The 60,948-nt window shown below is 38.4% G+C and overlaps 5 protein-coding genes, 1 long non-coding RNA gene and 1 pseudogene across 6 annotated transcripts; 2 read left to right on the top strand and 5 right to left on the bottom strand.

Annotated features, from left to right (window-relative positions):
* Positions 1 to 3,275: 3,275 nt before the first annotated feature.
* Positions 3,276 to 5,839, bottom strand: LOC111584703 (N-acetyllactosaminide beta-1,3-N-acetylglucosaminyltransferase 3-like). Its single transcript, XM_035940861.2, has 2 exons — positions 5,832 to 5,839; positions 3,276 to 4,401 (listed from the first exon to the last, which is right to left on the bottom strand). Exons 1-2 carry the CDS (start codon positions 5,837 to 5,839, stop codon positions 3,276 to 3,278), a joined length of 1,134 nt encoding a protein of 377 aa, XP_035796754.2.
* Positions 5,840 to 7,980: 2,141 nt separating this feature from the next.
* LOC111584681 (uncharacterized) lies at positions 7,981 to 11,773 on the top strand. Its single transcript, XR_002747746.3, has 5 exons — positions 7,981 to 8,060; positions 9,727 to 9,855; positions 11,087 to 11,153; positions 11,225 to 11,287; positions 11,400 to 11,773. It is a non-coding gene; the product is annotated as an uncharacterized LOC111584681 (long non-coding RNA).
* Positions 11,774 to 16,802: 5,029 nt separating this feature from the next.
* Positions 16,803 to 19,694, top strand: LOC111584710 (N-acetyllactosaminide beta-1,3-N-acetylglucosaminyltransferase 3-like). Its single transcript, XM_035940875.2, has 2 exons — positions 16,803 to 16,899; positions 18,110 to 19,694. Exons 1-2 carry the CDS (start codon positions 16,892 to 16,894, stop codon positions 19,125 to 19,127), a joined length of 1,026 nt encoding a protein of 341 aa, XP_035796768.2. The 5' UTR covers positions 16,803 to 16,891; the 3' UTR covers positions 19,128 to 19,694.
* A 2,773-nt stretch (positions 19,695 to 22,467) lies between these two features.
* LOC111584717 (N-acetyllactosaminide beta-1,3-N-acetylglucosaminyltransferase 3-like) lies at positions 22,468 to 25,524 on the bottom strand. The gene has a single exon (XM_055017014.1). It carries the CDS (start codon positions 25,426 to 25,428, stop codon positions 24,391 to 24,393), a length of 1,038 nt encoding a protein of 345 aa, XP_054872989.1. The 5' UTR covers positions 25,429 to 25,524; the 3' UTR covers positions 22,468 to 24,390.
* Positions 25,525 to 32,357: 6,833 nt separating this feature from the next.
* On the bottom strand, positions 32,358 to 35,320 carry LOC111584724 (N-acetyllactosaminide beta-1,3-N-acetylglucosaminyltransferase 3-like). Its single transcript, XM_035940867.2, has 2 exons — positions 35,182 to 35,320; positions 32,358 to 34,159 (listed from the first exon to the last, which is right to left on the bottom strand). Exons 1-2 carry the CDS (start codon positions 35,187 to 35,189, stop codon positions 33,019 to 33,021), a joined length of 1,149 nt encoding a protein of 382 aa, XP_035796760.2. The 5' UTR covers positions 35,190 to 35,320; the 3' UTR covers positions 32,358 to 33,018.
* Positions 35,321 to 50,699: 15,379 nt separating this feature from the next.
* On the bottom strand, positions 50,700 to 54,776 carry LOC111584732 (N-acetyllactosaminide beta-1,3-N-acetylglucosaminyltransferase 3-like). The gene is made up of 2 exons (XM_035940938.2): positions 54,651 to 54,776; positions 50,700 to 53,221 (listed from the first exon to the last, which is right to left on the bottom strand). Exons 1-2 carry the CDS (start codon positions 54,656 to 54,658, stop codon positions 52,078 to 52,080), a joined length of 1,152 nt encoding a protein of 383 aa, XP_035796831.1. The 5' UTR covers positions 54,659 to 54,776; the 3' UTR covers positions 50,700 to 52,077.
* A 3,813-nt stretch (positions 54,777 to 58,589) lies between these two features.
* Positions 58,590 to 60,948, bottom strand: part of LOC111568622 (N-acetyllactosaminide beta-1,3-N-acetylglucosaminyltransferase 3-like) — a 2,449-nt pseudogene continuing 90 nt past the window's right edge.

Below are 60,948 nucleotides of genomic sequence, written 5' to 3'. Positions count from 1 at the left end.
AAATGAGGTTATTGAAAGTAATAAACTGCTTGATGTCAGTGGGCAGCGCACACCTCTTCTACTATTGCAGTTTACTGTCCACACTGCATGAAGAGGCTGGAAACATGTGGTGCATATAAACTCTGCCTTGGCTGCAGAAATGACAGGTATTTACACCGCTGCTTCAAAAACTGTTGCTCAGAGTGATTTCCACAACCTTTTTTTAGAATATTGTCCAAATGTCAAGTTGTACTGTACACTGTAACCCAGACTTGTCCAGCTTCCAAAGCATTTGGAACTGTTATTAAAATAACATTTGCCCGTAACATAGGTTCAAGATGTGTTTTAAAACCATCTTTACAAGACAGTCTTCCTCTTCATGTTCACATAGAAAGATTGTGCTTCCTATTAAATGCAACAGGATATTGTCAATAGGTGTACCTTCTTCAAATTGTTGAAGAAACCTGTTATTCTCAGCTGAACTGCATTGCATAAGAATGAGGAACCTCTGACAAGGTCAAATTCTGCGTTATAGCACTTAGTTGTGTGTCCACACTTCATGCTACGTTGCATTATAGTGACTAAAGTAAATTAGTGGGAAGTAATTCAAGGAAAATTGGAAAGATTCAAAATTTGACATTTATTTCTTTGCAATATGTTCTCTTTGTAGGATTGCACAGTGGCTCAGTGGTTAGCACTTTTGCCTTGCAGCTAGATGATCACATCCTGGCCTTCTTGGGATCTTGCTGCATGGAGTTTGCATGTTCTCCCTGTGCATGCATGGGTTTTTTCCAAGTTCCTCGGCTTCCTCCCACAGTCCAAAAACATGTTCAGATTAATTGGTAACTCTAAACTTTCCATAGGTGTGAATGCAAGTGTGATTGTTTGTCTGTATATGTGGCCCTGTGACAGACTGGTGACCTGTCCATTGTGTCCCCTGTCTTCACCCTAAGTCAGCTGGGATGGACTCCAGCCCCCCTGTGACCCTAATGAGGATTCAGCAGTGTATAGATAATGGATGGATGTTCTCTTTGTGTCTTAGCTTCTTCGCTTGGTTCTGTCCTGTATGTGTTGCTGTAATTCAGTTTGTCCACTAAGTGGTGGTAGAGCTCCGTTCACGAGGGCTGTTTCACATCCCAGAGACTAATTATGAACACAAGTAGAGTCATTTATCAAGACATTTGCTCCTCTTTGCATGTCATTTTATTGGTCTCTGTGAGGCCTCTGTATGCAGGTTACATTTTGAACTTATCATGATTTTGTCAGAATTCATTCAACTTGTTCAACTATAACCAGTCAAATGTAAAAAGGTTAAAGAAAAAACAAAACAACGACACAACAGGTTGGATAATTGTTCCCTTAGCCCTGAGAATGTGAATAATAATTGCCAGTGAATCTGTGTGATATAATGATTTAAGCTTTATGCAGGAGCCATAGATATTCAGACAGCAGAATCTCATGACATTACTGTTTGCACTTCAGTTGTAGTTTTCAGCTGTACTGGGTTATTACACCAGAATAAATAATGTTGCATACTACAGGATTCTAAGCCGATATTTACTAAACAGCTTTTAAAGATGACTGAACAAAGGATGGCTTTCTTGTAGAGAATGTCACTACAGTGTGAAGTGAGTGATAAGTGACTATTGAGTGTTCCAGCTCACATAATCAGTACTAATGTGACAACAGGAAAGCTGTCACCCACATTTTCAACACTTTGGTGTGATGACAGACTATTGCTGCTGAAGAGTGATGTGCATTACCTTAGCTTAAATAACTTGCATTGTTTAAAAAAAGGTAAATCCTAAGGAAAAATGATGTGATGAATAACTTCCCACATTGTTTTTTATACTGTATGCTGATCAATAAGCCACAGTGAAGTTTGAAATGACTTGTAATCAGCTCTTTGGTTGTTTATTATATTGACACACACAAAGCACAAAGGCTTTATTTTCATCTCAAAATGTAGAGGGAAAAAAAGTGTTGTTGTTCCGACTCCAAATGCACTTCTCTTTTATTGAAGATTCAACAATCATAATAGAAAAAAAGGCATTGTTATGTTAAACTGACCCCACTTAGGTAAGACAAATGATAGTGATCAGACAATAAAACTCCACCACTGGGGTGAGAAATAACAGTCAAGAGGTCTTCAGCAAATTACAGAAACCCAGTAAAACATTTTACAGTAAAGCATTAAAGATGTACCCACCTGACCCAGGTCAGCCTACTGTTTTGGTTACAAAGACTATCATGTGTACATTATTAATATTACTGAGTACTTTTGTTATTAGTATATTTTAAAATAGTTTCATGATGAAACTGCCCAAAGTATGTCATCATTTTCTAATATATGACACCACAACCAATTTTATTTCAATCAGCACAGTTAAACTCTGTTCTTGTGTAACAATATTACCGAGTCACGTGATCACCAAACAGATAAGTAGTGAATTACAGTGTATATACAGTGCAGTTTAAGTCCCTTTTAAGGACAAAATTTTAGCTCCTTATTACCAAAAGTCATCTGTTCTTTACTTGTACTGGTGCATAGTAAGAATTTTGACCAACCACATATTTTGCTGTAATCAGATACAGTTGTGAACCAAAGTTTACCTACATTTGTAAAGACCATGTATATAACAGCAATCTTGAGTTTACAGTGACTCCTATAATTCTGATGGAATTATTGAAACACAGAAGTCTTTGTCACATAAAACAAGCATACATGTATGGTTCAGTAATCTGGACGGATGATAACATCTGCTGGGTCACACATATACATACAGCAACTTGAATTACCTGTTTTGGTGATATAGAACATTTGTTTTTTCATTTCTTCTTAGTGGAATGGCCTCTTTGTTTCTCTTGAGTGATAACAACTGGCTATAGCTGTTGACTCCTTTGAGCCTCTTTAAATAAAGCCCATTTGATACACTCATCACACTTCTCTGCTAACACTACAGTGGGAAAGTCTGAGGAGTCAGCACAGATCTGAGAAAGCAAATAAGTGACTTGAACAAATCACAAAAGTCACTTGGACCCATTTTAAAGCAGCTACAGATCCTAAAATCAAGTATATAGTGCATGCTACAGTTGTGCCACTGCCCTGATCAAGAAATACCCACAAAGAGATATTTAGTCTGGATGGTTAAGAGACAACTAAGAATCACCAAATAGCAGGTCTGCAGTAAATTAGAAGCTGCTGGAACACAGGAGTCAGCGTCCACAGTCAGATGTGTCACCAGTGTCTGAGTTGGAATGGATTACATTAGATTATACAGGCGTACCTACTAAAGTTAGCATTTCAGATTAGGATCATGTAAACTGTTCCACATGAAATACAAATTAAGTGGAAGGAATCTGTGAACAAGCAGAACTTCTCTAAAATAACAAGGGTCTAAATCATAAGCATTTGCAGGAACAGGCAGCCCTGCTGTCTTCACTCCTGCATGGGAGGCTGGACCGAGTCCTGCTTTGGCCATGCACATCCCCATGTAAACATCATCCATGGGAAGAATGCTGATGGTGTGGGACATGCTGTATATGACATGAGCTGTGTAGCCGGACAACAGGAAACCTCCACCACCACAGTAAGGAGGGTAGAATTCTGACTCCTGCACCTGAACTGGAATATAATATTTACTGCCTGGTGATCGAATGGGCCCCACATACTGGATCAGATGTCCCGTAAAGAGGTGTTTACCCCCATCATTGTCCTTCAGGTTTTTTAGATATGCAACCATATTGTCTGTGTGGCCAAGAACATCATCATCACCGTTCATCAGGAAGCGAACATGTGGACAGTTTCTGTCCATCCATTCTAGGAAGAGGATTTGCTTCAAGGTGAGGTTGTAGAATGTGTCACTGAAGTCCCATTGGAGGATGTCGTTGTTCTCACGCTGCTCCAGTTTGAGGAGTTTGTTCAGTCTTTTCTTTTCATAACCATCACCTGTCGTTCCTGAGATGAAGATCCTTCGGATCCACACACCATTCTGCAATCTCTCTTTAGCCCAGGTTTTACGCAGCACCTCTCGACGGTCGTAGTTTACAGGAGAGCTTTTAATGACCAGTAGAAGAAAGATATCTGCAGATCCATCAGCTCCTCCACATTTGTCAGGAACATCCAGTATCATGGGAAAATGTCGACAGTGGCGATAGTAGAGAAAGTCTTGTATATGATGAGGAAGTGAGCTGAAGCCAGGGACGATGGCAGCAGATATGTTTTGTTGACATTTTGTCCAGGAGTATTCATGAGTGGAACTTCTGGTTGGTGACTTGGGTTGAATGACAGATTTTCTCACATCTGCTTTAGGGAGGATGTGTTTGTAGTCAGTCAGATCTTCAGATAACCAAAAACAAACCACCAAGACAAGAACTCCCAACACCAAGGGAGTGGCAATGGAGACATTCTTCTTTGAAATGCTGCAATAAAAAAGACAGTTTATTCATCAGAAATAATATTTCTAAGAGTAGTATTACAGCATTTAGAGTTTAAGTTAGATGAACATAAGCAAGAAGTACAGATTTCATTTATAGCAAGTGACAAAGCATTTTGTGCAACTTTAGTAATTCATTAAAAATCAGTGATCAGTTTGGTTTATTCAGGCACCCAAAGACAAAATTAGTGAATCAATTGAAACAAATACTGTTTGGTACATTTATTTTCAATATTTACAATGGTGTTAGTCTATTGAGGGAAAACTGCTATGGTTCTATAGTGAGGACAAATGAAAGTTGTGTGTAACATTACAGACTGCTGGCTGGTCCTTTTTGATTTATGCAAATACATTGGCTCAGGAGACCAAATATAAAGCATTACATTTCTTATATTATAAGCAATACCTATACCTCTTTGAGTGTTTACCCTTAAAATTCTGTTCCATATTATTAGTCATCTGAGATGGAGAAATTAAGAAATAACTGCATGCTTTGTCAGCATATATTTTGAATAAATTCAAGTACACAAAAGTGATCTAAGCGGGAATCCTAATAACTCAGGTCACACCTTGATTTTTTCTCCAAGGTTCAAAACCTTTGTTCTGAGTGAAATGTCTCAACAACTATTGGACAGATTATTTAAAAAAAAAAAAAAAAACATCCAGGATTTCCTCTGCCAATGCCTGCACCATGGACTTTTTGACCATTTATTATTTCTTTAAATGTTTTTTAAAATACAATGGACAAAACTTGGTCAAGTCCAGGGTCTAGTCTGGCCTGTGTCATTCAACATCAACTCTTCCGTTAAGAAAAACTCACTTTTCTTGTTTTGTAGCATTCAGTACAGTTTGAAGCAGTGATACATTGCATTAATGCATGTGTGACATGAATTAGTATTATCATACTGTACTGTCAAATAAGGGATGAAAAACTATCAAGAAACATCACTATTAACCGTCAAATACACAAAGAAAGGACTCATTTTAACACAGTGTCAGCTGTTCTTCTCATCTTCACTGACCAAAGTAGAAGTTTTCCGATAACTGAGTTGAGGAAAAAAAATCTGGATTGTCAGCATTAGACGAAGTTGATTAACAATATGAATGCTGTCATTTAACATTACGCAAATACTTTATTAACCAGACACAATACAGGAGAGTGAGCTGCATTAGTTTAGATTATCTTTTGTGTTTCATAAATCGTGGCAAAATTCTGGGAAAAAAACAAAACAAGCAAAAATGACAATAATAACAATAATACTAACAAAAAAACATATAATTGTTCCAGCAAATATACAGAATTTAGACCAGAAATCTTGTGTTCACTGGGAGGTTAATGTTTTTCACATCAAAAACAAAATAATATATCTAGAACTTATCTATAATATTCACAGAAATTCATTTAGCAGTAATTACCTGAGCATGTTGGTAGATCAGTGAGTTGGTGAGTTTCTCTCTGTTCATCCACAAACAATGTGGTCACAGTGACAGTAGTTCAGGTAGCTACGGGTAATGTAAAGGTTCCTTTAGCATCACCTTTTGCTGCCCTGAGTTTAGCCTTTCAGGCAACCAAAGGCAGAAAACACTCTCCCAAAACGCTCTGTGTGCGCTCACCTTGGGTTCACAATCCTCCACAACCCGTAACAAACACACACACCCTCAAAAATTTTTTTAGTTCACTGAAACTTGGAATAGTAAAAACCCAATTTTAGAAAACTGAAACTAATATTTACAAGTAGTTATGAGATTAATTATAATGAAATTAATATACAATAAATGTTTTTATCAGGAGTCAAGCACATATTTATGCGCATGACATAAATGTGCACATTTAAGTCTGGGATGTCTATACGGCTATGAGTCAGTTGCCTTCACAAAAAGTTGTTCAGACTCAGATTATGATTTGTAAATCATTCCTTAAACTTTGGATGCATCTTATTTATCAATGACCAGTTAAAACTATTAAAAAAAAATACATACTTCTCAAGAACTTTATATATTCAGTCATTAATAGCTGTTTGCTATTATTTGTGTTGCAGTTGGAAAGTTTGGCATTAGACTCAATAAACAGGAAACCAAGTAAAAGTCCAAAATTACTTTCTTTAATGCAACAGCTGAAGGTCTTACACTGGTGGTCAATTTATGTGGCAAGTAAATCCAACTAAGCAGCACATGGAAAAAATATCCAGGGACAGGCAAAAGTTGTAAGAGGAGTTATCCAAATGAGGAGTTACCCAAACCGGAAAACCCAAGAAAACACTAGGAATCTACATTTAACACTTGAAAACACAAGGAAAGGAAACCTAAAGATGGATGGAAAGCTCAACTACGAGATTACAGAAAAAGTACTCGGTCAACAGGTTGGCAAAACCTGTAAGGCGGCTCAGATGGCGACTGAAGGTTGGTCAGGCAGGTGAGAATTGACAGGAGGCGTGCAGATGGAGGTAGTAGGCTGAGTCATGGTGGGAGTCAGTTACCAAGGAGACTGAAGGAATGTCGGCTGACTCAGTTCTGTCTGCCAAATTTGACAGAGGAGCAGGGAAACGTCAGCTGAAAAAGCATTTGTGCCAGCTCATAGCTTGATGTTAAGTCGTCCCAGGAACAGACTCAGTGGTACCTGACCACCCACTTTATTCACTGTATTTGTTCACTAATCAGATAGGGCTATCGAAGAAATGATGTTAAAGTAAGCTCCGAAGCTATTTGGCCTCTGGCCTCTTATAAGACAGTGCATCTGGGGAGTCGAACATTAAACACCACCATTGGCGATAAGCATATCCGTGATGTTGATGTGAATTTCACGAGAATGAAATGTGGGGCCATGTTTTACTTCAGCAGCATTTTCCGTTGTTATGGGGTTGGGACATCTTTGCAACTTGGGGTTCCCTAGATGTACTGTTCTATGGCTTCTCTTTGTGCAATTTCTCTTTTTTTCAATTTGCAGATTTTTCAGTTTTTTCTTTTAGTTCTTAGGATGAATTTTGTTGTGTTATTGTTGGTTAAGGAGTAGTAGGCAATAAATTATTATCAGTGCTGCCATGTTTATCATTGTTTGGGAACCAGCGGTCAAATACCAAATATTGTAGCTGTAGATGAAATGTCCTGCCCGTTGGCCTAATGACCACATTTTCAATTTTGCAGGGGGCTCTGTGGTGTTTTTATTTGAATGACTTTTTTAGAAGCAGGCAGGGAACAGGTAATCCTCCTTCATCCATGTTTCTATCTCAATTAACAATCTCCTCCAAAAGGATGCTCAGCTCCTCCAAGCACAAGTCAGTGGCACTGAGAGTGCAACATCCACTATGAACAGGGTCACACTGCACCGCTGAGTGGGAGAAGGCAGTGCTTGTGTAGAGGATGGGAAAAAGCCTCTATTAAAAGTATCATAGAAAAACTGACACACCCCCTTAAAAAAAAAAAAACACAATAATACATTGTTGTAGAGCTATTTTATTAATTGTTTTTCAATCAGATTTGAATGTCAAAAGGTCACTGTCATAACCTTTTTGTGACAGTAGGTGTCACCCAAGTGCCAGGACCAGTAAGGGAAACACCACTGAAGTACTGTCACGTAAGTGGCAGAATAAAATGACGCTTGCAGCGGTCACACACAGATAATTGCGTGTGTTCCTTACTGCTCCACAGGTACGTAGAACGTGATGTTAAATCACTTAAATATGAGCCAGTATTTCACTTCGAGTTTGTTTAAACATCTCGGTTTACTGGTGTACAAATTAAGTGTTTGAGGACGGAGTTTGACCATGGTTTGTGTACAAGGTATATTCCGAGCTAGCCATTAGCTTACAGTGACCACGATGTGTGTCTGAGTTAGCCGTTAGCCACGACGTCACAATGTGTGGAAATGTTGTGTTGGTTTATGAATACTGTGAGATAAATGATTTACAAAGTAACACTAACAAAACCTGATGTAATGCTGAAGCACCCGTTCTGTCTTTTGTTGCCTTGTTACTAGTTGTATGTGAAAATAGAGTAGGTTTGTATGATGTTTGTCGCGCTGTAGTGCATGAATGGCAGCCGCCTTGTGATTTTGCAGTGGTCTTGCAATTGTTGCATTTTCTGTAAGAACCGTGTGAGATGAGTTCATAGGTTAATGTTAATTAATGTTTATGTGGATGAGATGTACATGGTGTGGCATAAATATGTTTCAGATGACTAGAAATGACCATGGATTTGAAATTAAGTGTCTTAGAAATGTGTTTTGGCCACGTAAGTGGCAGAATAAAATGGCACTTGCAGCAGTCACACACAGATAATTGTGTCTGTTCCTTACTGCTCCACATTTTCTGAGAATTGTGAAGCAACAACGCTACCGGCCCAGGCACCCCTAGGCTGGAGGCCGGTAACACTTGCAGCTGCTTTTCTGCATCAGCTCATAGGACGAACTATTTGTATTTCATTCAAAGATTTCTGAAATACAATAATAGGTTAAAAAGAAAACGAGATTCACCAGCACATGCAAGAAATTGTGCAGAAACCAGGGTCAATCTCAGCCATGGTGTTTTCTACAACTGACATAAAGAAGGTGAACGTTTAACATTGTTTTCAAGTGAAATAATGCCTCAGAATCTGTAACACAAGCTTCAGCTCCTCAGATGTTCCTCAGATTCTTTGATTTTTTGAATTCAGCCAATCCAACCAACCAGGTTTGTGGGTTGTCTGCTTCATAACATGCTGCTGTTACAAAGTAACTTCCTATAAAGGCTCAGTAAAGTATTATTCTATTCTGTTCAAGAGTTACAATGACATCAAGAAGCATCTGTTGAAACTTTGCTTCGCCTGTCTGGATATATGTTTCTAATTGTCAGTAAACCTCATAAAAAGACCAAAAATGACAACGAACTGAACATTTTAAGAATATTTCTGAGAACCCAAATCTTTAAACAGTGGCATGAACAAAATAATGAAATTACATGGAAATTCAAACAAGCATTTGGTCCTCTTTGAAACAGTTGGTACAGATACAGTGATATGCTTAAACAACACCACATCAATTTGCTTTTTAGATATCGTTTTACATCAAAAATATCAGTAGATGCACTATTCTAATGTGGAAAAAGTAAGTACCTCCGAGGCTAGTATTGCCAGAAATAACTACGGTACTGTTTTGCATAATAGTTCCCCGGACAGCAGCTAGCACAAATGTTTCACCGCTGTTCCAGAAAAAATTTCTCCAGTTTCCTGATGTTTGGAGGTTTTCTTGAATGTACTGCATATTTCAACTTCCACAATGTTTCAATGGAATTCACATCTGGAATTTATCTAATCCCTTCCATAATCCTCTAATTTTCAGATGCATCAGGGATGACAGCAGCCTTGAAACAACTGCCATGTAAAAGCACATTCAAGAACTTGGGAGAGCTTCACAAGGACTGAGGCTGAAATCCGTGCTTCAAAGACCAGGAGACACAGACGTGTTTAGGTAAGGAGCTGCAACTGTTGCATTAATAATATCAAGCCACTCCCGAACCAAAGACAACATCAGAAGATCTATAGAGAGCCACAGTATCTGAAGTGTACTCTCTGTGTAAATCTCTAAGAGAGATAAATACATCTACAAATACAGATTATACATTTTCTAATTCATCATGACTTCCAGCTCAGTTTTGCATTTTGTCATTTTATTGCTCCCTGTAAAGCCTCAGCAGGGGAAGTTTTGAGTCTGAGACCACGATTTTGTCAAAAGTTCTTAAACATTTGATGCAACACAATGAATAGGTCAAGAGTGCTTTTAAAAATGTCTTTAAAAGAATTATTTATAACCAGCAACAACCAGCTGCTTGTTGTTGTTTGACACTTAAAAGTCTAATTTAATCTGTGAAAAATATCTTTACAAACACAATGGGTCCGTTTCACGAAGCAGGTTCAACAAACTGAGTGTAACCCTGAACTCTGAGTTGATCTACTCTGAGATAGGAAACTGTGAGTTTTGGGTTTCAGAACGGCTGATTTGAGTTGGTTTAATCAACTCGGAGTAGTTTCACCCGGAGTTAAGCGCATAACACAACTCTGAAAAGCCGGTATCAATGGAGCGCCGATTCGACGAGTCACCATGGCAACGGGGAGGCGGAGGACTACACCGCTTGAATTGGAAATCTTAATGCGCTTCTATAGCGAGTTTGAACACGTTTTTAGAAAGAAGTGCAACACCTGCAGCTGCAAAAGAGAGGGAGATGGCGTGGGAGAACATTGCTGCCTGGGTCAATGCGTAAGTTTAAATCACAATAATATTACAGGGGAAAACTGTTTGAATGGTAGCCTATCAAGTTATTTTATTTAGGTGCAATCCTGCGGGGGAGAAGTGCACGTGGCAGCAGCTTAAAATGAAATATAAAAATCATTGTTCAAACAGATAAGACGTCAGCACAATCTCATGGACGTACCTCATTTTGATCATGTTTTACATTGTAAAGTAGCCTAAATATTAGGTGGCTGTTTGACTGTGCAGTGGTTTTATCCCACACACAGCCTAAATGTCTGCATCCAGATCATGTTCTGTTAAATAATTAAGCCTATTTAAACTAACAAAGACTTCTACTCAGCCAACAAAATATATATACACACAGACAGACAGAGAGAGAGAGAGAGATTTTTTTTTAAAGCATGTTCATACAAATATTCATTTCTCTTTTGTGTCTTTTTTCTTCTTTTAGCCCAACAGATTCTGATGGTGCTATCTGCCTGGTGGAGCCCCTTCACACCACAACAGACCTTGTAACTGTAAGTAGACAATACTCCAAAGATTTTGCCAAATGGTAGTTTAAGTCCACTGAAACATATCACTCATCTAGGATGAAGAGGATGAAACTGTATCTGCTGCCTTTACAGAGAGGGATCCAGAAAGGCATACAGAGGTATGTTACTGATAGTTCTCTTCCCATTCACATTTCTTAACATTCTGGTGGAATATAGAGTGTGATATTTAGCCTACACTGAAGTATTGCACATTCTCATCCTTTTTAACAGAGCATGGCTGGGCAGCAGCAGGATGGTCCCTCAACTTCCACTGCACAGACTGACACAGTGAGATGGATGTTCAGTAAAAACCAGAGGTTCAGTCCATGGAATTCATGTGCAACTGTATAATTTAATGTCCTCTGTGTATTCCCAGTTATCAGTAAAACAGATTTACAAACTGCACTTGCTGACAAAAATCCAAAAAACAGATAAAGAAACGCAATATTTGGACCACCAGATTAGGATGGCAGATCTGGAAATTGAAATACTGGAGCACAAGTTAGAGGTGGATGCAGGTCACAGGTGAATTATGTTAACTATTGGAACATTAACTAAACTAGCTCTTTTATTTGTAGGAAATAAAGAAGACCAAATGAAATGTGTATCATGTGTTTATTTCACTGCTGTGGTGGTGATGATGGTGACTTAAACTCTGCAGTGATTATTGCATATAGTGTCTCTGACTGCTCTGTTGTCCTGGATAGCTGGCAGGTGGATGGGGTCATCATCTGGGTCTTCATTTTGTAGGGCAGAGTGTTGCTCTCCTCTAATAGTGGTAATATTATGAAGAACAACACATGCCACAATAATATCACAGGCCCTCTCAGGGGTCACCCTGAGGGGACGGGCTTTCAGCAGGCCTATGGTATTCTCCACCCAGGCTCTCGTCCTGCAGTGAGCCCAGTTGAAGTTCTGTTGGGGGCCTGGTTCAGGGTCAGGGTATGAGGTCATCAGCCTGGGTTGGCATGGTAACCCCTGTCACCCAGCAGAAGGCCATCAAACTCTCCTGTAATGCATAGGACGGATGAGGTTGTGGATGTAGATTATGGACCGTGACGTGAAACGGTACCGCTCAAAAAGAAAGTTGTCCGGAAATGCGAGAACATCTATGCGCGGTCTGATAACAATCTCCTGACGAATATTTAATTCTCTGTGCAGTAATGCTGCTCCTTCATCCACTGGATCGTTAATAAAAGGACATGACATTTACAGACGGCAGAACTAGGCTTCGCAAAAACTCGCCTGCTGACTGAATGAATGAGGAACTCAAATAGTGTGTGTGACTGAAAGAGGGCGGAGACAGAGAGAAACTCAAGGTTTACTGAGAAAAACCTGGTCCCGACCAGGTTAGATTCATAGTCTGTTACTACGGTAACTGACCGAGAGCCTAAGTTACCCCTCTGTCTCTGGTTTGAGTTACTTCCCTTTGTGAAATGGAAAACTCTGAGTTTCCCTCATTTCAAGGTTAACAAACTCAGAGTTTTCACTAAACCTGCTTCGTGAAACGGACCCAGGTCATGATTGATTCTTACTGTTTTTGAAAATATCGTTTTTTACACTGTTCTTTAACCACTGCAAACAACTTATGTAACCAAAGAATCAAGGGATGTTGTTTGGTTTGAAAACTGAACTGAAAACAAATACTGCATTTAGTTCTGTATTAAGGATCAAGTTTAGATGTTAGGAAAAAGAAAGGCCTTTGAACTGGAGACTACTGAGTTGTAACGGGTTCCTCTTGAACAACTTTTTTGAGGCTGTGTCACAAACTTTCATCAGCATTTTCTACAGTTAAAAAGAGAAGTCCACAGTTCACAAGTATCTTACCACACTGTTCTTTATACTCTATGTAGCCTGAGAAGCCACAAAAAGTTCGTAGAAGTGAAATTACATATCGTCTGCTCTTTAATTGTTTATCACACAGTCTACACACAGATGTATTTCTATTTTATTCAAAATCAACAATCCCAAAAGACAAAAACCCTGCGGTCCACCTCATTTCTCTATTTTGAGCCTCCTCATTGGTATCCTGCAAATCAAAAAGTATTTGGTGGTTGCTTTAATGATGAGAGAGGTCACTTTGCAGCCATATTAATGTCACTGCTTTAAATGTGATGTTGTGAAACGACATAAAAATATTTTGACTTTTTAAGCAGATCAGACTTTTACATTGAAGTAATATCCAGCTGAGATGGAGTTTAGGATTTAGCTGCAAATGATTTAACTGTAGCTGATGACCCTGTGTTACAGATCATTTTTGTCATGTTGTGTTGTATGTGTCTGTTATGTTTCATTGTGTGCATAATGCATGAACCTTGGAGATGCTCGTATGGCTCCTGAAGCTGCTTGATCCTGCAGGTATTTCTTAAACTCAGAGGAAAGACTCCTACAAACAGCTGGGCATTCACTGTAACTTCGAAATCAGGGTTTCAGCAATTAAAATTGACTCACAGTATCAGTTTTAGAGTGGCCAATGGGATTCCTCCACTCCCATCCTCAGAGTTGAGGATTTAGACACTTAGAAAAGAGAAGAAGGGCTGCTATTTAAAATAGGTTCCAGCTTCGTAGTAACCCACATCTGATAGTGACTGAATAACCAGAGGGGTGTACTATCAAACAAGTTTAACACAGCCAGGCTTTTTTGTTTTTGTTTTAGCTGGTTTAACAAAGCCTAAAACCCCAATCAGAGATAATCTGTATCATGATGGGGGTTATCGACTTTCTTTTTTGACCCAGGCTATCTTTACCTCAGACACGCTTCTTGGTGGAAAATGGTTAAGTATTTATTTTTCCAGCTTATTTCTAACTAGACAGCTGCACATTTTACAACTCTTAAACTTCATATATTTAAACACAATGCTCAGTGGTGGCCAGTGTTCTTTTCTAAGCTGTGATCTGTTGGGGTGGCACTGAGGAGAACACTCGGAGGCTGGACAGGCTTGCGAAGAAGGCTGGTTCTGTGCTTGGTAGGAGTTTGGACTCGCTGAGGACTGTGGTTGACAGACGCATACACAGGACAGTGCAGTCCATCCTGAACAACAGCCATCTTCTGTACAGCATCCTGGCTGGACAGAGGAGCAGCTACAGTGAGGACTGAAGGGTACAGGAAATCTTATGTCCCTATGGCCATCATGCACTTTAGCACTTCGGTCAAGGGCAGTGACTCATGACCTGATCTGCTGGCTGCTGAACTTCAGTGACTCAATTCAACTGTGAAATAAACAATTACCCTGGGCCCACCAGGACCCATGCCCCACAGTGCCCCTATATATATACCTTAGTTCTACTTTTCACATTGCACCTTGTACTTTATAACACTATTTTACTGTGTTCTGTACTCTCATAACGTTCTATTTTTTGCAAATACCAGTAACTTGGACCTTATTGTAAATAGTAAATTTATTTTTTTTTTTTTGCATATTTCTGTAAATACCAGCGTTTTAGGCACCTTATTGCTTTTTCTTCAACCAGCACAATTTGCATGGCTATTACATATTCTTTTGTACATTGTTTCTTACCTATCTGTATGTAACGTGTGAGCTACTGTATACCTTAAATTTCCCAGTTTATAGTAATAATTTCACTTTTTGTGAAAAATGTTCAGTTCAAACAGTGTGTAACTGTGAGAGAAGACAGAAACACCTCTTAACATTTCCATTACCATCAGACAGTTGACCATTGCAAGTGTACGTTTGGGTTTGACTTGGAAATAGTACACACCAAGAAGTGTTGTCATGTGAAATTCTTATCTGAGGTTTATTACTCCGCCAAGGAACGGCAGAGTTATGTGACGATTGGCGTACGTTTGTCTGTCTGTCTGTGCACAACATTGCTCAAAACGGACAAACGGATTTGGATGAAATTTTCAGGAAAGGTTGGAAATGACACGAGGACCAGTTGATTAGATTTTGGCAGTGATGCGGCTTGTAGTCTGGATTCATGGATTTGTTAAAGATTTCTGTATCATTGCGAGGCAGTGGCATGGCGTCACTGTAACTATGACAACAAGTGACATCATCAAGGCTACATCAACTGCCTGCTGACAATGACATCATTGCGATCCTACTACAAGTCGATCATTGTGGACTTATCAGGACTTACCCGTCAGAAATGATACATGGAACAATTGATTAAATGGGGGTGTTTCTGAGTCCCATCAATTCCCGCTGCCCGCTAAATATTTAGGTCACACTATTCGGTATCTGTACATAACGTACACATGCATAACACACGCCTATGGTCAGTGCAAGGTCATTTTGTTTGTGGGCACATCTATATTAAATGGCCACATTCTACAGTGCCGTGATTTCTGCCAACAAATTTTTCAAGATTTCAGCCGTTGGAAATGATACGACTGAGCAGCCTTGGTGGAGAACTGCGCTCTCTGAGTGCTTTTCTTGTTGTTCTTGTTTTATGCAGTTGGGTGAGAAATTACCAGAATGTACCTGAGAGGTTCATGAAAAGTCAGAGAAGGGACATCACATCTGTTCTATGAATGTGATGGATCCTGTTGTAGCAGGTCAGGTGGCAGCAGTGTAACTGGCATCACATGAAATATCTTTGTTCACCGTGGATTTGAGGTGTGTTTGTATCATGTTTGCAGCAAACCGACTCATCTCTTCCTCACAATTCATGTCATTGAGTTTCTTGACGAAAATAAAAACAAAAAAACAAATCATAGAGGTTCGTGAGAGAATGTTTTACAGTAATCAAATGATTAAAATGAAATTGTTTTCTAGCCAAATTAAAATATTGTATTTTTTTAAACACTTATCTGTACATATCACTGTCTTACCACAAAACATTGATTTTGTGTAGTATTAATAAAGTTCAATCACAAAGTAAGTAATCTGGCAGAACATAAAAATGTATTTGGTGCAGAACTAAATATGATACTAAATATAGCCTTTGAGCTGATTGTCCGTGTCTCTCGACTGATCTATCGTAAAAGATGGAACTGTGTGAGAAACGGAGGACGAAGTCTGGTTCAGAAATTATTGTCTTTGAGACGTCAGTTAGAAAACATCTTAAGAAAAATCTGCCTGGTACGGTTCTACTGCCAACTTTGTGTCATCAAGGTGGAGTTAAGAAATAACAAAGGGAGGTGGATGATGTTGTCAACATGACATCCTGGACTAAATGAGGACAGTCAGTGTGGAGAAAAAAAAAAAAAGTATTTGCCCCCTTCTGAAATTCTTTTTTTTTCTGAATATTTCCCTCACTTAAATGTTTAAGACCATCAGATCATTGACAGTGACACATGCCTTGACTGGTTTCCTGTCTTCCTATCCTCAATTCTTCACTTTGGAACACTCACTGCCTGTTTCTGCTGCTGCAACACCTGGACTTTGCAGAAGCCATCTGGTCCACCTACCTGCTGCGACCCTCACCAACGCTGCTGCATTCCTCCCTTCATTCTCCACTCTGCACCTACCCAATCCCAATCTATTAGTTAAGTTTTGCCTTCAATGCTGTGAAAGAAACAGGACAATCAGTGAGAAGCCAAAAGATGAAAAACCAGATGTACAGCAGTAATCACAACCTACATAAAACAATCTCAGCTATGTGTCAGTGTGCTCCGTCTTCCTGATTGGCTGAAACGGAGGAGAGTGTGATGTCATAGAAGTCTGTACATTATCTGTACTTACTTGAACTTCTGTTGCTGTGCACATATTGTCTGTGAAGGAACAGAGGGATCCTCATCACTGCATTGATCTACCAACATGTGCGGGTAATTACTATTAAATTAAATGAATTAACATGAGGTTTGATTGTTTGCTGCATAATTTTGTGAATTTAGTTACTCGTACAGACAGCCGGATATAAGTTTGATGCTGACAACCTTTATTCTCTTTTTGTTTCTTCACTTACAAAATGTAAGATTAAATTATTGTTTATATTATAAACTTACATTTTCAATTCTTTGAATTCTAGTGACATTATGATGAGTTTCACAACAATTCATGAAAAAAAGTTTGCCAAAAATAATAATGCTTATTAAAAGACATTGTTCTTGTTTAATGTCGGCCTTGCATAAAGGTAGATAAAAGTACTGATATTGTCAGTCAGCTTTGTCTAAAATTGATGATCCAGTTGGATTTTTGTCCACATGGAAGATTGAAGACATATCTATTGTTGTTAGTAATACAGTGTATTTAATATTTTACACATGATCTTAATTAAATGACAGTATGTTAAGTTCAACCCCACAGAGCATTTTGCCTTAGGCGATAAATTGCTTTGAACACAATGTTCTGTTCATACCCTCCTATTAGGCTTATTTCACAGATGGAAATAAAGCAAAACACATTTCTTCAGATTTATCTGAATGAGACCACCTTTAGTTATTTTATTTAAATACAAGTACCTGATCATGCTTTACTATTTCATCTCAGATTATATTTTATATGCGATATATACAAGAATGCCTACAAATTTTGAAATGTTACTTATGATGTATAGTACACTGTGCAAAAACAGAATGCTTTGTATTTGGTCTAGTAGATGTAGTGTATCTACACTTGCATAAGGTAAAGTAAACTAAAGACTTCAATTTCCATTTCCATGCAGAAAAAATACTGTTCGTTAATCTATGCAGACAGCAGCCTGTGATATTACACACAATTTTAATTTTTCTTCTCTATAAAACATGCAGTGTTCCTCCATAGGCCAACGGCATTGTAATTCAAAAAATGAAATAAACAGTCTTTGGTTTAATGAAAGGTAATTCAAGGCTTGAGAAACCAGAATAAACCAAACTGACCACTGATTTTCAAAGGCTTCATTTTTCTTCAAACTATCCTGTTTTTTTACTGCAAAACATGAGTTTCTTATTGACAGTTTAGTCTTATCTAACATAAACTGTAAAAGCTGTAATACTAGTGTTTAGGATGTTCTGTCTCATGACAATTTTTAGGTTTTTATTTTTTTTCTCATTGCAGCCTTTCAAAGAAGCATATCTCCATTGCCACTTCCTTAGTGTTGGGAGTTCTTGTCTTGGTGGGTTATTTTTGGTTTTCTGAAGACCTGACCGGCTACAAACCCATCCTCCCTCAAGAAGATGAGAATAAGTCTGTCATTCAACCAAAGCCAGAACATGAAATTACTGCTAATAATTACTCCTGGCCAAAATGTCAACAAAACACATCAGCTGCTATCATCCCTGGCTTCAGCTCACTTCCTCATCATATACAAGACTTTCTCTACTATCGCCACTGTCGACATTTTCCCATGATACTGGATGTTCCTGACAAATGTGGAGGAGCTGATGGATCTGCAGAAGTCTTTCTTCTACTGGTCATTAAAAGCTCTCCTGTGAACTACAACCGTCGAGAGGTGCTGCGTAAAACCTGGGCTAAAGAGAGATTGCAGAATGGTGTGTGGATCCGAAGACTCTTCATCTCAGGAACCATGGGTGTTGGTGTAGAGAAAAAGAAACTCAACAAACTCCTCGAACTGGAGCAACGTGAGTACAATGACGTCCTCCAATGGGACTTCAATGACACATTCTTCAACCTTACTTTGAAGCAAGTCCTCTTCCTGGAATGGATGGACAGAAACTGTCCAAACGTTCGCTTCCTGATGAACAGTGAAGATGATGTTTTTGCCAACACAGACAAAATGGTTGCATATCTAAAATCCCTGAAGGACAATGATGGAAGCAAACACCTCTTTACTGGCTATCTGATTGAGAATAGGGGACCACATCGAATACCAGATAACAAGCATTATGTTCCAGTTCAGGTTCAAGAGACAGACACATACCCTCCTTATTTAGGTGGTGGAGGCTTCCTGTTGTCAGGCTACTCTGCTACGGTCATGTACAAAATGTCCCACTCCATCATGCTTCATCCCATTGATAATGTCTACATGGCAATGTGCCTCGAGAAAGCAGAACTTCGTCCTACATGCCACACAGGGGTTAAGATAGCAGGACAACGCAAGTCCCGACAATATTGATCCATGAGAAGCTTGTTAGTTTAAATCACAGGCTCAGCTATTAAACTACAACTTCCCCAAAACTCTGTGCTTAAGGGGGACATTGAAATAAATGCCACTGTATGTATAAATCATCAACTATCTGTTTAATGATCGTGTGACTCAAAGTGTAACTGTGGTGATTGTGATGAATTGGTTGTGGTGTCATGTATTTGAAAAGGATTATATATTCTGGGAAGTTATAGTGCTACAGGGTTTTTATGTTTAAAGTCTTTATCATTATCAGTATGGCACACATTATTGTTTTTGGGAACAGAAGGCTCAGCTGGGTGAGGTGGGAATACCTTTAATGTTTTACTGCAAAATGTTGCGTGTATATTTGTAAAATGCTTATAAAATACTGCGGAACAATCGTGTAGCTAGCATAGGGTCCAATGCTAGAGCCGTCTGGTGATCGAATCTTACATTAGAGAACTAATATCTTCTGAAAGTAATTGTACTCTAAGGATTATAGTGAGGTGCTGATTACTGGTTTTTGTAATGTACCTCTATTGGATACATCAATAAATGTTTTCAGCTCACGTTTAACTTTCTGCGTATCAAGTAGAAATCCATTAAATTAATGCATATTTATCATTTTGATTGAAGTATTTTCAAAGCTTTGTGTGTGGTATGAACATGTCACTTTGCAGTAATTTAATTGGGTCTTGTTTCTGTCACTGTTGTAAAGTTTGATTTGCTGAAGGCATCTTGATTGTTTTTTTTTATCACTGAAACAATGGAACATGATCATTTGATCGTTATCACGTGTTATTCAGGTAGAGTCTATATAACATGGAGCTTTGCGCGAGTTCATACATTATGGAGCTAAAACAGAGACAGTATAGGTTGCCATTGAAAAAAAAAAGGTTTGTCGTTGAAAAAAAGAATTTGTCATTGAAATTTAAATTCTTCATGCCTATGATTTCAGAGACAAATAATTTTTTTGCACTCAAAGAAACATATGACAGTGTTTCCTCTACATTCATTCAGCAGCGGCCGCCTGTCATTCCTAAATCCTAGCCCCCGCCCCTTCAAATTTCTTTTTTTTTTTTTTTTTCTTATTGTCACAAATCCACCACCGCCACATGTCTCAACCTTCACAGCAGGTTCTGCACTGTGTCGGGTACTCGCAAGTACGAAGATAAACTACAGATAACTATCTTGCTCAGTATCTTGGGGGGGGGACAAGACGGGAAAAACAGGCTGGAGACTGAAGCAGGGCTGGTGACAATCCGGGAGGAGAACTGAATCTATGTTGGGAAAATCCAGGAGGGGTGAAAACAGAGTCCAAAGGTGGGGAAGCAGAGTCAATGTGGAAACTGAATCTAGGAGGGAAACAGAATCTATGGTCCAACGGGGAATGAGTGAATGAGCAGGGTTTAAATAGTGGAGGTGTAATTGCAGACAGGTGAGGTCAATGGGCTGATCAGTGCAGGTGATTCACATAACTAATCAGGAGTGCAGGCAGGTGAGTGAGACAGGCAGAAAGGCCGAGACCAACAGGTGCAGACAGAGGGAGCCAGAGGTACCAGACAATGAGAGAGAGGAAACATGGGACGAGGGAGAGAGATGACAAACAGAGGGAGCCAAAGGGAGACGGATCAAAACAGATAGACACATACAAAGAGAACAGGAGGAAGAAGGAGACCAAGAGGGAGAATGAAGGAGAGAAATACAAAAGAGACAGATGACAAAGAAAGGAAGAAGAAGGGAGAAGGAAGAAAAAAGGAGGAAGGAGAAAGAAGGGCAGTGGCTAGAGCAGGATCATAACAACAACAGCATTCTGCAGCACCATGCAGTACCCTCTGGTATGTTCCTAGTTGGTCAGAGGTTCAGCCTACAGCAAGATGATGACCCAGAACAAAAGTCTAAGCTATGTCAGAACTACCTTAGGAAAAAAAAAGAACAAGATGGTAAACTTGAAAACATGGAGTGGCAGCACAGTCTCCAGACTTAAACCCCATCTAGCTGGTTTGGGATGAACTGGACAGAAGAGTGAAAGTAAAGCAACCTACAAGTGCCACACATTTATGGGAACTTCTGCAACACAGTTGGGAACCTGGCTTCCTCCCACAATCCAAAAACATGCTGAGATTTATTGGTGATTATAAATTGTCTGTACATGTGAGTGTGATTGTTTGTCTCTATGTGTAGCCCTGTGATAGACTGGTGACCTGTCCAGGGTTTCCCCTGCCTTCACCCTAAGTCAACTGGGATAGACTCCAGCCCTCCTGCAACCCTACAAAAGATTAAGAGGTGTATAGATAATGGATTGATGGATAACAACCTTTGAATATGTGTGTGTTAAAAGCTTAAAAGCTTTAGTAGAAAATGTGTTTCAAACAATCTTATAAGAAGGAAAATGTCACTGACAGCACACTGGTAAAGTGACTAGTTACAGTGAGTCCAGCTGAACTACTTGGGGTGGGGTGCTGCCTCGATACCAGTAGACAGTCGTTCGAACTGAATAGAGGCTGTCCGGCTGAAGACTAATCAACTCACCAACAAGATTTGGCTCAGTCCTACCAGACTGTGGCAAACAGACTCAGAAATTAAAGGTGGTCCTTAAGCAGTGGGAGGAGGTAGATGAATATTTCAACATTGCAAAACCTGGACTTGTTACTGGGAGCTCAGGACTGTAGCTGGAGCTGATTGCTTATGCTTGGACCAAAGCACTTGGTCATCAGGAACCTGGGGCATAGGTTTAGGCTGGTAAGTGAAGCCTGTGCAGAGATAGGTAAGGAGAAATCTGAGGGAAGCAGGACATCTGAGGAGTTGAGACAATAGCCACTGAGGGGGTCTGAGAACAGAAACTGGAATATCCCTAGAACTATATTCACTATGAAACAAGAGTTAGTCAAAATAAAACAACAGAGAGTGGCTGGAAACATGAGTGACTGCATGAGTCTATGTTCTGGCCGAGCAGAGAGGGCGCAGCAGAGTATTAGAAACACACTGAACAATCTTGCTGGATTGCAGCAGCTGAATCAATCCTGCAGGCAGGAGAGTACGGAAGACTTGGGGCATGACATTTCCCGCCCAAATATTTGGGACTGAGGTAGAAATAAGAGCGGTTTAATCCTCCGAAGAAAAATGTGCGAGTCAAACAAGGCTTGCCACACTGTTCTTTGATAAGAAAGTTACAACAAAGTCTGTACCTGAGTAAAATTACATATATTTCGCTCTTTTTTCATTACATAAACACATACCGAGCAGAAAATGTTTTAATTTCATCTCTGTAATTAGGAAAAAATAAATGTTTCACATGCTGGCTCCAAATGCATTTCCCTTTAATTCAAGATCAACAATCACAGTAGAATAAAGTCATTGGTATGTTATATGGGCCCCACCTGAGTAACACATGTACATGCAATAGTGAACAGATAATCATGTTCAAGTTATTGTTGCATTTGTCCTTCAAACATTACAGTGTCAGATTGTTGTGAAGATAACAGGAAGTCCTCCGCCAAACAATATAAGTAATACATAATGCAGTCAAAACCTGACTATGACAATAGTGAGACCAATGTTATGGTAGTCATATGATAAATTCATCAAATTCAACAGAAGCTTGCTACAAGAATCTACAATATATATGCAGACAGTGTCATGTATATGTAAGTCCCTCTAAAGCACAAAATTTCTTCCAGCCATCTGTTCTTCACTTGTACTGGTCCAAGAAACCAAAAGAACCACATATGCACCAAATAGATATGTTATGAGCTGTGATCAGATATATTACCAGTGCCTCAGGATAATGAAACTGAATGAATTGTTAGAAATAAACTTGAAAAGAAAAGGATACTGTAGAAAATCTGTTGTGATTCTGCTCCTGCCCCTGTTCCTTCTCCCTCTTTCTCCCTCTTTCTTTCTTCCTCCTTGTTTTTCTGCATCTATTTTGACCTGTCCCTTTGGCTCCCTCTGTCTGTCATCTCTTTCCCTCTTGTCTCTCTCGTCCCTGTGTCTTGCTCTCCCTGTCTACACTCAGCTGATTACTACAGGTGACTCACATTGCAGTAATCAGCTCACCTGCCCACAATATCACCTGTTCACTATTTAAACCCTGCTCATTCTCTCAGTCCCCGTAGGATTGTAAATACTGTTCCCCACCAAGCCTGCCATCTCCAGACTGCTTCAGCCCCATGGACTCTGCTGCTTTCCCCCTCCTGGGTTTCCCCCCTCTTGGACTCTGTTGTGTTCCTGTTTGTCTGTTCATGGATTTTCCCCAGCCTGTTTTCCCCTTGGTTATCAGATAGATAGCTTTATTTGTCATTGCACACTTTCATATACAATGAAATTTCATTGAGCTGCCCTGCCAATGACAGCTCAGGCTGCTGCGCAGTGCTGCATGGCACCTTTCTTGAGGAAAAAAAAAGAAAAGACATGTAGGGATCTGGGTAGGGATAGCAGAGGGTAAATGAAAAAAAAGGCTCGTTGTACCAAATGAAACCTCCAATGTTGGGAAATTCAATTTGAGAAGGAACCTAAAAAAAACAAACAAACCCACAAACAGGCAAAGCATGACATAAGACAAGGATAGTTGGGATAAGGATGTGGGGTGGTGGAGGGGGGAGCACCGCACAGTTAGCCGGTTCCTGTGCAGCAATTACTGCACACGGATGCCTGACTCCTGGCCATAGCAAGGGAAGCTTGTGGAGGCAGGGGGGTAATGAACATGTCTGCGAATGTTTAGCTCAGTCCTCAGTTCATGAGTCTGATGTGTGTGTATGCGTGTAGCCCATCTTCTTCCGTCTCAGACCTCCGGTGTCTCAGTTCGCGAGGGTGGGAGCGCGATAACACAGCAAGGTTGCTATGGAGACGTCCTCGGTTGGCCCGGTCCAAAAGTCAACAGTTGTCCTTGGGAAGTTTCCCCATATTGTTAGTACTCCGCTTTAGCTTAGTTTTGTTAGTTCAGTTCAGTTTTGTAGACTTCCGTTTTTGTATTCATAGAGTTCGCTTGTAGAGTTTAGTAGTTTTGGTTTGGTTCTTTCCCCCCAGTTCAGTTCTGTATTAATGTATTGGTTTAGTTATATGGTTTAATAAATCCCTTTCAGTTATTCATTTGTCTGCCAGTTTCTGTGAGTCTGCGCTTGGGTTTTCCGGCTCCCCCCCGTAACAAAATCTACCTAACAACAGATTTTTTTTTTTGTTGGATCGGCTGTATTAGATTTTACAAGTGTACTTGATAAAAATTGTTGATTAAATATGAACACCAACAAACTTTTTTTTCACTTGTAAGTTACTATTTGACATTTTCAAAGCATTTCAGATCAGGATCATGTAAACTCTCCCACATAAGATACAAATTAAGTGGCGAAAATCCGTGAGCAAGTAGAATTTCGCTAAAAAAACAAGGGTCTAATGGATCAGCATTGGAGGGAGCATGATGGCCAAAGGCCTTCACTCCTACATGGTGTTCAGGATGAAGTCCTGCTTTGTCCACACACATTGCAATGTAAACATCATCCATGGGAAGAATGGTGATGGAGTGGGACATGTTGTATATGACATGAGCTGTGTAGCCAGACAACAGGAAACCTCCACCACTAATGAAATCAGGATATGATTCTGGCTCATACACCTGAAATGGAACATAATACTTATCGTATCTATCACGAACGGGCGCCTGATATATCCTCAGTTGTCCAATATAGAGGTGTTTGCTTCCACCATTGTCCTTCAGGGTTTTTAGATACTTAATCATGTTGTCTGTGTGGGCAAGAACATCATCATCACCGTTCATCAGGAAGCGAACATTTGGACAGTTTCTGTCCATCCATTCTAGGAAGAGGATTTGCTTCAAGGTGAGGTTGTAGTGTGAGTCAACAAAGTCCCACTGGAGGATGTCATTGTTCTCATGTTGCTCCAGTTCGAGGAATCTGTTGAGTCTCTTTTTCTCTGCACCATCACCTCTGGTTCCTGAGATGAAGAGCCTTCGCATCCACACACCATTCTGCAATCTCTCTTTAGCCCAGGTTTTACGCAGCACCTCTCGACGGTCGTAGTTCACAGGAGGACTTTTAATGACCAGTAGAAGAAAGACTTCTGCAGATCCATCAGCTCCTCCACATTTGTCAGGAACATCCAGTATCATGGGAAAATGTCGACAGTGTCGATGGTAGATGAAATCTTGTACATGATGAGGAAGTGAGCTGAAGTCGGGAATGCTGGCAGCAGATGTGTTTTGTTGACATTTTGGCCAGGAGTACTTCAAGGTAGAATTTCTGATTGCTGGCTTTGGTTGGATGACAGACTTTCTCACATCTGCTTGAAGGGGCATGTGTTTGTTGTTAGTCACATCTTCAGGTAACCAATGATAAACCGCCAAAACTAGATATCCCAACACCAAGAGAGTGGCAATGAAGGCATTCTTCCTTAAAATCCTGCAGTGACAAAAAACATTTTTAAAAAATTGTCATGAGACAAAACATCATGAACACTAGTATTACAGCATTTTGAGTTTAAGTTTGATAAGCTTAAACTATCCGGAAAAAATTTCATGTTTTGCAGTATCAAAGCAGATATTTTCTAGCTTACTATAAACTCCTAAAGTCTTGAAATTACCTGCCAGTACCTGCACCATTTTGACCAGAAATTGCTTGTTTTCTAAGCAGTTTCAAAAATATAATGGACAAAACAGGATGTAATAGGTAGTCCAGGGTCTACTTAGCCTGTGGTTTTCAACATCAGCCCTCCTGTAAGAACAACACACTTTTCTTGTTTTGTAGCATTCAGTACAGTTTGAAGCTGTGAAACATTCCTTTAGTGTCTGTGTGTGACTGGTAATAGCAGAATCCTAGTGTATGGCCAGAAGATGAATGAAACATGTTCAATAAACATTATTACCGAACAACCTACAATAAAGAAGACAAAGTTTATTAAAGTGTCTGTCCTTTTCATTCTCTGTGACCAAAATAAATCAGAAGATTTTTCCAGTAAACATGTGGAGAAAAATCCATTAATCAAGCATGCTCTGTCATAGGGAGATAACTTACTGTTGTGCTTTTTTCATACATTGTGATGTAAATCTGAAAAATAATGTGTCATTGCTCGTATAAATCCGGCCAGGATATGATTCTGGAATTACAGAAAATATATAGATTGTAGGTTATAAATTATTCTTGCACTGTTTGTAATTAAGTAAATGAAAGGAACATAACAGTTGTCCACATCAAAGATTTATTCCTGACTAAATCTCAGACCATTAAATTATTCTTTATTGGATATAAATATACATGTACATAGAAAAAAGTTAAATCATGAGAAATTTACTTTACAGAAGCATGTATTGGACAACTGAACCTAATTTCATTCAGTAGTAATTACCTGAGCATATTGGTAGATCTGTGCGTTGGTAAGAATCTTTCTGTTCATCCACAATGTGTGCACAGCGAAATTACAGTGACAGGTTGCCTGTCGGGGTGTTTATGTTGCCCTGGGTTTAGGCTATCAGGAAGAAGAAGGCAGAGCACTCTACCAAAATGCTGCATAGCTCAGAGTGTTTGATGTTGGAGCAAATAGTTGAGTTGGAGCAAACACGTAGTTTATTAAATCAAAGTTTAGAAACATTTGCTGATTTTCCGCCATGTGGAAGTTGTCATTAAAAGCTGCCTGAGAAGGACTTTTCAGTGGGTAAAGACCCACAAGAACACGGAGAGAGATTATAGGTGTGGTCATGCTCCTGCTTAACCAGGAGGCCACTGACATTTAAACTTAGAGGTTCTACAAGATATAGCGCCTCCCAGGATTTGAAGTTAAGGTCAAGCAAGGGAATTATGAATTGAATTACACAGATAACCTGATAATTTATCTTAATCAATAATTAATATCCTTGATAATAATCACTAGAAAATGTATTATTGCTATATAAGGCTTGTTTGTCCCTCTGAAGATGTCTCCAAAACAGAACACACATATATTTCACTTTTGAGAATCTTGACTAGCAGACAACACAAGTGAAAACACCTTTGTGCAATACTAAAGTACCAAATGGTTCACAATGTTACCATCCTACCACAGTTGTATTACTTCTAAGTTAAACTGTATGATATATGGTCTAATGCAAAATTAAAAAGTACAAGTCCTACTTTTAGAACTCAATGCAATAAAAGTCAGTACTTCCCATATCATTGAATTTCACATCTTGCACTTTTTCACTACTCATGTCCACCTTCATCCTTAATGACAGACTCAACCTCCTATAATGAAGGATGCCAGTGTTGTAGATATGTACAAAAGTTGTAAACATTTTTTTGTGTGTGTCTGATCTTTGCTCGAGGAGTTGTGTTACTCCACCTCTCTCTGTAAAATACCCTACAGATGTTCAATTGGACACAAGTTAGACAACACATCTGGCAGGGCCATAGTTTTCAGTATTTTTTGCTTTGGAAACATTTATGTGCTTTTGGCAGTTTGCTTTGGATCGTTATGGTACTAGAAGATTTCTGTTCTGTCAAGTTTCTGGAGATTGCGAGCCACCAAATTGCAAGTATTTTGGCTTATCTCCAGTATTCATGGTGCCATCTTTAAATGTCATCTTCCCAACACCTTTTGTGATCATGCAGCCTCATGAGGTTGCATGATCCCAGCTCTGTGCTTCACTGTCAGGACTGTACTTTCACTGTTTTAATCCTGACCAGGTTCATGTCAAAAAACGGTGCACCCCATCTCAGCCAACCGAATTTCTGTAGGCCTCATCTGCCCAAATAATGCACTCCAGTTCTCATCTGGGTTTATCAGCAAATAATTACGTTGCAGTTTTGTGCTGATGTGCAAGTGTGGGTTTTTATCTTGGACACGGTCCATAGAGGCTGAGGTGCAATGTCGCTCTGGCTGTCTGAGTTGTCACAGAAAATTTGACTGTAATTGATAACCCTCTAGTCTGCAGCACTCAGCACAGCTTAAAAAGGCAAACAAAAATAAGAAGTAAAAACCAGCTCGCTGCTGCACAAATATCCTGGAAACCCCTTTACACAGGCCCAAGATGCAACCAGGCCACATGTGGCCCTCGGGGGCCTGCAGGCCCTGAGTTGTGTAAGACAGGGCAACTGCCCCCATAGTCCAGTGGGAGAGCCATTGTTGATTTTGGAAAACTTGAAGACTCTTAATTTGGGTAGAAAGCTATTTATTTGTATTTGATCACAGGATTTTCACTTTCGTCAAGAATGATGAGATGAAGTATGAGGATGAGATGAGTCACTGATTTACTGCAAACATGAAGTTTCTTCACTCTCCACACACCTCAAAACCACTGTCAGTAAGACATTTCATGTGATGGAAGTTACACTGCTGACCTGCTGCAACAGGATCCGTCACATTCATATAACAGATGTGATGTCCCCTCTCTGACTTTTAGTAACACAAAAACAATAAACCTCAGATAAGAATTTCAAATGACAACACTTACTATTTCCAAGTCAAACCCAAACCCACACTTGCAGTGGTCAACTGTCTGATGGAAATGGAAATGTTAAGAGGTGTTTCAATCTTCTCTCACAGTTACACACTGTTTGAACTGAACATTTTTCAGTAAAAGTGAAATTATTATTATACTAAAACTAAACTAAAAATCTAAACTGGGAGTGGGAATAAAATATTAGCTGACAGAAATAAAATGAATACTTAGGCATTTGAAAGCATCCAACATTTATTTCTTTGCTGTCCTATTTATGTCTTGTCTTCGTTGCTGATTTCTGTCCTGCATGTTGCTGTAATTTAGTTTTTCCACTAAGTGGTGGTAGAGCTCTGTTCTTTGACTTGTTCTGTTCATGAGGTCTGTTTCACATACAAAAGACTAATTTTGAACACAAGTAGAGTCATTACTTAATAGTTCATTTATCAAGACATTTGTTCTTTTCTGCAAACAAAAGTGAAAAACATGCATTTATATAATTTAAACTCAAAGATCATCTTTGTTTCTGGAGACACAACATATAATTGATCTGTTAAAATGGTCATCTATACTGACAAGTCCCATAACAAATCTGATAAAACTGTTTAAGAAACAGCAAAAAAGCATAAAGTACAAATGATTTAACGTATTTCTCATCACACATCTACAAAATTCAAAGCTGCTAGTGTGTCTAGTGGTCAGTATGATAGTGTCTGGACTGTGTTACAGTAATGTGATAATTTAGTAACTTATTCTAATCACTTTCCACCTGCATATGACTTTGTTTATTTTTTCTTGTGTCTAATCAGAGAATTTGTAGTCTGGGTGGTGCCTGATAAACAGACTCAGCAGTGTTGTGACCAGTTCAGATCACAGATTTCCAAAGTGCCTGAAGTTTACCCATCATGGAGCGGCAGACTTTGATAGGCACATTTCTTTTACTGATTTTGTTACCTTTGTTGAAATGGCTTTCTTCTTAAGTTATATTTTTGAATGATATATTATGGATATGATATTATCAGCTATGCAGTAATAGTATGTTTTTATTATAAGCTTTCATTAACAGAAATCCACATGTAGAGATGTTAATGGATGAATATTGTGCTGTTGTAGGATCCATCAGCCATAAACAACAGTGAAAAAGAACAAGAGCAGATCTCCCTCCCATAGCTCTGAACTTCTTAACCCCCTTGTAGCCACAGGCTGGAGGTGGGACTCTGTGATCAGTGTAGCAGACACACCAAGGCACCGTAAAGCAAGACACCCTCCAGAACTGGCAGGATGGTCTGAAGATTATGTTATCAGGAAGAGGCCATGAAAAATCAGACATTCAGCAGATTCCACAACTCACAATTCCAGACATCCAGGATGTATATTGGGCCTAGTTTAGCCAAAAGACTGCTATAAACCCCCAGTCACTATCATATATGCAACAGACCTGGGGTTTTTTTGTTGTCATTTCTATACATTCACTTATTGACACATTTTCATGTCCATAGGTTCATTTTTCCTTAGCCCTTACCAGACTTTCCAGTTTTGAGTAACTTGACAGACAAATGTTGCCCACACAGTTTTAAAGGAAAATGAATATGACAGCCATTAAATTACATTTACAACACAGCTACCATGCATGGAATACTGAAATACAGCCTATAAGTGACCAAATGGCTGCTAGAACCACTCTGACTGACTGCTGACCCTGCAGGAAGATCTGATATCAACATCCAAAGGATTTCACCCCCACTGACAAAACCACAAGGGACACTATTCACATTACAACAAAGAAAGACAACTGTTCCATCATTCTGAACTTAACCCTTCTTCATATACATTCACTTTACAGAAGAGCTGAACTTGTCAATAACATCATGATCAATTTATACTGTATTTTGCCTTTTCTTCTAATTGTTTATTTTATGTGTTTATGTTGCAACATTAGAATTTTAATATGCCTGACGTTCATATAGGCATATTTAGTATTGTTCTGTCATTAATACACACAGGTAAATGATGTGTCACCTAATTGTACTATTTTGGGAATTGCATACACCACAAAATTATCTGAATATGGAACTCTGTGAGGAACATCTGGACTTTAGCCCTCCCCAACAGAGGTCAGCCCAGAAACCCCCTCTTTTTTAATGAGATGCAAAATAACCCCTTAAAAGGTCACACCTGAAAACAGCACTTTGAGCCCTCCTTTTCCAGAGTCCTCCTTTCCTAGAGTTCTCATCCTTGAGTAATGTCTGGTTTGTTTAAAATCCCACAAGTTCACTGAGACCGACTCAGACGCTCCACTATGTTCACTGCTGTTTCCGACCCGCATCTGCAGGCCGACTGGAACATCCACTGCTGCAGCATCATCATCACAGGGCACTCAATTACCTTTCAATCACTGAAGACTTGGTGCAACTTTCTCAATTTTATACATTATATAACATAACAGGTTATACATAACCTGTTAAGTTACATAATTTCCCTACAGTTCATGAAGCTCTCCTTGACAGCACAAGAGGTGCTTCATATGCTGCATTATTATATTAATCCAATGTCAATATTTTGCTGGTCAGATATAATTTAGATTGTGTAATAATTCTGCATACGTAGTCAAATCCCATTTGAGCAAACATTTACCCTACATTTTATAATTGGTGGAGAAACATTCACAAATAATCCTACACTGTTTAAAAAAGGAAATCTACTAAAGTTTTGGAGATGTGCGGTCCGTTGGTTGAGAAAACTAGTCTTACCTCAAGCTTTAAACATATTGTATGTATAACAAACGGCAACTGAAAGAAATCCGTAATGTGTTCCATTAAAGACTTTAAATCTGATTGTAACAAATAATCATAATTAGGTCATTTTAAAAGTACAGAACTACAGGGTACTGATATTCATAGTCTTCGCATGTGTACACTCGATTTGACAAAAAAAATCTGTACTCTACAAACAAGCTGTTTTGGTACTTTGCTTCTCCCAAAATAACTTCATTTGATTTAAAATGGCAGTCAGCCTCAGTGCTGCTTTACACAAGTGTCTGCAGTCTTGATGAGACAATGATTACAATACTGTTGGTAATGAGTGCGCTTTAATGTGTTAAGACATAAATCCCATTATCAAACTTCCTGTCAATAAACCCTGATTTGTTTTAGCATTAAGTCTCCAAACAAGAAGAATTGAAGACTAAACTGAGGAGCTTGACTACTGGCAACTGTCATAGACTAGTTTTCATATGTAGGATCAACCAGTCATAACCAGCTTTAAAACAAATAAAGAACAGTTTTTAACCCCTTTTACAGCTCTGGAATTTAGATCAGATGTTAACTCCCAAAAGAAAGACATCCTCAAGGTCTCTCAGGATGGAGTGAAGCTTGTGTTGTCAGGAGGAAGTCATGTGAAAGCAGACCTTCAGAGGATTGTGAGAGTTAACAATTCTCGTGAAGTTAAATTTTAGCATGCAACAGTGCAAACAATTTCCCTACGAGTTTTGTCTCTTAGTACTTTTACTTCGGAACACTTTTTCAACGCGGACATGCAATGGCATCACCAGGTCTCTGAGTTCCTGAACCAACTCATCCAGCAGATCATCACAGCTACATATCCTATCCTGCAGGGGCCTCCCTCTTCCTCCTACAAAGGCAGGGTTGGGGCATGAGCTGAGCCACTGATGGGGCTGGACAAGGCAGGAGGTCTGGGATCAGACGCTGGTGCATCTTGACCTGAACAATCCTGACGAGCTGCTACTAGTAAACCTCAGCTCAGCCTGCAACACTCTCATCTCAACTCCTGCAAATAACCACAGACACATACAAGGAGGCTGAGAAAAACATGTATTCTTCCATTTTATTGTTATCACTGTATATACCCACATACAGGGTAAAAAAGAAGGTTTACTTTCATCCCTGAATGTGAAAAACAAAATGTTTTGCACTGGCTCCAAATGCGGTTCTCTTTTATTCAAGATCAACAATCATGGTAGGAAAAAGACACTGGTATGTTCTATAGACTAAAGCATGCAATAGTGATGAGATAATCATGTTCTACCACGTGGATGAGAAATAACAAGAGGCCTTTAGCACATCAAATTTTACAACAGTAACAGGAGCAAGAGCCAATCAAATTACTGCAGACAAAGTGACATGTTCATACCACACACACAAAGCTTTAAAATTGATAGTCTTTTCATTTGGCATTTTGTACAAATGTTAAAAATGCAACAATTTGGAATAGATTTCAAATGGATAGAAAGTTAAATATCAGCTAAAACAAAAACTTTATTTCATATATTTGGTAGAGGTTATTATCCAAAACCAGTGGTCAGCACCTGGTGGCAGCACGTGTAAAGTATTTTAGATTTCAACATTAACAGGTGAACTGCTGCTTTTGAACTGCATTGCAATAGGTTGTACAAGTATACTTGATAAAGAGGCTGTTGAGAAAATACGAGCATCAACTTTTTTTTTTATCAGCTGTAGGTTACTACTGGTTAATGTGAAAGCATTTCAGATCAGGATCATGTAACCTTTTCCACATAACATACAAATCTGCTGGAAGGAATCTGTGAACAAGTAGAATTTCTCTAAAATAACAAGGGTCTAATGGATCAATTTTGGGGGGAGTGCCATGTCCTAGGGGTTTCATTCCCATGTGGAATTTAGGACGAAGTCCTGCTTTGTCCACACACATTGCAATGTAAACATCATCCATGGGAAGAATGGTGATAGAGTGGGACATGTTGTATATGACATGAGCTGTGTAGCCAGACAATAGGTATCCTCCACCACTACAAAAAGTTGGGTATGATTCGGACTCATACACCTGAACTGGAACATAATATTTACTGTCTGGTGATCGAACGGGTATATCATCCTCCACCAAGTGTCCAGTATAAAGATGCTTGCTTCCACCATTGTCCTTCAGGTTTTTTAGATACTCAACCATGTTGTCTGTGTTGGCAAGAACATCATCATCACCGTTCATCAGGAAGCGAACATGTGGACAGTTTCTGTCCATCCATTCTAGGAAGAGGATTTGCTTCAAGGTGAGGTTGTAGTGTGAGTCAGCAAAGTCCCACTGGAGGATGTCATTGTTCTCATGTTGCTCCAGTTCAAGGAGTTTGTTCAGTGTCTGTTTCTCAAAGCCGTCACCTGTTATTCCCGAGATGAAAATTCTTCGGATCCATACACCATTCTGCAATCTCTCTTTAGCCCAGGTTTTACGCAGCACCTCTCGACGGTTGTAGTTTGCAGGAGAGCTTTTAATGACCAATAGAAGAAAGACTTCTGCAGATCCATCAGCTCCTCCACATTTGTCAGGAACATCCAGTATCATGGGAAAATGTCGACAGTGGCGATAGTAGAGAAAGTCTTGTATATGATGAGGAAGTGAGCTGAAGCCAGGGACGATGGCAGCAGATATGTTTTGTTGACAATTTGGCCAGGAGTACTTATAGGTAGACTTTCTGTTTGGTGGCTTTGGTCGGATGACAGACTTTCTAGTATCAGCTTGAAGGAGGATGTGTTTGTATTCAGTCAAATCTTTAGATAATCGGAGACAAAGAACTCCAATAAGAGCTCCCAGCACCAAGAGAGTGGTGATGAAAATTTTTGTCCTTGAAACACTGAAATGACAAAAAGGGGGAAAAAAAAGGTTTCCTCGTCAGACATAATATATGTGACATTTCAAAGACTAATATTACAATACCTAAAGTTTTGAACACATACAATAAGCAATAAGCAGAGCTGTTAAAATGATTTTTTTGTAACGAAAACAGCACATATTGCAATGACACAATTCAAATTGAGTGAAAAACAGTCACTAAACATGACATCCAAATGTGGAAGTTTTTTTTTTTTTTTAAAATCAATGATCAATTTGGCTTTTTCGGACTTTTTCTTTGAACATTTTTTTTTCATCATTGAAATGCAAATAGAAATTGTCTTTCCACAATGGTAAAGTAGCTCAGGAGAACAAATATAATATTTTCATCACAGTGTATTATACATTAAAAGTAGCATATCCATCATGTACATATGTCAACATGTCATCAGTGACACTAAGAAGAAACCGAACAACTTGTCTGCCAGTATCTGCACCATGGGTGCTTTGATCTGTTTTCTTTTTTGTTAAAATAGCTCAAAGTAAAAAAAAAAAAAAAAAAAAAATCAGTGGTCCAGGGTCTCTAACGACATAGTCACTTTTCTTGTCTAGCAGCATTCAGTGCAGTTTAAGCAGTAATACATTCCTTGAGCATGTGTGTGTGTGTGTTTGTTGCACCCTGGCTCTGTCAGAAGAGGGCTTCAAAGCATTAAAAACATTTAACATGTTACATGTAACATGTTAAATAAAAGTAAACCAAAAAATGTTTTTTTTATATATATATATATATATATATATATATATATATATATGTATATGTATATGTATATGTATATGTATATGTATATGTATATATATGTGTGTGTGTGTGTGTGTGTGTGTGTGTGTGTGTGTGTGTGTGTGTGTGTGTGTGTGTGTATTTGCCTCTGTATCAGAGCATCAAGCATTATGTGTTGACAAAAATGAATTTCAGACATGTCTGACAAAAATGAATTTCACAGTAACATGAAGCAGACAAACTAAACGTCATATAGCAGTAATTACCTGAACATGTTGGTAGATCGGTGCGTTGGTGAGAATCTCTCTGTTCATCCACAGACAATGTGTGCACAGTGAACGGAGATAAGGCAGTTACAGGTGATGGGCAGGTTTCTATGGAGTGAAATTCTACCCTGGGTTTAGACTTTCAGGAACATGGGGCAGAGCTCCCTCCTAAAACACTACATTGTTCAGATGGATGTAGCAGCAAATACATGGTTCAAGTCAGGGCTGGAATTGTTTGCTGACTATATAACAGGTAAAAGCTGATGGGAGAAAAGTAACAGCCAGATGTCAAAACTGCTTGAGAAGGATGTTCAGAGGCAAGGCAAGGCAAGGCAACTTTATTTATATAACGCAATTCGTGCACAAGGCAGTTCAAAGTGCTTTACAATGACAAAGAAAATAAATAAAGACCATTTAAAAGATAGACATTAAAAGCATACATTAAAATTCTAGAAATAAAATATAATTTAATCAATAACATCAACATTAAATTTTATGGTCATAAAGACAAAGAAGTTAAAACTCAGATAAAAAAAGATAAAATCACTTTAAAAGTTACAGTGCAGCATAGGAGTAACAGTGCAGTGCTGGTATTAAGGCGGTCAATCAAATAATTAGATCTTTAACCTTGATTTAAATGAGCTGAGTGTTTCAGCAGACCTGCAATTTTGTGGAAGTTTGTTCCAGAAGTGTGGATCAGAAAAACTGAACGCTGCTTCTTCATTTTTGGTTCTGACTCTGGGGACAGACAGCAGACCTGTACCAGAGGACCTCAGTGATCTGGATGGTTCATATGGTAAAAGGAGGTCACTGATATGCTTAGGTCCTAAACCATTCAGAGCTTTATAAGCTAACAGAAGCATTTTAAAGTCTATCCTCTGAGAAACCAGAAGCCAGTGCAACGACCTCAAAAGGAGTGATGTGATCAACTTATTTTTTGTCTTGGTGAGGATCCAGCAGCAGGATCAGCTGTAGTTGTTTTGTGGATTTTTAGTCAGACCTGTAAAGACACTGTTTCAGTAATCTAATCGACTGAACATACACACGTGGATGAAATTGTTGGTAGCCCTCGGTTAATGAAAGAAAAACCCACAATGGTCGCAGAAATAATTTGAATCTGACAAAAGTAATAATAAATAAAAATTCTACGAAAATTAACCAATGAAAATCAGACATTGCTTTTGAACCGTGGTTTAACAGAATTATTTTAAAAAATAAACTCATGAAACAGGCCTGGACAAAAATGATGGTACCCTTAACTTAATATTTTGTTGCACAACCTTTTGAGGCAATCACTGCAATCAAATGATTTCTGTAACTGTCAGTGAGACTTCTGCACCTCTCAGCAGGTATTCTGGTCCACTCATCATGAGCAGACTGCTCCAGTTGTCTCAGGTTTGAAGGGTTCCTTCTCCAGACGACATGTTTCAGCTCCTTCCACAGATGTTCAATAGGATTTAGATCAGAGCTCATAGAAGGCCACTTCAGAATAGTCCAATGTTTTCCTCTTAGCCATTCTTGGCTGTTTTTAGCTGTGTGTTTTGGCTCATTATCCTGTTGCAAGACCCATGACCTGCGACTGAGACCAAGCTTTCTGACACTGGGCAGCACATTTCTCTCTAGAATACCTTGATAGTCATGAAATTTCATTGTACCTGCACAGATTCAAGACACCCTGTGCCAGATGCAGCAAAGCAGCCCCAGAACATAACAGATCCTCCTCCATGTTTCACAGTAGGGACAGTGTTCTGATATAAGTGTTCTGGTATAAAAACCAGCACCTAGGCATGCAGACTGCTTTTACAAGCATTTGTGAAAGAATGGGTCACTCTCAGGAGCTCAGTGAATTCCAGCGTGGAACTGTGATAGGATGCCACCTGTGCAACAAATCCAGTCATAACATTTCCTCGCTCCTAAATATTCCACAGTCAACTGTCAGCTGTATTATAAGAAAGTGGAAGTGTGTGGGAACGACAGCAACTCAGCCACCAAGTGGTAGGCCACGTAAACTGACAGAGCAGGGTCAGTGGATACTGAGGCGCATAGTGCCAAGAGGTCGCCAACTTTCTGCAGAGTCAATCACTACAGACCTTCAGACTTCATGTGGTCTTCAGATTAGCTCAAGAACAGTGCTTCAGCAGAGAGCTTCATGGAATGGGTTTCCATGGCCGAGCAGCTGCAGGTGCCGTGCAGGTTAGACCTGTATCATGACGCTCAGCAGAGAGAGGCAGTAGATTTGCATATGTTCTCAGAGGGAGCTGCTATCATGTGAAGCGTTAAAAATGTCACTGGACTGTGAGGAATGTTGATTATAGGGTTTTTGTACCTCTGTGTCATACATTCACTCAGTGTCAGTTTGTGAACTCAAATGCAATCCAACAATTCTGCCCTAAATACTTTTACAAAACTTTAACATCTTAAGTTATTATTGGCATTGTCTTTGCTTCAATTGCATATTTCAAGTGCTCATTAAAAAAAAATAATAAATGATTGAGTAATATAACATTTTTTTTCTAAATCTGCAATCTTAGTTTTTTCGAAATCAAATATTAACAACTTTGATGGAAATGTCGGATTATATCTTTGTCATTCATGTAACCACAGCTGGATGATGGCTGATCTCTTTGACCCTTGCCAACAGCTCACCTTTGCACACAGCAGAAATATGTCTCTGTCAGCTTTGTACCACTTGTTTAAGGGCAAAAGTTACATATAAAGCATCTATAAAGAGGCCCCTGAAGATTGTATAGTCTAAACTAAGAGCTCAATAATAACAAGAAAAGCACTCAGAGAGCGCAGTGCTCCACCAAGGCTGCTCAGTTGTTGTATGATTTCCGACGGGTAAGTCCTGAGAAGTCCACAGTGGTGGATTTGTAGTAGGATCACAGTCATGATCATCAGCAGGCGGCTGACGTAGCGTTCACTTGTTATCGTAGTTACAGTGACTCTGTGCCGCTCTCTTGCAATGATACAGAAATCTGTGAATCCATGGATCCAGACTATAAGCTGCATCACTGTTAAAATCTAACCAGGTGGTCCTTGTGTCATTTCAGACCTTCCTTGAAAATTTCATCCAAATCCATTATTCCATTTTTGAGTAATGTTGCGCACAGTAAGACAGACAGACAAACGTACGCCGATCGTCACACAACTCCACCACATTCCTTGGTGGAGTAAATGTACAATAGAATTATCATTGTTTTGTCAACATCAGCAGAAAGTTTGAATTAGAATTTGTGTGGGAGTTGTTCTATTTACATTGCATTACATTTCGGATAATAAATTGATCAGTGAGGAAAAATATCATGCTGAGGTACAAGTCAACAAAAAACCACCTGCACTGCATTGCACTACATTGCATTGGGGGTTTTTCTGTACTCTGTGGGTGATGCAGAAACTCTCCACAAGAACACCAACTTCCAGGCTTTGCACAAGGTGGTATACATTGACCTATGTGACTTAATCTATAAAGAATGTAGATCATTAGATGTTTGTTATTATATATTAAATACTAATTCCTCTAATTGCTTTCCCACAGACATTGGTGTAATAGATTGCATGCACATTTCCATGAATGAAGGCCATTTTGTTAGTCACAAATCATTGCACATCCTCAGTGTTCAGGTAAATGTTGCTGTGTGCATTTTACATTCGGTTTGCACATTAATAGCAATACCTTAAGAGTGAATAGTCATTTTAGTTTTCATTTAGTAAAGTAGATACTTGTATATATTTGCTAATTCACACAGACACACCTTATTGTGCGTAAGCTACATGTTTCTTTTGTTGTCTTGGATATCTAAAGGTAGGAAAGATATGCCTACGCTTTGCTTGGTAATACTTTTACATGGACACCAAGGATTTCCAGAAAAAGCAATAACCTGGATAATTAAGGTCATTCATTTTTAACATGTTTGGAAATATTCACACTGGATCAATGTCACACAGGCGCTACTTCAGGGAACACTGATGCCACAATGACTAATAATTAAATCTTGTGAAAGTACTGATTACTACAAATGCTTTTGCAGATGACTTGTGACCATCACTGCATGTCATCAGTGTTGAGGCAAGCGGCCTGGATCAGTACATCACTCACAGATTTTCAGGGAGTCTCATCGTTGCTACAGGTTTGAACATACTATGGGAGCTATATACACTCACTGGCCATTTTATTAGGTACACCTTGCTAGTAAAAGGTTGGACCCCCTTTTGCCTTCAGAACTCCCTTAATTCTTGGTGGCATACTTTCAACAAAGTATTAGAAACATTCCTCAGGGATTCTGGTCCGTATTGACCTGATAGCATCACACAGTTGCTGCAGATTTGTTGCTGGACATCCATGATGCTAATCTCCTGTTCCAGCACATCCCAAAGGTGCTCTACTGGATGACTGAGTCAACTGCCCTCACAAAGAGCTTTGTTTGTAATCTAACACCCACTCTGAGCATCTTCAGTGTCGTCTCTGAGAATTACACTAATGTTATAATAACATCTAAACTAAAACTACACATTTTTAAACAGTAGTTAAAACCAGTGAAGAAATTAACTGGACTAAACTGAATGGACAAACTAAGTAAAAATCCAATTTAATAAAAAAAAATATAAACCAAATCTAAAATAATTCTGAGACTCCTCCAAGTTATCTGGTTGATTCGCTCCACACTTCATGTTATGCTAGATTATAGTGAGTGAAGTAAATCAAGGGGAAGTATTTCAAGAAATATTAGAAATGATTCAAAATTTCACATAACATTGTCAACATTTCATATGATTTGACCTCAAACTGAACTGACAGTATTCGTCTTTTTTGCTGGTTTCTTTCCTGCATGTCGCTGTTTGTATTTGTAAGTGATGGTAGAGCTCTGTCCTTTGATTTGTTCCATTCATGAGATATGTGAAACCGACCTGAGCAGTTAGTGGGAAAAGACTCTAGTTGTGTTCATTTTCTTGCTCTCTGTGAGATTTTTTTACCTCAGTAGGTGAAGTTTGAGTTTGCAATCATGATTTTTGTCAAAATCTGTCAAACTTTTGATGCAACTGAATCAACAGCCAGTCAAGAGTACATTTTTAAAATCTCTCTTTAGAACTCTTTACAACTGAACTAGCTGCTTTCTTTTATTTGCGACGCTTAGTCTAATTTAAACAGTAAAAGGTATGGAAACAACACAACAGGTAAATTATTGTCCTTTGCCTTTGATTTAGACTTTAACACAGCAGGATAATATTGTGTTTATGATGTTCCCTGACTACTGCCATCAACTTATACAACCTAAGAATCATTGGATGCCATTTGGATCCAGAGATAACAAAAACTGTATTTAGTTTTGCATTTGGGATCAAGATTTTGATGTTGGGAAAATCTTTTGAACCGTTTCCTTTTAAACATGAGGGCTTTAAAAAATGTGTCACATACTTGTAACATCAACAGCTTCTACTCTTAAGTCAACAACAGCCCACTTCAAGTATGAGAGCTGCCTCAACATTTCACCCTACAATAACATGGGACTTAAAATCTCCATCTCTGCAGCACAAATGACAAACACATGAAAATAGAGAACATGTTGATGAGATTCATGAATTCTTCATTTGCTAATTCACAATGTCGTATTTTTACAGACCAAAAATGCTTCCCACAATTTATTTTTTTACTACTGTTAAGGTATATTTTGAACACTTGTTACAGTTTTGTATTCAATTTTTCATCCATTAAGAATAAGCATAAGACAAAGGCTACAGTGAATCTGTTGCATGTCTTAAATGGTCACCCTCAGCCAGCAGTCAAGGTTCACTGCTGGATTTATTCAATCAAAAAAGACAGAAATTTACAGTTCTGCTATCCTTAGCAACTAGTGCTGGTTACCAAAATATATAGAATAATAGTATGGATTAAACACAACACAAAACACACTTTACAATAGAGCAGTTTAAACTGTTAAAGAAGCAGTAAGACAATCACACAGTACAAATGATGACAATTGATTTTTTTTAAATGTTATTAATTTGGCCCTTTATTATATAGGACAGTGGGGAGAGAGACAGGAAATGTGGGTAGAAGAGTGGGGGAATGACCTGCAGTAAATTGCCATGGGCTGGATTCAAACCTATGACCGCTGCCTTGGGGACTAAAGCTCCTGTTTATGGGTCGCCTGCTCAGCCTGCGGAGGTATCTGGGTGCCCAATGATTACAGTTTATTCTTCACAAATTTCTTATCACATATCTACAAAATCAAAAAGGGAAGCTGCTAGTATGTGTAGTGGTCAGCATGATACTGCCAATAGTGTGTTATAATAATGTGATAACTTCAATCTGGTCTCTAACTGCTGTCTGTTGTTGACATTCAGTCTAATTTTAAAAGCGTCAGACTTCTTTGGTGAGATATTATCATTCAGCTGAATCACTAATGTCTAAAAACCAACATTTTCTGTGTTATTTTGAAAATTACAATGCAAATACAGTATACGCTGTCCAGCCAAATAAAAAAAAAAAAGGTGAACACTGTAATATTTTGTTGGACTGCCTTTAGATTTGAGCATGGCGGTCATTCCCTGTGGCATCATTCTGATAAGCTTCTGCAATGTCATAGCATTTATTTCTGTCCAGAGTTGCAATAATTTTCTACCAAGATCTTATATTGATGATGGGCAATTCAAACCACTCCGCAAAGTCTTCTCCAGCACATCCCAAAGATTCTTAATGGGGCTAAGGTGTGGACTCTGTGGAGGCTAATTCATGTGTGAAAATGACGTCTCATGCTCCCTGATCCACTCATTCATGATGTGAACCCCATGAATCCTGGCATCATCATCTTGGAACATGACCATGCCATCAGAGAAGAAAAACTCCATTGATGGAAAGACCTGGTCAGTATATTCAGGTAGTCAGCTGACTTCATTCTTTGGGAACATAATGTAGCTGAACCTGAACAACCCCAGATCATAACTCTAACCCCCACAGGCTGGTAGACACTAGACATGATGAGTGCATCCCTTCATCTGCCTCTCTTCTTACCCTGATGCCCCATCACTTTGGAACAGGGTAAATCTGGACTCATCAGACCACATGACCGACCACATCTGTTTCTCGAAGATGATGGTTCACCGCTATCCTTCACGTTTAAATAATGCGTTCTGTGGTTCTTAAATTGATTTTAGTAGTTTCATCTCCTTAGTTTTCTTTGCTTGATGCAGGCCAATAATTTGACCCTTCTGAGACAGATTAACATCCTTTTCATGACCACAGGATATGTCTTTCAACATGGTTGTTTAGGAAATGAGAAGCTCCTCATTGCATCAGCTAGGGTAAATAAGTTGTTGCAGCTGAAACGTATTCATCACTGCCGTAATTATCCAATGGAAGGCTCTCAGCTATTTGATTAGTTAAATCCAGGTGGCGACTTTTTTTTTGGCCAAGCAGTGTACGTTATGTGCAATATTTTCTCTACATCCAGCCAGAGATATCAGATTTATGATCTGAAACACAGATTAACAAACAGATAATCTATGCTGGATGTGAAAATAAACTTGATTCAAGTAATGAATTACTTTAATGTATCAATGAGATAAAAGTTTTCAGGATTACAAGAGTCTATTGCTTTCATGCAGATTCCTGTCAGTCTTAATTTCAAATGCACAAAGTTTGAAATCAATTGTTAGTTTTTGTTGTTGTCAAAACATTTCAGATTTGGAGAGATAAATGCCATTTCAGTTTGAGGATATATTTAGCAAAATTTCCCACACTACTGGAATTACCTCCAACCAATTTACTTTACTAACTATAATCTGTATTTTTTAACGTATTTATAGTTTTGAATTTAATTTAGCTGCAGTTTCCAGAGTGGTTTTTACTTGTTCCAGTTTAGTTTGTATTGTTAAAAATGTTTAGTTTAGTTTAGTTGGTTTAGTTTTGTTAATAAAGATTTACAAAGTTCAGAGTACTTCTTACATTGCAAGCACAACTCTTTGTGAAGACAATTGACCCCCTCTCATGTAGACATCCCAATCTAAATAAACATTTGCTCCAGTGACTCCCAGTACTAGTTTAGCAGTCTTTTTTGAGGTTCATCATTCTTGAGTCATGCAGTCAGTTGAGAATAATATTTAGCTTTGCTAAAAGTATAGTCAAGGTGGAGGAATTTCAAAGATTTTCTGTAGCAAGTTGGACCAGTTTCTTCACTTTTAAGGCAAATGCCACTTACTACCAGTGGTAGTGGGTGTGTGTGTCCGTAGGGTGAAGGAGACGCCTGTTTTCTGTGAAACATGAAGACTCATCTAACTTTCACAGTTCTTGTTGTGGATTTACTTGCAGGAAAATAAATAATGTGATAAACATGCAATGCTTTGTAAAAATAGTTGACTCCCAGTCATGTAGACATTCCAATCTCTATACAAATGCAACATTGACTCTGAATAATTGTTCTCTTGATAAATCTGACCAAAATGGCTTAGACTACAAAAAACATTTGTTGCTTTATTTTAGTTTTTGTAACTGCACAAAATCATTTCAGTTGGTTTTGTTTTTTTCTAAAGTTTTGATTTTATTTTATGCCAGTTACATAAAATGCTTTTATACTCCAGTTGTTTTTCATTCAGTGTGACTTACATAATAATTAGGTTAGGGTAAGGGTTTGTATTATTACAAATTTTCATTATTTAAATATTCTTAAATGTCATTTTTAATAACTGATTGACCCTCCCCAGTATTATTTTAATGGACCCTACTTTTATCCCTTTGATGCACAACATGGGTCAAAAGTGATCCATATTCAATGGAAAATGGGTCACTTTTTACCCATTTTGTACATCAAAGGGTTAACTAAGAAAACTAGTCTAGCTCTCATTATATCTCTATAATAAATACAACAAATCTGAATGGAATCTGTAATGTTTTTCATTGAAGTCTTTAAATCACAGTGTAAATTTGTTTAAATAGGGTACTTATTATGAATAATACTAATCATAAAGAACATAACTACAGGGGACTGATGTTGTCATGGTGTCATGCAGCGTAATGAGAGAGAGATATATCATCCATGTCTTACTCAGCACTTTATGCTTTGGTCAAAATTCTGCTGTTTCACCACATGGCAAATGTTGCCATCCCCATACCACCAGAGGATCCCAAGCAAGTCGCAGGGACACTCCTCACTCCCAAGAAATGATTTGCTTTGCATTGAAGAGGGGTGCTGCATCTATTGCTCCCAGCTGAGCCATTTCCATCACCTTCTGTCCAGTAAAAGGGACTACTCGCAAGTGAGGGTGCTGGTGAGCCTAACCTACAGAGAGAAGAGAAGGGCCTGAATGGCAAGCTCCTCTGATGAGTGACAGACCACACCACACCACACCCCCCTGAGAAAACTCACTTTCCCTACCAAAGACACAGAAAAAACTGTAAAACATAGAAAATGCTGCCCGACACCTCCTCATCCTGGAATACCCCTAGCTTCAGAGACATAACCCTCAAATTAACTGTTACCTCCTGGAACAATGCCTGCACTACCTGTTGTTTTTGTCTTCCCACATTTAAGCACAAACACACACTTCCTTGAACCACTTTCCCAGGTCTGAGCTCCCTAATCTGTCCATTGTTCCTCAGTGTTATTCTGAATTCATGGAGGTCTTTAACTGGCTTCTTAATCACCTTTCTTCTCTCTCATCACCCATATGACTTTCACACACTTGTTGCCTGGAATTTTCCGGCCCCCTATGCAATTTGGACTCACCAATTCTCCCACTGTCTTTCAGACATTTGTGAATGATTTATTGAGACACATGTTCAACATTTTTGTGTTTGTTTACCTGCATGGCATTGTCATATTTTCTCACGGTCTCGAGCCATACACCCAGCGCCTCCTCAACCACCTGCCATTAGTTAGTCAGAGGATGGATACAACAAAATTCCAATGAAGGTCACTGAATGTCTCTTGGAGCACAGTTAAATCTGTCATTTGAGGGAACACATACATATGCATAAATCTGCCTAGAGCAGGCCCTCCTCAAAAATTTGGAGACTGTGCAAGAAAGAGAAGAGTGACTGAGGAAACCAAGATATCCATGATTCCTCAATAGGTTACAAACTTCAGCAGCTTAGACATGAGATAGCTTTCTGGCCATCAGAACAGACAATATGTTTGGCAAACTCCAAACATTATATGTCATCACAAACACTCCATCTTCAGCAAGAAGCATGGTGGTGGCAGTATCATGACGTAGGGATGCTGCTAGGCAGTAGCCCCTGGAAAACTTGTAAGGGTAGAATGAATACAGTAAAATACTGGACGGCAACCTTTTGCAGCATGCAAGACAACTGCAACTTTGGAAAAGAGTTGTTTTCCAGCAAGACAGTGACCCAAAGCATACAGTCAAAGCTCACAGAAATGTTTTAAAGACAAAAATGCTCTAAATAATTATCTCACTGAAGCAGCACTTTGAAAATTAGACCAGGTTTCAGTTAAAAGTCAGATCACAGTTTACTGGGTCCACTTGTCCAAGTGTTTTCTATTGTATTATTATTTTTTGATACAATAAACTGAAAATTGAACTTGAATGCTGATCGACGGTGACCATGCCATTTATGGGGTGCAATAGATGCAGTGTAGCTTTCTCATTATGGTCTAAAGAGTTCTTAATGCAATAAAATGAATTCAAATTAGTAAATAATCTTCACAATATATCTTTTCAGAAGTAAAAGGCCTTTTATGTGTCTTTTGTGTCAGGTATTTTTGATCAGAAAAAATGTGACATCGTGATTTTTCAGAAACACAGAAGCTCAACACAGTTAACACAGTGCGTTATGATGAATATCCATGGGGTCAATAGAAACGAGGCATCTTCATTGTTGATGTGTTTGCCACAAACCGGGAGAGTCCCACTTCAAAGGATGAGGTCTTAAAATTCTGCTGGAGGTTTTGAAACGTCTCCCATTTTGCTCTGTGTTCCCAAACTCTCCCTGAGCAGTGGCCAGCGCAGCATAAACCACGCTCTGTCTGAAAAGACCATCAACCCTTTGATGCACAAAATGGGTCAAAAGTGACCCAAGTCCAATGGAAAATGGGTATCTCCTGACCCACACTGCGCATCAAAGTGTTAAACATTTGTATGTTGGTCATTGTATTTCAGTTTTGTAACTGCACAATGCCATTTCAGTGTGTAAGTGTCTATGTTTCAACCCTTAATTAAAACTGTGCAACAAAATATGTCTTACTGTCTGTCAGACGACAAACTGACACTTCAAAAGACTCCTGTTGACGTCAGGCAGTCAATTACCGGAGATATGGTGTTGACTTCATTTTAGAAAAAATACACAAAAAAACACTGTTGTAATGTGGAATGCGGCAGCATAATTGGGGGTTCATTGTTCTTGTGTTACGCAGTCAATTCAAAATAATAGGTTGTGTTGCAAAATGTACAGCCTGAATGGCTCAAAAATGCTGTAGAAGGTAGACCAGTTAGTCAGCTGCAACATACCATGGAGCACATTAACAGGTGTACTGCTGGGGGCATTTCCAGACCAGCCATAGATATAATCCAAAGACTCTTTCTCATAATTGTAAATTTGACAGGAGGTCTTTTGAGATGACAACCAACAAAGACATGAATCCACATGAAACATCAGGTATTAAACCAGTCTGATAATTACAACCAAAAGACGATTTCTTGTCATCTTGGAACAGGGGACATCTGTGATCAGCCAGAAGAAGCTGATAAGTCCTTAAAATATCATTTCTGAGGCTTCAGATGTAAATTGAACAGAAAAGGCTGCATTCCTTGCCTTGACCTTCTTCATTCCTGAGCACCCAGAACTTTATATAAAGGAATGAACTAAAAACTTTGAAAAACAAAAGTAAAGAAGTCAAACATCTCAGGAGTCTTGACAGCTAATTTTGAGTCAGTAATGCAAGAAAATCATTCATTAGGACCAGTATTGAACAAAACATCTTGACATCTGACTGTGTGTGGTGAATGCATATATCCTGCTTGATCTCATTTAAATCATATGAGCAACATGATCTCAGATCTGTACTCATGATAGCTAACTTCCGAATCTGTATGTGTTTTTGTTTTTTTGTTTTTTTAAAGAATATTTTAAGGATTGGTTCTAAAGATATTTAGCCTCTGAACTTTGATGGACAGTGTAACTATATTTTTATCCAATCTAAAGAACTAATTAGTCCAATTAAACAAGTGCAAATTTCAATCTCCAAGTGTAGTGTATGTCTGAATGTCATGTCATGTTTACAATGGAGTATAATCCTCTTATGTGACTGTGAAAGATTCTTTTGTAGCTAGTTAGACCAGTTTCATCATGTTCAAGGTAAATGTCACTTCTTGAAAGTTGTATTGTGTGTGTTTGTAAGATGTAGGAACTTTGTGTTTGATGTGAGATATGAAGAGTTATCGAACTCCAAAGTTCATGTCATGGATTTCCTTGATAAACACACAAGTTACTAATACTGGTTGTGTTGATAATTTTGACCAAACTGATGACAACTAAAACATTTGCTGTATGATTGATATATTTTTGTAACTATTGTGACTACATGACATTGTTTTGAGTTTTTTCAGTTACCAAAACAGTTTTTTAATCCGAGTTTTAGCCTTTAGTTCACTTTGAGTAAAGTATCATTACTGGATTGTGGTCAGGATTATTGCAATTATAAGCCATATCAATATTTTTAAAATGTTATTCCTCTTCCTAAATTTCATGTTGAGAAATGCTGGATTTAAAAACATACATACGTACATACACACTGCGTTTTGCGCAAATGAGTGGTATGGTGGGTGTATAGCTATTGTTAAGTAAATTAGTCAGAAATGCATGTTGGAAAAGATTTGAAAAAAGCTGGTTGCAGGTTTGATGTCTGGTCTAAGCAATCAGAAGAGTAGCATTCGGAGATGGACGATAGAGTTTCCAGTGTTCCAGTATAGTGGCAGAGGGCTGAGTAGATGCAGGATGGCTGGAGTGCAGTCTGATGGAAACTGAATGTAACAGTAGGAAGACGAGATAGGAGGACAGTCATGAAAGTTTGCTGGGGTTTTTCATCAGCCAAAGCTTTACGGCAGAATGGCAAACAAAGTCAGCATATTATCCACAGTTCTACCTCCCCTGAGCAGGTCAGATCACAATCTGGTCCTCCTCAAGCCCACCTATATTCCTGCAGTCCAGCAGCAACCAGCACTGTCTGTCTGGAGGATGCCGTGAAGACACTGCAGGGACGTTTTGAGGTCACAGACTGACACGTTCTCTTCAAATGCTTACAGGGAGTACATAGATGGACAAACAGACGCCACTTCAAAGGCGCATCATCTAACCTGTTCTTCAGCAGGATTAGTGATGTGACGTCTGCCTACTCTCCCCAAAACCTTTCCTGCAGCTGCCCCTTCACCTTCTAATCTGTTTACAGGAACAGCACATTTTCAACCTGAGCCTGAACTTGATGATCACCCCTGCTCTGCACAAGACCACATGCCTGGTTCCTGAGTACAAGAAGAAGCACCCACACACGCTCAGTGACTACAGACCAGCGACTTACATAGTATGGAGTCACTAAAGAGGCTGGTCTTGAAGCCCGTCCACTCAAAAGTTGAGACATTACTGGACACCCTGCAGTTTACGTACCACTTTAACACTGTAATGAAAAGTCAAACTGTAGAACTCCCCCTTCTGCAGGAATGACAGCTAAAACACTGGACACTTAAATCTGGACAATATTATTGTTATCATTTGCAATTTTAATTCTCTCGATAGTTTGTGCAATATCAGTTTCAGTAACGTGTAGTATTTAATTTTCATGTGCAATTCAATGTCATGCACAATATTTTATTTTCATGTATGTCAATGTATTGTGAAACATTTCATATTTCTGAATTGCATATTTCAGTTTCATATGCAATATTTTAACTTCCTGTGCAATATTTCACTATGTGTAGTATTATTAGACTACCGTACAGTATTGCTTTAAAAATGTATTTATCTAATTTTTCTATTCTAGTCTTAATTAAGCTCACCTAAAAAAAAAATAAAAATTTTCAGTAATGTATCATACTTATGTCTTCTTGTTTTTCTATTATTCACTGCATTTATTCTCATATTATGTAATTTTGTTCACCTGAACATGTTTCACATCATGTCTGTACATGATGCTGCTACATGTCCACACTTTCTGGGAGACATACAACTCAACGCCTTTTGTGTGCTTCATGGGCCTTCGTTGGGTTGCAGCTTTCCACAGGATTATTGAATGCATTCATAACTTCAGTTGACACATTAGGTCTTCCAATCTTATCATTGTTTGCTCTTAAATGTGATTTACACATCCTATTCGTCTAATTTTATCATTTGTGCAATCTTAAAATGCCACAAAGCTCTGTTGTTTTTAAGTGTGTTGCCCCAGTCATCTTCACCCCCACTGTACTATCCTTGGTTTCATCTGCTGGCACTCCTCTGATATTTTTTCTGTCTTCAGTTACCGGTAGACCTGTTCGCTTTACCTTGTTTTGTACTATTTTTTTTGAAAATGTTCTGCTATGTAGAATCTTACCATTTTAAATGTCACCAATCAGTTTGTTTGTTGATTTTGTACGCTGACTCTGGTTCCACTCACCAGATGTTCTTGAGTCCGTTTAATGACTACTTTATGATCTTCATTCTGTTTTCCTGTTGCTGCTATGCTTTGATTAGTCAGTTTCTTTGCTGCTTTGATTTGTCTTTTGTTGTGTTTGTTTCTTGTGTTTAGTTATTTTTTTAACCATGCAATATTCCAATCTTCATCTCTCCCACCACCTACTTTCATCATTCCTAGGTCACTAGGATGTAAAAATGATGTAAAAAACAGATCACAAGCTATTGCAAGTGTTTAACGACAGTTGTTGTGGCCAAGGGTGGCCCAACCAGTTCTGTGGTCTAAGGGGACATTTTTACAGGAGTGAGACAGGTTTTCAATAAATCTTCAATAAACCATCATTTAAAAACAAGCAAACATTTTTTCGCAGCATTAAAAGCCTAAAAGGACACAGAAAATTGTGTCGAAACCAATTTATGACTTAAGGCAGAATCCTCTGTGGGGTGGAACTTCTGCAACCTGCTCTCAGACATTCAGTCTAAGAGGGAATACTAATAACTCAGGTCACACCCTGATTTTTTCTCCAGCATCACCGGAGGGTTTGAATATCTGAAATGTCTCAACAACTGTTAGACATCAGAATCATTCAGCAGAAATAAGTCCTTGAGTTTGCAGAGTCCATCAGGGACTGTGTGTTGCTGGCAAATGTTAAGCCACTTTTACTCATGTTATTGAGTTTTTCAATGTTTTACATGTTGCAAAAAAGGGTAAAGTAAACTGCGATGGTGATGTTATTATTACTAAAAACAATTCTGAAAGAATTTTGTCCTTAGTACCAGAACTCTAAATGATCAATTTTAAGACAGCAATTGATGAATAATCTATTTATCTTCAGTGTTAGGTTGAAAAAATACTGAGTGAAGTGAGTGTGGAGGGAAAAATGTTGCACTCTCTGGCTCCAAATGCACTTTATCTTTATTGAACAACCATAGTAGGAAAAAGACATTGGTATGTTATATAGATTCCATCTGAATAACACATGAGAGTGATCAGATAATCATGTTCTACAACTGTGGTGATAAAAAACAATCAAGATGCCTTCAGCAAATCAAACTTTACAACAAACAGTGACAGAAACAAGACCCAATCAGTTAACGGCAGACAAAGTGACATGTTCATACCACACACAAAGCTTTGAAAATACTTCAATCAAACTGATAAAAGTGCATTAGTTTGAATGGATTTATAATTGATATGCACAACGTCAAACATGAGCTGTGGAAAAAAGGCTTTTAATATATCCAAATTAGGTACATTACAAAAACAGTAATCAGCACCTCACTACAATCCTTAGTTTACATGACTTTTAGAAGATATTAGTTCTCTAATGTAAGATTCGATCACCAGACGGCTCTAGCATTGGACCCTATGCTAGCTACACGATTGTTCCACAGTATTTTATTGGCATTTTAAAAATATACACATAAAGTTTTGCAGTAAAACATTAAAGGTATTCCCACCTCACCTAGTTGAGCCTACTGTTCCCAAAAACAATAATGTGTGCCATACTGATAATGATAAAGACGTTAAACATAAAAACCCTGTTGCACTATAACTTCCCAGAGTATATAATCCTTTTCAAATACATGACACCACAACCAGTTTCATCACAATCACCTCACTTACACTTTGAGTCACATGTTCCTTAAACAGATAGTTGATGATTTATAACATACATACAGTGGCATTTATTTCTTGTCCTTCTAAAGCACAGAGTTTTGGGGAAGTTGTAGTTTAACAGCTTAGCCTGTGATTTACAGAGTAGAAGGTGGTGGTTCAAGCACCAGTGCTGCCAGCTGGCACTGGAACAAGTCCCTTAATCATTTCTGTTGGGGGCATCTTATCACGGCTGACCCTGCACTCTGAGCCTGACTTCTTACCAAGCTGTGATATGCATTTCATTGCACTTTAATGTATTTGTAACAAACAAAAGCATCGTCACCCATTACTCTCTCATGTCATCTGTTACTTGTACTGGTACTGAGAAAAAACTTTATCCAGCAACATACAGTATGTACTAAGTATTTACTTTATGAGTTGTAATCAGATATATTACCAGTGTTTATATGGTGGCAGAATATTGCTAACATCTTTAACATGGAGAAATTGAGTACATCGCATTACAACCTCAATAACAAAAATATACTGTAGATAATCCAATCAACATCAGACTTGTTTTTTGGATTGGATTGTATTAAATTACATAGGTGTACCTGAAAGAAAAAAGGCTGTTGAGCAAAGCTGAGCACCAACAAACATTTTCATCGCATGTAAGTTACTGTTCATTCTTGTGAAAGCATTTCAGATTAGGATCATGTAAGCTGTTCCACATAACGTACAATTCAGCCGGAAGGAATCTGTGAACAAGTAGAATTTCTTTAAAATAACAAGGTTCTAATGGATCAATGTTGTCGGGACTGCGATGTCCTGCTATCTTCACCCCTATGTGGGATGTAGGACGAAGTTCTGCTTTCTCCAGGCACATTGCTATGTAGACATCATCAATAGGATGAAACATGACGGAGTGGGACATTTTGTACATGACCATAGCAGAGTAGCCTGACAACAGGAAGCCTCCACCACCTAAATAAGGAGGGTATGTGTCTGTCTCTTGAACCTGAACTGGAACATAATACTTTAGGTCTGGATATCGATATGGTCCCCTATTCTCGATCAGATAGCCAGTAAAGAGGTGTTTACTTCCATCATTGTCCTTCAGGTTTTTCAGATAGTCAACCATGTTGTCCGTGTGGGCAAGAACATCATCATCACCATTCATCAGGAAGCGAACATTTGGACAGTTTGTGTCCATCCATTCCAGGAATAGGACTTGCTTCAAGGTGAGGTTGTAGAATGTGTCATTGAAGTCCCACTGAAGGATGTCATTGTACTCAAGTTTCTCTATTTCGAGGAGTTTGTTCAGTGTGTTTTTCTCATAACCTTCACCAGTTGTTCCTGCAATGAAGATCCTTCGGATCCATACACCATTCTGCAATCTCTCTTTAGCCCAGGTTTTACGCAGCACCTCTCGACGGGCGTAGTTTACAGGAGAGCTTTTAATGACCAGTAGAAGAAAGATATCTGCAGATCCATTAGCTCCTCCACATTTGTCAGGAATGTCCAGAATTATGGGAAAATGTCGACAGTGGCGATAGGACAGAAAGTCTTGTATAAGATGAGGAAGTGAATAGAAGCCTGGGACGCCGGAGGCAGATATGTTTTGTCTGCATTTTGGCCAGGGGTATTTATAAGCAGGAAATCTGTATTCTGGCAGTGCCCGAATGACAGACTTTTTCTCATGTTTTTGGATGATAATTGGTTTGTAATCAGTTAAGTCTTTATATAGCTGGACATAAACCACCACAAGAAGACCTCCCATCACCAAGGGAGCGGCGATGGAGAGATTCTTCATTGAAAGGCTGCAGTGACAAAGACAGTTTATTCATCAGACATATATTTTTCAAATACTAGTATTACAGTATTTAGAGTTTAAATTAAATGAATCTAAACAAGAAGTGTGAATTTCATGTATTGCAGTGACAATAAGATTGTTTGAAGAAACACAGTTTTGGAAACTGACAAATTCAGATTTGGAAGCTTGTAAAAATTCTGAGATAAATGTGATCTATTCAGCCTTCTGAAGTCATGCATTAAGTTTAGTTGAAACAAATACTGTTTTTTTTTTTTTTTTTCTTTTTTACAATAGTGTCAGTCTATAGAGGGAACACTGCAATAGTATCATAGCGGGGAGAAATTAAAATTGTGTGTTATGTTACAGGCTGGTTATATATTTTTTTCCATCATGAAAATGCAGTTTGAAGCTGTCTTCTTCGGACTGGCTTTCATTTTCTCATAATGTATTATATATATTATCATTTCTACATTATTTCTATGTGGAATTTTCTGAGTTTCTACTTTTTTTTTTGTTTAAGTATTATATTGCATATAATATTTAATTTTGGATGAAGAAATAATAATGAGAAGGTGCCTTATCAGTAGGCTTGTAATTTAAAGTAAAATAATTTACTCTCATTCACTATTGGGTATTTTTTCATCTTCGAAATGCGCCTAAAAGGAGGGAATAAACAGAAAATTGTGTTCAAAGCAATTTATCGCTGGAGGCAGAATCTTCTGTAGGGTTGAACTTATGCAATATATGACCTAAGACATTCAGACAATTGACAATTGTGAAACAGACATTCATGTCTCCCTCAGGATGAAATGTTAAACACCTGATTGGTGATTCCCTCACTGTTCATCTGCCATCAGGTCAACATTTGTATTTGTTCACTACTTTTTGTTACTGTGACAGCAAATAAATATCATCAGTGACACAAGATGAAGCCAAACAAGAAATTATCTGCCGATAGCTATACTATGGACACTTTAAGTGGAATTAAATTGTCAGTTTACCTGAACTCATCCTGTAAAGAAAACAAACATTTCTTGTTTTGTGGCATTCATTGTTGTTTGAAGCTGTGAAACATTCCTTTTGTTAATGGGTCTGTGTGAGACTGGATTTTAGGTTAAACTGTCATTTAGCATGTGGAAAAAATATTAAAAATGTAATCACAAACAAAAAAGAGAAGTTTTTAATAGCTGTGTGGTTATGACTCCATAATATGGAGGAATATGCAAATGGTCCATTGCACCTGCGGTAGCATGAATAACGATGAATTAATAATGATTAATTTTATGTGCGACTGGGTTGTTTAAGCAGACAAACCTGAATATTATGAATGAAGGAATAAAAGTTGCCAACATCAAACTCATTTGAATTTAATTTGCCAGAATTATGTTGCAAACATTCTAATCTGATATTATTTGATTTCATTCAGCAGTAATTACCTGTGCATGTTGGTAGATCAGTGCATTGGTGAGTATCCCTCTGTTCCTCCACAGTCAATGTGAGCGCAGTGACAGTAGTTCAGGTAGTTACAGGTAATATACAAACCCCTCTGACATCACTTTCTCCTCCGTTTCAGCCTATCAGGAAGATGGAGCACTGCTAACACGACACAGAGTTCAGATTGCTTCATGTAGGTTCTGATTACTGCCATACGTCTGTTTTTTTTTTGTTTTTGTTTTTTTTTAGCTTTCATCCTATCACTGATCCTCCTGTTTCCCTTTCCATCAGACATAAGATCACAGAGATTTGACTTTGTACTAAGATTCTGTTTTGGTTTGATGTACTTTATCAATACCAAATACCTTCAAATATGACCTTAGTAAGACATAAGTGACATAAGTTTGTTTAAAATAATCTTAGTGGCAAGTTAAAGAATTGTACAATAAGAAAAGGGAACAGCCTGAACCACCTACATTATATGACTACTGAAATTATGAAGGACATCTACAGAATGGAGAAATGCACCTCTTCTGTAAAGTTAAAAAATAAACACATTTTAGTCAAATTAGGCTCGTTTAAACCTCATCAAACCCAATAATTTTGTTTTCTTACAATTTAAGTGGTAAATATTGAACCAATTACTGTGATAGAAATCATTGAAAGTGAGGTTTTTCCTTTTAAGTTGTTTTTATTGCAGCCTTGACTCTACATCTCCTTACCTGTTTAAATTATCTTCTTATCTTGTTGCTGTTGTTTTTGTGTTTTTTTGTTTTGTTTAGTGTTTTTGCACATTGCTATTTTAATATTTTCCACAGAATTTAGTTCAGTATCAATAAAATGGAACTGAAAGACTTGAGGAAATTCTGTGGTTTACATGTCATGAACCGTTGTTGTCAAATCCACCGCAGGAATGCCACTTCATCCTTGAAGTTTGATCTTGCGGTTGCGTGAAAGTCTGCTGGAGGTGTTACAAATGCCAATGAAGCTCTCCTAAAGTGTACATTTCTGTGTCAGTATGAAGAAGATGTAACGGAGACAAAAAAGAACAGGTCAAACTACAACAATCAAACTTGTCGCTGAAATATGTTTCAGAGTTTTTTTGTATTTGTCATCTTCTGTTTGAGCTAAGAATAGCAAATTGAATATCATTCTGTTCTTTCCAGTCACTTTAAAACAAAACTAAAAAGCAACAAAAACACAGAAATGTAACTGATGTTTACAATATGTAATTTCAATAAGAAAAAAACAGTTTCAGCTTTATTGTGAGGCATATTTTGGTCAGAGAGAATTGTGATGTGTTGTTGTTTATTGAAACAACAGAAACAACTCAGTTTTCTTGTGTTTGTCATTTCTGCTGCAGAAACAAAGGTTTTATGTCCCGTGTTACTGTGGGGTGAAATGTTGAGACAGCCTTCAATAATACTTGTAGTGGACTGTTGTGGGCTTCATTATTAATCAAAAAGCTGTTGATGAAAGTTTGTGACACAGCTTTTTTGCTCAAGAGGAAACAGTTGCAACAACAGCAGTCCCCAACAGAAAAGACTTTATTTTTCTAAACGTCTCCACTCAGTCCCATATACAGAACTGAAAGGGTTTATCTTTGGAATACACATCTTGTATGTGGAAAAAGAGCTCATGAACAGAACAAATCAAAGAACAGAGCTCTAGCGCCACTTAGTGGACAATCTGAATTACAGCAACACATACAGGACTCAACCCAACAAAGATGAAGACACACATAGAACATATAGCGAAGAAATCCTTGTTTCTTATGTTACATGTTATCTTTTAAAGCATTTCCAGTTTTTATGCAATTGCTTCCCACTGATTTACGTCACTCACTGTGATCTAACAGCATGAAGTGTAACGTGAATCCACCAGATAACTTTGAAGCATGTTTCAGAATTATCATCATACTTCATTATATATATTCAGTTTCATTCTATATATTCAAAGTTTCATTATATATATTCCAAGTTTCTTTATCTATATATATATATTTCAAGTTTCATTCCATATATTCAGTTTCATTCCATATATTCAAAGATTCATTATATATATTCCAAGTTTCTTTATATATATTTCAAGTTTCATTCCATGTATTCAGAGTTTCATTCCATATATTTCAGTATTCAGAATTCTACATTATATATGGCAGAATTTTGTGGGTCACATGGATTTGGGCTGGGATAACTAAGCTAATACACTCACCTGTTCACCTCTCGACATTTTTTTTTATTGTTTGAGGGACAGAGAGGAGGTGAGCACGGTCGCCGTAATTTTGTTGACCACTTTTTCTTTGATTGTTGTGATTACTTTCTTTATGACTTTCATGTTGTCACGAGTTAATTATCTTTGTCCTTTCATAAAAGGTTACATTTATTCTTTGAAAATCCCAGTGAATTCTTTTGTTTAGTGCATCAGACAAACAGGCCCAACCTCAGTCCCTCAGCAACTTGTTTGTTGAAGTCGCTACACACGCTGTTTTGACTTACATCTTGGGGATGAGCAAACTGTCATTAAGATGAGTGCTTAAATTTGCTGACACCAGATCAGAAGTTGAAAATAATAGACATTTTGAGGACACTTTTGACTTTTTTTTCAGGATGACACCGCCAAATCCCTCAGGAGATCTGTGACCCACAATGAGACATTTGTTCACCACTTTGGTCCAAAGAATCTAAGCAAACAATGGAAACACACTGGTTCTACATCTCCCAAAAAGTTCAAGCAAATGACATCTGTTGGCCAGGCGAGGGCTTCTGTATTTGGGGACAGTGAGAGATTACTCATGACTGACTTCTTACAAAAGGGTCTAACCATTAATGTGGACTACTATCGTCAGAACTGTGACAACTGAATGAAGCTATCCAAAAAAAAAAAAAAAAAAATGAATGCTTCAAGCTGGAATGCCATCTACATGACTGTGAGTCAAATGCTCCCACAAAGAGTTGTGTTTTGTTTTGTTTTTTTTGTCAAGAAATTAATGCCATAATGTGTACAGCAAATATGAAGTTCCGCCATCTTACACACACACAACCAGCACCACTGTCAGTAAATGACATTTACCTTGTCTGTGGTTATACTGGTCTAACTTGCTACAAAAGGATCCTTACATTCATGTAATAGGATTATTTTTCCATTGAAAGCATGACGTGACAGTAAGGCATACACTTAAACATTGAAGTTTATATTTGTTTAATTGGGGAACCACCAGATATTTTATGTGAAAACATCCATCAATTATCTATGCATCGCTTAATCCTCATTTCATCTTGTTTAGATAATGTTCTCTGCAATTTTTGCACTGTGTTTTTAATATATTCTTAGACTGCTCTTATACCCCTGTCTTTTTAGCTGCTGTAAAGGTGAATTTTCCCTACTGTGGGATCAACAAAGATTATCTTATCTTATCTTATCTTATCTTATCTTATCTTATCTTATCTTATCTTATCTTATCTCATCTCATCTCATCTCATCTCATCTCATCTCATCTCATCTCATCTCATCTCATCTCATCTCATCTCATCTCATCTCATCTCATCTCATCTTATCTTGTCTTATTAGGGTCGAAGAGGAGCTGAAGTCTATCCCAGCTGACTTAGGGTGAAGGCAGGGGACACCCTGAACAGGTCGCCAGTCTATCACAGGGCTACATATAGAGAGAAACAAGCACATTCACATCTACGGACAGTTTAAAATCATCAGTTATTCTCAGCATGTTTTTGGACTGTGGGAAGAAGCTGGAGTACCTGAAGAAAACCCACGCAGGGACAGGATGTGACTCAGGCCTGGTAGGATTGTGTCAAAATGACTCATAAACTATAGTAAACTGGTGGCTAACAGAAGGTTGGGAAGCTGATGTGCTCAAGAAGTGCCTGACCCACACAGGTGGAGAAAACTTTTATTAGAATTTGACAATGTACACATAACCAGTTTATGGTGAAATGTCAATGGTATACCCACTTTAAATAGCTTAGCCTACTGTTGTGTATCTCAGGAACAATATTGTGTTAAATAGTAGTAAAGACTTTTTATTTATAGCCATTTAACAATGAAGCTTCCTTAAGGTTAATATCATTTTAAACAAATGACACCGCAACCAATTTTGTTACAATCGCCACAGTTATACTCTCTCATTGTGTCCTAATATTACTCACAAGATATTAGTCACACGAATCATCAAATTAGTGATTTACAGGACACATATAGTGTCATCCATTTCTAAGTTACTCCAAAGCTCAAAGCTTTTAATCCTTATTCTCTAAAGTCATCTGTCCTTCACTTGTACTGGTACCCAGTAAGAATTTTCTCCAACCACATATGTACAAAGCATTCACTTTACAAGCTATAGTCAAACATGTTACCAGTGTGTAAGTGTGGCAGAATATTGCAAACACCTTTTAGAATAATGAAACTGAGACCATCACTGCAAACAACAACCACGATATCAAAATTCCAACTGATAGTCTAGTTGACAGCAGAATTGTTATTTTTGGATTGGATGCATTATATTGTACAAGTGCACTTAAAAAAGTGGCAGTAAATATGTGCACCAACAAACTCCATCATCACCTGTCAGCTACGATTTTTCGCTGTCAAAGCATTTCAGATCAGGATCATGTAAACTCTTCCACATAAGATATAAATTAAGTGGAGAAAATCCGTGAGCAAGTAGAATTTCGCTAAAAAAACAAGGGTCTAATGGATCAGCATTGGAGGGAGCATGATGGCCAAAGGCCTTCACTCCTACATGGTGTTCAGGATGAAGTCCTGCTTTGTCCACACACATTGCAATGTAAACATCATCCATGGGAAGAATGGTGATGGAGTGGGACATGTTGTATATGACATGAGCTGTGTAGCCAGACAACAGGAAACCTCCACCACTAATGAAATCAGGATATGATTCTGGCTCATACACCTGGACTGGAACATAGTATTTACTCTCTGGTGATCGATCAGGATATTCTTTATTGTTCATTAAATTTCCAATAAAGAGGTGTTTGCTTCTATCATTGTCCTTCAGGGTTTTTAGATACTTAACCATGTTGTCTGTGTGGGCAAGAACATCATCATCACCGTTCATCAGGAAGCGAACATGTGGACAGTTTCTGTCCATCCATTCTAGGAAGAGGATTTGCATCAAGGTGAGGTTGTAGTGTGAGTCAACAAAGTCCCACTGGAGGATGTCATTGTTCTCATGTTGCTCCAGTTTGAGGAGTTTGTTCAGTCTTTTCTTTTCATAACCATCACCTGTCGTTCCTCAGATGAAGATCCTTCGCATCCACACACCATTCTGCAATCTCTCTTTAGCCCAGGTTTTACGCAGCACCTCTCGACAGTCGTAGTTTACAGGAGAGCTTTTAATGATCAGTAGAAGAAAGACTTCTGCAGATCCATCTGCTCCTCCACATTTGTCAGGAACATCCAGTATCATGGGAAAATGTCGACAGTGGCGATAGTAGAGAAAGTCTTGTATATGATGAGGAAGTGAGCTGAAGCCAGGGATGATGGCAGCAGATATGTGTTGTTGACATTTTGGACAGGAGTATTCATGAGTGGAACTTCTGGTTGGTGACTTGGGTTGGATGACAGATTTTCTCACATCTGCTTTAGGGAGGATGTGTTTGTAGTCAGTCAGATCTTCAGATAACCAAAAACAAACCACCAAGACAAGAACTCCCAACACCAAGGGAGTGGCAATGAAGAAATCCTTCTTTGAAACACTACAGTGACAACAAATAGAAAAAAAAAATCAATTATTCATCTGACATAATATTTCAAATACTAGTATTTCAGTCCTTAAAAGTTAGATTACATTAACCTAAATTCTAAGTAATATCTTTAAATATTGCAGATACAAAGCAGACTGTTTGAAGGAACGGTCCTGGAAAAGGATGAAATGGTAGTTTTTAAAAATAAGTGATAAGTTTGGCTTATCCAGACTTCTGAAGTCCTAAATTACCTTTGGTTTAAACAAAGACCGTTCATTCACTTTTTTTCTGTATTTATAGTGATGTTAGCGTGTGCGGGGAATACCATAAAGGTGTGAGGAGAAGAGAATGCTACAGCCTGGTGTACATTCAAACTGAATGTCTTCAATTAGCTAGTTGAACGTGGAGACAAACATGAAGCATTATATTCTTTAATTGTGTTCAATGTATTATTGGTAATATTCCTACCCTTTTTATTATTATAACTCCAATTATGTTTCAAATAACATGTAAATTAATAGAAAGAAATTTGGTGGCCCTCCTCAAAAACTGGTTGACCGTGTAAGAAGTAGACTAGTTC

Source organism: Amphiprion ocellaris, chromosome 14 (assembly GCF_022539595.1).
Source record: "Amphiprion ocellaris isolate individual 3 ecotype Okinawa chromosome 14, ASM2253959v1, whole genome shotgun sequence".
NCBI lineage: Eukaryota > Metazoa > Chordata > Actinopteri > Pomacentridae > Amphiprion > Amphiprion ocellaris.
This window is presented reverse-complemented; position numbering and strand designations above follow the sequence as displayed.

Coding starts and splice junctions, on each gene's coding strand:
- LOC111584717 (XM_055017014.1), bottom strand. CDS start 25,428: ATGCCCCTTCAAGCAGATGTGAGAAAGTCTGTCATCCAACCAAAGCCA.